The sequence below is a fragment of the Aethalodelphis obliquidens genome, unplaced genomic scaffold (assembly GCF_003676395.1).
Source record: "Aethalodelphis obliquidens isolate GAN/ISIS:26980383/991018 unplaced genomic scaffold, ASM367639v1 scaffold36, whole genome shotgun sequence".
NCBI classification, from domain to species: domain Eukaryota; kingdom Metazoa; phylum Chordata; class Mammalia; order Artiodactyla; family Delphinidae; genus Aethalodelphis; species Aethalodelphis obliquidens.
In genome coordinates, this window is record NW_020837980.1 from 15,227,695 (window position 1) to 15,299,783 (window position 72,089).

The window sequence follows — 72,089 nt, forward strand, 5'->3', positions numbered from 1 at the left end:
TAAAGAAGCAATAAGGTTATCCAAATATTTGTTCCTTGTCCCATCTGTCTCTCTAAGGCAGCGCATTGCAAATGAGAACGAGGTCAAGTTCACATACCACATATTTAGTTATAACTATTCTTATCATACTGAGGATATAACAGATTACCACTAATCTGATAAAATTATGACACATTAGAATGAATGCTGTTTTAATTGCATACTGTGGTAGAGTTTATAAGATGTTTTACATGTGTCTGATTTGAACCTCATAACAATATCTTGAAGTGGGCAGGTGCAGTAAATTGGTTGCAAAAATAGCCTAAATTCTTCATCTCTTCAGGTATCCAGGCCCCTGGCTCACATGACTTTGCAATTCTTCTCACTAATAAGGTTGTCTGTGTCCTAGAGCTTTAATTCTGCAGTCATACATATGACTTTCTTTGGCCAGTAGCATGTTAGCAGATGTGATACATGCAGAATCTTGGAAAGGTGCTAACGCATTTCCATTTCCTCTCTTGCTCTTTGCCGTGGCCATGTTAACATATCCAGGCTAGCCTACGAAAGCAAGAGTCAGCATACTGTTTCTGTAAAAGATCAGATAGTAAATCTTTTTGGTTTTGTGGACCATGTGGTCTCTACTGCTACTATTCAACTACTCGACGCTGCCATTGTGACATGAAAGGAGCCGTAGCAAATATGAAAATGAATGAGCAAAATTGTGTTCTGATAAAACATTATTTATAGAAACAATACATGGGCTAGATTTGGCCAATGAGCCATAGTTTACTGACCCCCATACTAGAGGATGAGACACATGGAATAGAGTTGAGTTGCCCCAGTAATCCTAGTTTAGATCATCTGGAATCACCCAAGCTCCAGCCAATTCCTAGATATGCGAGACAGTTAGACACACGTCCGCGAGAATCACTTAGCCAACCTGTAGCTCACAGCAGACACATGTGCAAACCCAGCCAACACCAGCCCAACCCTGCAGAATCATTTGCCAAACCCCTGAGTCACGGATGATTTGTTACATAGAAGTATTGTGGCAAAAGAATATTAATACCGTAGGTAAAGTCTTAATCTTGCCATTTTAGAATTAAAGATGGGGCTTAAGGAAGTTAAACATCTTGGTCATTGTCTCGTGCAGCCAGAAAGTGTCAGAGCCAAGATTCAAATTTAAGTGCTTTCAAATCTATTGTTCTATTCCACTATGTAAAACTGCTTCAATCCTTTACTTTTCTCTTTAGATGGGTTTATTAATATAGCAATATAGATATAGATACGTATAATGTAGGGTAAAAGATGAAGAATTTTAGGCAGCTCTGACTCTCCACTGATTCCCCTCTTAGCTTTTAGCTATGGAAAATCACGTCGCCCAGCCTTAAACTTTAGATGATTTTCTTTAAGTTGCTAATGCAGATCTCTTTGTGGTGTAGCACAGTCTATATCATCCTGGTTCTTATTTTCCGAAACTCCAGTAAGAGGAAATAACTTAAATGGCCGACGCTTGCACGCAGCTCCTCTCTCTCCATTTACCGCGCCCATTTCATGCAGGGCTGTCAGGGCTTTCTGCATTAAATGTGACTTAGGGCCTGCGCCTGCTGCCTGAGGAGGCTCATAGGTCCTACAGCGCATCCCCAATCTTGTACTTGAGCTGTCAAGTGTGAGAGATTGGTGCCAAATTCAACCCAACATAGTCCCTTCCCAGTAGTCTGCCTTTGACAACCCCTCCTTGTCAAATCCAACAGTTTACATAGGATATATAGTGAATAAAGTACTCTGAAAGATACGAATGTAGAAGTGCTGCTTCTGTTGATAGCAGGAACACCTATCAGCTTCCCACAGGGCTGACATTTCAGGCTGGCAGCAGGGAGATGACCATAGGATTCTCGTGCCGCTGTTTCTAAATGGATTGTAGAGACTTTCAAGGCAAATTGCCTCACTTCTCACCATCTGTCTCCAAAACTAGTCAGTGTGAAGCAACTATGCAACTCAAAAAAAAATTTTCTTTTGGTATTTATAAAGTAGAACCCTCAGGTGAATGGTTTCTAGAACTTACACAGGATTCCCTAGGCTTGAGCTATAAGTATTTTTAGTCCCATTCATGACATCACCTCTATCTTGAAACGGATATATCAGGTTACCTTAGTCTTATGCCATTGAACGTTTGACTCATCCAACTCTCTTTGCTGTGAACCCATGCTCTCCAAGCCACACAAGCCTTCCTATAGTGTGCAGAGCACTGAGTCATGGAGTAACTTTGGTACCTTTGGCAGTGCTTCCCCAGAGAAAATCAAGAGAGGATTTCTGATCACAATTTAACTTCCAAGGCAGCTTGACCACAGGGCCAGAATGGAGTGACCCCTGGAATTCAAAACCACTAGACCATGGGACAGTTATAGGACTGAGTTTCAGTGAATTCCTTGCTATTATGGTTTACACTCAAGTCTCATTTATGAGTCTACCTCTCAGGGCCTAGTCACATCGATACCCTGAAAGAGTAAGTGTTTGACTTTTCAAAGCAGAGGGTCCCGCCCATTTGGCACTGATCAGATAAGGTTTTCTCAGTCTTTTAAAACCACAGAGCCCTTTAATATATGTCAAATTCTGATGTCCCACCACCATCTTTCAACATGTCCGAGCCAAATAAGTACATCTTAGAGATAGATGTCCCCACCTGCTAAGAAGATTCTACTCTACGTAGTACTACGTGAAATAACCATAGGGCTTATGTCCTAAATAATATTGATTCAGTATATTGTGTGTATGTGTAGATGCTAGCTGTAGAGATTTTGATAAAATCTGCCCCACCCTCCAGCCCCATTTGAGAGTCACTGCACCCTCTCACTAAAACTCCCATCACCACCCTAGATGATGCTTCTATAAGAATTACAGATAAATACCTTCTGATTTCTGCAGAAGAAACTTGACTTACTTATGGTAGAGTTAGTTTAGGGTTGGTGAGAGACCAAGGCTTGAGTGAAGGGAGTGGTGAAATTTGAAGAAGTAACTTGTTACCTAATTATTAAGTGCATACATAATGGTTAGTACTGGTGATGGTGGTGGTACTAACTCCTGTGTGTATGTGTGTGTGTGTGTGTGGTGAGTGTGGAGTCCGAGAATGGGGTGTGTGAATGCAGATGTGCATTCACACATTCATGTTTGTGTACATGAATGAGAATGTATATATAAAGACAAAGAAAACACAATCCTTGCGTTCAAAGAGTTCTAATTAAGTGGTAGAAACATGAACATATCCATCAGGTCCCTCCTAGGTAACAGTGTTAATACAAACTGTGCAATCTCTTCTCCACCTCTGTCCCATCACAAGTCAAAGCCACTTATAGCACAGACGTCCCTCCAGAGTCCAGTGTGTCATGTGGTCAGGTGGGGATTCCTTGGTACAGGAGACACTGGACCAGTAAATAGTTTTTCCTTCATCCATCCTCCTCCATTACAACAGTTTCACTAATAAATTCCCCAACATCTACAGCTTCTCTTCTGAGTGAAAACACAGTTAGAAACCATTTTAAATTGTCTTTACAACTATTATTCAAACTTGGAAATTGAAGTGGGTGATCTCTAGACATTTTCATTTTTTCTTAAACATGTTCTGCACACATACATAGTTTTTATACCTCTAAGAACATATAATTTAAATGTCCTTTCTTTTTCCTGATAGTTGTTAAGTAATAGATATCAAATATTAGTAGCTGAGTGGGTAACCAATAACCACAGTACATTCTGCTACTACTCTGAGAAGCATTACCAGGGAAGTAGAAAATTTATGAGAACAATTACAGAAGTGACAATGGTTAAACAAGTATCTTACACAAAACTCAGCTAACTGAATCTTTGTGCTCGATAGATTACTCAAATAATTTCCATATGGAGGACACTTTATTGTTTAGAATATCTTTTTTTCACATACATAGATCATTTGACCTTCAAAAAATGTAACAAAAGTTTAAGGAAACTACAGATTGGACAGAGTAAATAGGTTACCCAAATCCAGAGGGTAGGGTGTCTGTGTGTGTGTGTGTGTGTGTGTGTGTGTGTGTGCGCGTGCGTGTTTACGCAGGCAGATCTAATCCTTAAATTTTGAACTTTTCACTTCTGAGCTCATGATCTTTTCCATTAATTATACCACAAAGCTTTCCTGATATGCAAAGCTGCTTTTAACATTAGGAAAAGAAGTGAAAAGAAACTTGTACAGAATTCTCCACAGTCAATTGTCCAATACGTTTATGGACTTAAGAGCTGCTCAAATTATGAAACTTAAAATATAAACACAGTGACTTTTCATTTGTGTGGTAAACCTAAATGAACCATTATGAGCGCGACTAAAAGCACTACTTAAGAAATATGTATTAAAATTAAGAGTAATCAAGAGAGAGAAAAACTAATAATATAAATGGTGAGTATAAGAAAAATATCAATATTTTAACAGTTCATCCTTTATTATAAAGGTTTAAGTACACATCATTCAAGACAAAAAATATAAATATGTATGGATGTATATAGGGTTTATATGTTTGTAAATATATGCTTTATGAATTTTTATATTTTTATATAGAAACAAAACTGAGCATTATTTGATGCTAAATCCATTGGGTGAAAGTTTGTAGGAGGACAGGATTTGCACAGTCTCAATTTATCACCCTAAATACGATTACAAAAAGATAGCTTTACAGTGAATAAATCTGGTCGATACTACCTTACTGAACTGATCACCACTAATGGGACAAACTGACATCAAACGTGCTGTAATCTGAAGAACACAACGTTAACAAAAATGTTTAATTTGAATCTAAGAATGAGAAAATAATATACAAAACCAAACCAGATTAAGGATCATTCTAGAAAACCACCAGCCTAAACTTCTCAAAAAATGCCAGTCATAAAAGATAAAAAAAAATGAAAGAACTCATCCATTTTATTGAAAACTAAATAGAAATGATAACAAAAGGCAGTGTGACATCCTTGTTTGATTCCTGGATCAAAAATAAAGCAGTTATAAAAGACATTATTGGAAAAATTGGGGAATTTAAATATGATCTGTGTATGTTAATAAATATTGTATTAGAGTTAAATTTCTTTGGTGTGAGAATGGTATGGTTATTTGGAGACTGCTTTGTACACAGGAGATAAATGTTGAAGTATTTAGGAATGAAATATCTTAAATGCATGATATAGTATCTGCAGCTTACTTTCAAATTGTTCAGAAAAAAACACTGAGTGATAAGAGCTAAAGCAAATATGCGGCAATATTAACAACTGGTAAATCTAGGTGAAAGACATATAGAAGTTCATTGTACTACTTTTCTGTAGGATTGAAACTTTTTTTTTTTTTTTTTTTTTTTTTGCGGTACGTGGGCCTCTCACTGTTGTGGCCTCTCCTGTTGCGGAGCACAGGCTCCGGACGCGCAGGCTCAGCGGCCATGGCTCACGGGCCCAGCCGCTCCACGGCATGTGGGATCTTCCCGGACCGGGGCACGAACCCGTGTCCCCTGCATCGGCAGGCGGACTCTCAACCACTGCGCCACCAGGGAAACCCTGAAACTTTTGAAAATATGTTGGGAAAAATAAAACCAAATGAAATCGTTCTTTAAATTCTTTATTTCATACGCCGATTTCAGCAATACTGAAATACAAGTTTAACATACATGTACTTACTCTTTCTAAAGATTTAAAATATGAAATGTTGAATAATGTTACAAATTACAATCAAAATTTAAAACAAAGTACTTAAGAATAAGACAAAAGAGCTAAAAATTATGTTAAATTTCTAGTGCAAATATTAAGAAAGAATAAAGGATATTGGTGACATTAATATTCAGACCAGGTTTTCCCTATCTTAATTTCCCTGCTCCCTTCCCACTTAAAATCTTAAAAAGTATTTGTTACAAATTGGAAGTACAGAATTGTTAGAAAATCACTGGATGATGAGTTGTATGATTCTCTTTACAGGTACAACCTACTTCTCAGCAATCTGTAAGCCATTGACAGTGTAACTCCATATCCAAGGAAAAAAGCCAAAGCGCGATTTGGCTGGGGAAGGGGTATCAAATATGCAATTGTGTGGTAGATTCGTGCTCCAACAAAGAGCCTGAAGTGCAGGATGGCAGTAGAGAGATCTGGACCACTCAAGGAATACAGAAGGCCAATACCAAGAAATGGCACAATATTTTCGAGGTCATTCAAGTGGGCTCTGTGGAAAAAGATGACTTGTAAAACACAAATTTCAAAATCAGCAGAAATATATTCATTTTTTCCTCTCTTCTGAAACTAAATAGAAGTGTTAATGGATCTTAAACATGCAAAGTAAGATTCATTTTATTTCTCTCGAATTCCCTTGCTTCCTTACCCACTTGACTCTTATTTAGAATGTCTCGTTATCTTGTTTCTTTTATTTGTAGTGTATCTCAACATACAACAGAGAAGGTTTTTTGCACTTTCAAGACTATCAAAACTGCATCTATATAATAAAACTCACTCCATTTTTATACATATAAAATATTTTTTCTTCTAAGGTCCATACAACAGCAATTCAAGATTCTTCTTATAAAAACTCCTCTTCCGAAAAGAACAAAATCGTTTTGGTTATGATCTTTCTTAAGACTCCTCCCTCACTTGTGCTAGTCTGCAAAATGGCTCCCGAGACCACCCTTGCCCATTCACCCAATCCACTAGGTTGCCAAGAATCAATTTACCAATTTAATATCAAGAAATTCATGCTCTCCACATCCATATAACAGAATACATAACTAGTCTTTCAAACATGGGAAAAAATTTAGCCAACCTATCCTCAAATTGCAAAAGGAATTAGTTAGTAGTGATGGAGCAAAGTGCAAAGTATACACAAAATTGATAGACAATAAAGAGAAAGACATATTTCCTTGATTGGGATTTTATACCACAGCTATAAGAAAACAGAAAGCATGTTTTAGACACAAGTTTTCCTCCAATTCATGGCACCTTGAATACAAGGCACATGTATTATTGACTTGACATTTTTTTAAACTGCTTAATCTTCAAAAATCTGGTACTCCTGTTCAAGTCTCCAGAGTTAAAAACTGCTTAAGAATCTAGACTAGAAATTGAGATTTTGATAGCGCTTATCAGCTATCAATACATATTTCAAAATGAAAAATATTGGTTTTATGTTACTCTCTTTTCTTTTAGCAAAAAACATAACTATTACATATTGCCTGCTCAATGATCACTATTCTCCTCCCCTACTTTCCTTTCTCCTGTTTCCAGTAGATTATCCTTTCTCACCACCTTTTTGACAAAGATGATGACAACATAAAGGTATGAAGAATGCGACAGTAACCTAGGTAAGTAACAGTCTTGAAAGATTTAAATAAACAACTGTCTGTTCCTGAATAAAAGCCAAGACAGAAAGGCATGGGAGTTCTTATCCCTTCTCTTTCATGGAACAACCCAAGGGTTACTGAGAGTGAGGTGGGCAAGAAAGGACAGGAATACTATTTTCTACTAAAGAAGAGCTTCACCAATTACACCAAGGGTATTTGTTTGGGTCCTTTGAACTCTCCTGCTGGACCACAGATATATCTTCACCTCCCATCTTGGCCATGTTACTTTTCTCCTTCACAACATTCTAAAAGGACAGACGTTTTAAAGTTGGGAAAGAACCTATAATGGTGAGACTCTGTGGAAATGTGTTTACTTCTAAGCCTGTGTTAAGCAATTGGCAAAGAGAAGAGAAGAAAGTCAAGGACAATGAGGGGTAAAGAGCTCCAGTGGAGGGAGAGGGAAGGAAGTTCAAAGGCAGGGCTTCCTTGGACCTTACTCGCCCCTCCATTTTTTTCTGGCTTCCCTCTCTCTCTTTATCTTATTCTCTTTTCAATTCTCTTTCCCTGTCCTTGGCCCTCAAAACGGTCTCAGAAATAGCATTCCTTATTGTCCTAGTAAGGCCTGTTTTCAATGGAGCCTCATACTCTGTGTTAATTTACGCTATTTTATATGCTCTTCTTTTTCAGACCCTGAGCCAGGCACGTGCTTACCCAACTCTCCCAGTCAGCTCCTGCTGTAGTTCAGTATCACCCTTCCACCATAACCCTTTCTCTGCTCAAACAACAGAACTCATCCTAGAGGGGCAGCTGCCTTCATTTTCACGTCATTCCTAGACAGCTACCAAAATCTAATACCTGGTGGACATCCATCTTTATGTGTGACCACCTTCTACCGGGGTCTATTTCCCCCCCTCCATCATCCTGTGTTCCTGTTTCCTTTCTCCTTCAGGCAGATGCTCCTTGGGGCAAGCTTGCTCTGGGCTGACCTTCCCATCAGCCCTGCTCTGTGCTTATGATGCACCAGTCACACCTTCTTAGTCAGATCAGAACCACTCGGATCTCAGCATCACCCTGACCTTGACCAGAGTTGCTAGACATGTTTGAGAATTATCAGGGGATGGCCAACTACAAAAGGAGCTTCACACCAGACTTGCTAACTCCCTTCTCTTACCCAAAGTACTTCACGATCAGCATACAGCAGCAGTATGTCCAAATTCCCACAAAGAAAATTTCCCAAATTGATGTGATCTCTCCTCTCCTTCTCCTAACATTCTGCAGCTTCTTCCTTTATGAAATATTCTTAAATACCCTAGGAACTAATACCCTGTACCTCACGACTTAACATCTAATGGGAGACTGCTTTATTTCATTCTCTAACTACATGAATGTTGGTCTTATTTTTAGGGGAAAAGTTATAAACCCCCTCAAGGGCAGGAACCCAGTCTTAAAGCTATTTTATAGCACTCCAATAAAAGAAGTGACCATGAGACACACACGGTAATCTCTCAATAAATGCTTCCTTCATGCATTGGGGCCAGAAGGGAAGTCATCTGGCTCAAATCCTAGCCCATGCTCCAGTTCCTTGAAGAATCCCCAGCGAGTATCACCTGGACTCCACTGAACAGTTTCAGTGAAGGGGTATTCTCTACCTTTGAACATAGCCTATTCTAAACATCTCTCCTCTTCCTAAGTACCACCCCCCTTTTCCTCTTTTGAATGCTACCCTGTATTTCTCCAGCTGCCCTGATTACCGCACAACTTTCTTTTTACCTTGTTGTAGGGAACACATTTGGTCTTGAATTCTTTCTAGAACAAGATGGGATAGGATTGAATAAATGCATAATGTAAAAGGTTTTCTAATCATCACTGATTTCTGTCTGCCCAGAATATAAATAACTTTAGGCTACTTATCTTGACATTTCAACACATATTACTTTATATTTTTAATTAAGTGTTCCATATGTGTAGAATGTATTAATTTTCTCACTATTGCATACCTGAAAGCATAATTTTCACTTCCTTTGTAGCCAAGTTCTGTCCCTGTCACTGAAATATGCTAATAGAAATAACATGATAATTACATGTGGAAGTAATGAAAAATTCTAGGTTAAAAATGCAAAGTGGAGATTCTGGAAACTCTTTCTCTGAAAAGTATCTCCAAAAGAGATTGGTTAGTAGGAAATTTTTTGATGGGACTGATCCGATCTCAAAAAAAATACACCTGGAAACTGGATGCCTTGCCTTTCCTGGACACTCTCTTTCTTTGCCGCACTGAAAAGCCAGTGTCTGATCGCCAGGAGGCGCTGGACACACAGTGGCTGCACCTCCTCAAGGACACTGACTCCTTTCACAGCTAAGGTCAATCATTCTCACTAAATTTTATTTGTTGTTCACAACCTGATGAGATCAGCTTAGATAATGTCTTTCTCCTTTAGAAATACAATCCCATGGGCAAGGAGAGACAGAAGTAGGGGCTGGGAAGGGAGAGTGGGGAGGAATCTAAAAATCCCCCAATAAAATACCTGTTGCTAAGTTTTCATAGGTGAGACTTACTTTGATCTTCCTTTCAAACTTACTAATGCTACTAAAGGTCTAATTGTTGTCACTTTCCAGTTCTGGGCAATTTTATGAGCATAGGGTCATGATTAGCATCATGTATTTGATTACCTTCCCTAAAAGGGATGCACAAAAAGGATGAGACAAAGCTTTAAACTGCTTACTTTCTCTTTAGTGGTTTTGATAACTCCACAAAGCTTTATTCACCTTTTCTAATTTTTATTCTTTTTCATCATAACACATATAATTTTCCTCTGATACTGTTTGAAATTTTCACACTGATTCTTTGAGAGATTCCTGAGACTATTTTAGATCCATATTCTTGACACAATCCATTTTAAAACTGGCCACTTTGGGGTTTCCCTGGTGGCGCAGTGGTTGAGAGTCCACCTGCTCATGCAGGGGACACGGGTTCGTGCCCCAGTCCGGGAAGATCCCATATGCTGCGGAGCGGCTGGGCCCGTGAGCCATGGCCGCTGAGCCTGCACATCCAGAGCCTGTGCTCCGCAACGGGAGAGGCCACAACAGTGAGAGGCCCGCGTACCACAAAAAAAAAAAAAAAAAACCTGGCCACTTTAATCAGTAGGACTGCTGAATTAACAAATATATAACTAAGTGAAGCAAAAGTTAAAATTTTATTCTAACTATCTAGCATAGACTTCCTCTTAGAAAAAGCCATTCTTGCTTGATAAATAATTTGAGATTAAACTTCTGCATAAATAAAAAAATTAAATTTCGGTACTGGAGGAGCAGAGAAGTACATGGGGTAAAAGAACAGCCTGCAAAATGGTGTAATGCTGACCATTTTGTGAGGTGACAAGGGCACAATGCAACTTTCCCAGGGAGAGGATGCTGAAAGACAGAGCACTGTAACATACAACTTGAAATGTTTGTGTTGCCACACTGTAAACTCTGCACCTTGATTCAGTCAGGTCTATTTTTATCACATTTTTAACTTGATTTGTTGACAGAGTTGAGGAAAGAACCAAGTTTACATCAGCCTAACAAAATGCAGAACACGGAAACATGCACAAATGCAGGATTGCAGACTGAGTTAATCTTGAGACTATATACCATAAGGGAATCTGCAGAGATCTTGGGAGGGGCTTCAGACTTTCCAGGAAGTCAAAAGTGATGATGCAAATATGATCTAGATTCCAAAGGGATTTGATGCTGCAGCAGATACATGAATTACAGAAGTAAATTTTTTTCTTTCAGTCCCCATTTCATTATCTATTTATACTCAACAAATTGAAGAAGTGTAGTCAAATATATTCATGATGTTTCATATCTTAACTATTCATCACAAAACTAAATATCTAAATGTTTAAGTATGGCTATGAAAACTCTTCACTGCTTCTTTAATTTTACATAATTTTGCTTATCCTGTGAAATGTGTCTAGAATTGTACTCCAGTTTAGATGAGCATTAGAAAATACTAAATGAAGACGGTACATAACTTTAATGTTTCACATGTTAGAAAAAGGTAACTGATGGATTGGCAATGGAATCTCAATATAAAAAATTTTGCGGTGGGGAGAAGGTTGGCCAAGATGGTGACAGAGGGGGCTCCTGAACTCCCCTCTTTCCAGAGATCCAAATGGACAGTTACACATGGAGCAATTACCTCTGAAAGAAATGCAGAAACCAGCTGAGCAACTTCTGCTCATTGAGAGAATGAGAAAATACGCACGTCGAAATGGATAAGGAAAGGCTGAGAAAATCTTGCTATAAACCCCACCCCCAGAACAGCACCATACAGTCGGAAGGGAATTCTCAACTCCCAGCTTCTCCCTGAGGAGAAAAGGGTTTAGACCTCATATTTAGTGACCCAACCTTTAAGACTTTCACCCCAAAACAGGCCCCCACCAAAACATCTAACTCTGTAAGTCAGTGAGGATTGCATTTTGGAGACCCAAAGGACTATAGCAAACAAAAGCAAAGTTGTTAACAGGTGCATGAGACTTCTTGTAGCTATTCCCCCAGGACTCAGTACAGAGGGAACAGGCAAAAATGCCGACCTCCCAGTCTTTCCCACATAGAGATCCACCTGCATACTTTAAAAACTGCTACCTAAAGGTCAAGCTTCCAGTTTGCCTGCATCTAGGGTCTGGCTCTGATCCTTCCTAGGAAAGCCAGTAGACACCTGCTCCATTTTCTCCTTCTAGCCCAAAACAAGTCGCGAGTATCTCCCCAGAAGGAGCTTACACACATCTGCACCTCAGCTTTTATGGCTGCAGCCCAAGTGATGGGTCTCTGGATCACCTGGCTCTGACAGCCAAGAGTGCTACCATTCACAAGTCCCACAGGAATACAGCAAACAAAGAAGCAGTTCTCAACAAGCACAAGCACTTGCCGCAGCTCCCCCCACCCCCAAGGCTCAGTGAAGAGGGAGCAGGCAAAAATGTCCATCCTCCAGTCTTTCCCTAAAAGGCATTCATCTGTATATTTTAAAGCTGCTGCTGAGGGTCAGGCTTCTAATTCAGTATGCATCTAGGGGCTGGCTATAATCCTCCACAGAGACTGGAGAAGCCAGAAGACACATCCCTCACCTTCTCCCTCTAGCCCACTCCAAGTTGCCAGTATCTCCTTGGAAGGAGCTTGTACGCACTTCTGGCACCCCAACTTTTGCAGCTACTACTGAAGGGACAGGCTCCTGGATTGCCTGGCTCTGACAGCCAACGGGGCTTGCATTCATGACTTCCACAGGACTACAGCAAACAAGGAAGCAGTTTCTTAATAGGTACAAGAGCTCTCCCCACAGCTATACACCTGAGCCCAGGAAAAATGCCCAAATCCCAGTTTCTCTCTGGAAGGGGCTTAACTACCTACTTTCCCAGCTGTTGTTTGAGAGTCCAGCTTCCAATCTGCTTGCAGCTAGCTGCTGACTGTGATCCTCCCCTTTGGAACACTTGAAAAGTCTTGGCACACACTCAAAAACTAGGAGCCAGTAGAAACAAAGAAGGCAGCTTGGAGAATCACAAAGGCTTGAGAGACAACCAGGAGCTCAAGCTAATTGACAAGGTTCATCTCCCACATGAGACCACTCTGTCAAGACTGGGAGTGGTGGTTGTTTTATCTAATGCACAGAAACCAACACAGAGAATACAGAAAAATAAAGAAACAGAGAAATATGTTCCAAACAAAAGAACAAGATAAATCTACAGAAACAGACCTTACTGAAACAGAGATAAGTGATTTACCTGATGGAAATATTGGTCATAAGATGCTCATCAAGGTCAGGAGAGCAATGCACGAGCAAAGTGAGAATTTCAACAGAAATAGAAAATATTTTTAAAGTAACAAACAAAAATCACAGAGCTGAAGAATATGACTGAATTAAAAAATTCAATAAAGGAGGTCACAACAGATTAGATGAAGCAGAAGAAAGGTTCAGCAAACTTGAAGACAGTGCAGCAGAATTCATCCATCGGAGAAACAAAAAGAAAAAATAATGAAGAAGAGTGACAATAGCTTAAGGAACTTATTGGAAAACCCTCAAAAAGACCAATATATGCATTATAGAGGTACCAGAAGTATGAGACTGAAAAGGGGGCAGAAACTTACCCAAAGAAGTAATGACTGAAAATGTTCCTAATCTGAAGAAAGAAATAGACATTCAACTACAAAAACCTCAGAAAGTACCAAAACAGATGAATCCAAAGAGACCCACACCGAGACACGTTATAATTAACTTATCAAAAGTTAAAGACAAGGAGAGAAGCTTAAAAGCAGCAAGAGAAAAGCAACTTGTTTCATACAAGGGAACCCACATAAGATTATCAGCGGAATTTTTTATCAGAAATTTTGCAAGCCAGAGAGAGTGGGATGATATATTCAAAGTTCTGTAAGAAAAAACTACCAACTAAGAATACATTACCCAACTGATCCTTCTCAAACTCTTCCAAAAAAATAAAAGAGGAGGGAACATTTACAAACTCATTTTACAAATCCAGTATTACCCTGATATCCAAGTCAGATAAGGACTCTACAAGAAAAGAAAATTACAGGCCAATATCCCTGATGAACACGAGGCAAAAATCCCCAACAAAATATTAGCAAAACAAATTAAACAGTTTAATTGAAAGGATCAAAAGCATCATACTCCATTATCAAGTGAGATTTATTCCAGGGATGCAAGGATAGTTCAACATCTGCAAATCAATCTGTGTGATACTCTACATTAACAAAATGAAAGATAAAAATCTTCTCAGGGGCTTCCCTGGTGGCACAGTGGTTGAGAATCTGCCTGCCAATGCAGGGGACACGGGTTTGAGCCCTGGTCTGGGAAGATCCCACATGCTGCGGAGCAACTGGGCCCGTGAGCCACAACTACTGAGCCTGCGCTTCTAGAGCCTGTGCTCCGCAACAAGAGAGGCCGTGACAGTGAGAGGCCCGCGCACCGTCATGAAGAGTGGCCCCTGCTCACCGCAACTAGAGAAAGCCCTCACACAGAAACGAAGACCCAACACAGCCAAAAATAAACAAATAAATTAATTTTTAAAAAATCTTCTCCATAGAAGCAGAAAAAGCATTTGACAACCCAAAATCCTTTCATGATAAAAACTCACAACAAACTGGTTATAGATGGAATGTACTTCAGTGTAATAAAGGCTATATGGGACAAGTCCACAGCTAACATGGTTCTCAATGGTGAAACGCCAAAAATTTTTCCTCTAAGATCAGGAACAAGACAAGGATGCCCATTCTCATCACTTTTATTCAACATAGTACTGGAAATCCTAGTCAGAGCAATTAATCAAGAAAAAGAAATAGTCATCCAAAACAGAAAGAAAGAAGTAAAACTATCTCTATTTGTAGATGATAGGATATGATATTAAAAACACTCACCTAATTCCACCAAAAACTGTTAGAAGTAATAAATGAATTCAGTATAGTCTCAGGATATGAAATCAATGTACAAAAATATTTTGTTGGAGAATATCAAAGCCAAATTCTTGCTCAAATTTCAATAAACTACAATAAAAAAAATCAGTTGCATTTCTATACACTAACAATGAACTATCAGAAAGAGAAACTTAAAAAACAATTCCATTTAAGATAGCAGCAAAAAGAATAAAATACTTAGAAATTAATTTAAACAAAGAGATGAAAGATCTATACACTGAAAACTATAAGACACTGAAGACAGAAATAAAAGTCATAAATAAATGAAAAGATATTCTCTCCTCATAGATTGGAAGAATTAATATTGCTAAAATGTCCACACTACCCAAAGCAATCTACAGATTTAATGTACTCCCTCTCAAAATCCCAGTGGCATTTTTAAAGAACTTTTTTAAAATCCCAAAATTTGTGTGAAACCACAAATGACCCTGAATATCCAAAGCAATCTTGAGAAATAAAAACAAAGCTGGAGGCATCATACTTCCTGATTTCAAACTACATTAAAAAACTATAGTAATCCAGGCAGTATTGTATTGGCATAAAAGCAGACACATCGATCAAAGGAACAGAATAGAGAGTCCAGAAATAAACCCATACATAGTCAATTAATTTTTTACAAAGGAGCCAAGAATACACAATAGGGAAGGACAGCCTCTGCAATAAATTGTGTCAGGAAAACTACATTTCCACAAGCAAAATAATGAAACTGGACCCTATCTTACACCAGACACAAAAATCAACTCAAAATGGATTAAAAACTTGAACATAAGACCTGAAACCATAAAACTTCTAGAAGGAAAAGACAGTCGGTAAGCTCTTCGACATTGGCCTTAGCAATGATTTTTTAGATTTGACACCAAAAGCAAAGACAACAAAAGCAAAAACAAACAAATGAGACTCCATCAAACCAAAAAGCTTCTGCTCAGCAAAAGAAACCATCGACAAAATTGAAAGGCAACTTATGGAATGGGAGGAAATATTTGCAAACCACATATCTGATAAGGGCTTATATTCAAAATATATAAGGAACTCATACAATTCCATAGCCCAAAACAAATAAACAAGTAAAAATAACTCAATTAAAAAAGGAGACCCCATTAGCCATTTTTCCAAAGAAGACATCCAACTGGCCAAGAGTTACATAAAAGGTGCTCAACATCACCAATCATCCTAAATCAGAATGAGTTATCACATTATACCTGTTAGGATGGCAACTATGAAAAGGACAAGAGATAGAAAATGCTTGCCAGGTTGTGGAGAAAAAGGAACCCTTCCACACTGTTGCTGGGAATGTAAACTGGTACAACCACTATGGAAAACAGTATGGAAGGTCCTCGAACAATTAAAAAGAGAACTACCATTATCCCAAAGAGATGTCTGCACTCCCATATTCATTGCAGCATTATTCACAACAGCCGAGACATGGAAACAATCTAACCATACACACACACACACACAATGGAATATTATTTAGTCTTAAAAAAAAAAAAAGGAAATCCTGTCATTTGGATGAAACTGGAGGGCATTAGGCAAAATGAAATAATTAAGACAGAGAAAGACAAATATTATATGGTATCACTTATACACGGAATCTACCAAAAGGAAAAAAATCAAATTCATAGAAACAGAAACTAGTGGTAGCCAGGGCGCTAGAGGTTGGGGGAAATATGGAGAGGTTGATAAAAAGGTACGAATCGTCAGTCATAAGATGAACAAGGTCTGAGGATCTAAAGTATAATAACATGCTGACTATAGTTTATAACACTGTATTGTGCTACTGTATAACTGAAAGTTGCTATAGGAGTAGAAATTAAATGTTCTCACCAAAAAAAGAGAGGAGGGGAAATGAAATATGTGAGGTGATGGATGTGTTAATTAACTCAATAGAGGGAATTCTTTCACAACATATACATATATCAAATGACATTGTACACTTCAAACATCTTACAATTTTATTTGTCAATAATACCTCTGTAAAGATGAAAAAAAGTTTGCAATTTACATGACTTTACGCCAAGGATTAAGAAATATACTCCAGAACTAGAATTCAATGTGCTTTTAAAATAAGTATATTCCTGGTATTATTAGGAAACTGTGTAGATGGTATCTTGGCTTACTGCTTTTCACTGTTCATTGCATTCTCAGTATATTAAACATAATATCTACAAAGAAGAGAGAGAGAGAGATTGGAAAGGGAGAGATTTCCCAAGTTCATATTTTGAATCTTATGCAAAAATACCTAGTTCTTCAACCTTTTACACAAACTGACAGTTTCATCTCTGGAGAAAGATGACAAAAACTGCAAGAATCTTCCATCCTCATTTCACCTCCTACCTGTCATTACTTTTGATAAATCCCTACACAGAACAAAGTCATTAACCCCAACAAAGTGCACAGAAAAGCTAAATTGGAAATATGTGCAATCACAGTGATAGTTGGAGACATCTAGATCGCTAATTTTCTATAATTATATGGACTAGGTAAAATGACAGACTTTTCTTCCTTCTTTCTTCAAGACCCCAACATCCTCACTTAACTCTGGTCCCAAAATTCTTTGATCAAGTAAATCATTTCAGGAGACAGTGGGTTCACCTTCGTACACGTTCCACTCTGTCATCTGTCCGAAGATACTTCTTGGCAATCTCTCCTTTGCCAAAGCTTGCACAGTCTTCTGGGTTGGCAAAAACCTATTCCAAATAACGAGGAAAAAACCTATTTCAAATGCCAAGTAACACGGGGGTAACTGTATCTGATAAGTTATTTACATTTTAACGGAAGGAAATACAGGCATCCAAGTTGGCCATTATGAAAAAAAAAATGGGAGCAATAGACCAAACCCAGGGGTAGCAGAAAGCATCTCTCCTTAAAATCTGAATTTTTATTAACAGTGTAAAAACAAATTTTAAGAGAAGCATAAATAACGTAAATAAAAACCAATGTATAAAAATAGGGAAAAGGAAGCCAAAATGGAAAAACAGAGCATAATTCTAAGTCCTCATTGACTATTACGGTGAACTGGCATTTTTTTACAGTAATGTTGGTGCACTTGCCCTCAAGAGTATTAATATTTCTAACTGGTTGGCTCATATGAAAGTCATAAGTTTACTTGCCAAGGATATCAGAGAACGGGCATGCAGCATAAAAGGGTGAGGGGCAGGAAAAGTATTTTGTACTTTGTTAGGATATATGTGCCTCTTTTCTTTTTCTGAATTAACTAGAAGTTTGTGTTGAACAATACAGTGAAATATAAGAAGTTGAATCGCATTCCTATAAACACCAAGGACATGTTCTAGGGCATACTTCATGCGTTCCTTCCTGCCATTATTATGATGTTTGAAATGAGTCCCCCATTCCCTGAAACTTGAAACATGCATTTAAAAATATTTAAATATGTCCCAGTATTTAATAATATATAATAAAGAAAAACACGAACTCTAAAATTAGCCTTAATTTAAGGTGAGGAACGTCATAAATATTATAATATTTTTCTTAATATGACATGAGCATTTATTTCAGGTAAAGATGTTGAGGAGAACTGATGGGCAGCAGTGTGATACAGTATCAGCTCTTGAGGTCAGATCTGTCTGTCTTGTCCTTAAATAATTGCCTGGCACACAGTGGATGTTCAACAAATACATTTCGCATGAGTGAATAAAGGTATTACAACGTAAAGTGCATGAGATTTTCATTTAAACCAATCTGAATTTGAATCTCAGCCTCACCCTTTATTGCTGTGTGACCTTGGGAAAGCTACTTAATCTCTCTGACTTGTATTTCCTCATCTATAAAATGGGAACAGTAATGCTCATCTCACATGATAATGCTAACAATTATGTAAAATGCTTCCATGATCCGACACACACACAGAGTGGCATGGCGCCTAACGTATATCACTGGCACTCCACAAACTGGAATTCCCTTCTCCTTTTAAGACAAGCAACATTTCTGCTATCCTTGGTGCCATGACATTTCTAGAGGACAGTGTGGATCTGGTGGTAGCAGCCACTTTATAGCCTGCTGCTCTAACACCTTGCCCCATTACAGAGTTACACATGTGGGTATGTGCCCCCCATTAAAATGCAGATATCCCTGGGAAGAAATGACACCTCAAGACAGTAATGAGGAAATACCTTAGGAAGGACTGTGACTTCTAGATAAAAGCAAGGCTCTGGAGGACAAAAACTCAGGACAGGGACTAAAAGAGAAACGATGGTTTCCAGAAAGAAGCTGCTGAATAGGCACAGGGACCACACCAATCAAGAGCATTTAACTTTGTCGATGTAGCTTTGCTTTACCCCCATCACTGTTGTCATAAACCCTGCCTGAATATAGGTTATGTGTTTCAAAAACTTTCTACCACCCTCCCCAAGCCTCCAGTTTTAAAAAAATCATTCTTATCACAATGGGTAGAAATATTATCCACTTAAGAATTCATAACCACACAAAATTCAAATGTCTTATCCCAATCATAAGAGGTTCTGCTGATAATAAGAACTTTAATTCTATCCCCAAAGGCATATCCTTGACCTGTAACAGAGCTGAAAACACCAGTTCACTGTCTAGAAAATGACTATTTTCTAAACTCTAGTAGGCAAAATTAACTTCAAAATCACAAAAAGTTTCCTTGAAAACTTTGATACTCCAGAAATCTCATATGCTAAGTGGCATGACAAAAGGTAAAAGCTACAACGAAAAAACTATTTACTAGTTTCTAGGAAAAAGCACCCATTCCATAAATATATCAGAACCACCTGTACCAAATGATTACATATTTCATTTGCAGTATTACAATATGCCACTGGGCTTTACAAAAAATAATTTAAGAAAATTGCTTTCCAGAATCTCAACTCTTAAAAGAAAATATTGCCTCCAATGTCTTACCTTTCTTGTCAATCTATAGAATGCAGTTGCAGTACTCATAAACATCATTTTTGAAAGAACAATCGTTGTGTAGGAGGCAAAGGCCATGAATACTTCATTCTCCATTAGCTGCGTGAGGTCGACCATTGTTTCAATTTTGGTCTGGAATCTTAAAAAAATTTTAGACAAGATAGGAAAAAGCAGACAGAAATACCCCAAATAGCTTGACAGTCACTTGATGTGCTTATACTGCAGCATTAACCACACTGTTCTTAAAGATATCTTGGGTAGGGCTTCCCTGGTGGCGCAGTGGTTGAGAGTCCGCCTGCCGATGCAGGGGACGCGGGTTCGTGCCCCGGTCCGGGAAGATCCCACATGCCGCAGAGCGGCTGGGCCCGTGAACCATGGCCGCTGAGCCTGCGCGTCCGGAGCCTGTGCTCCGCAACGGGAGAGCCCACAACAGTGAGAGGCCCACGTACCGCAAAAAAAAAAAAAAAAAGAGATATCCTGGGTTATCTGAAGAAGAAATAATCAGTTAGGTTTAATGCCAAAATGAATACTATTATGGTTTTTTCTAGTTCTATATCATTAAGCTTGAAGACATCAAACAAGTACTGAGTGAAAATGAAAATGCAGGGGGTATTACAAGTGAAAATAGACAGGTGAACTGCTCTAAAGACAGAAATATAATCATATTTTTGCATCAAGATGAGCCACCAGTTGGACACACACAAAAACAGAATCCATGGATCTCTTCAGAAACATCAAACTACGTACATAGTACTTAGTATCATTAATGTTTGATTAGAAATGCTTAAGTTCTAACATATGTCCTCCTTTACAAACCCAACTTAACAGCCTTTTGTCCTTTCAGTCGTATTCAAGATCTCAGACTCCAGGGTTCTAATTCCAGTCACACCATTTTGCTATTAACCTTGGTTGAGAGACTTAGCCTCTGTGAAACTGAATTTCTTCATTTGTAAGGTAGGAATAGTAATACCTCCTAACTTAGCGTGTTGTTGTCAGGATTTAATTGAGATAACATGTGGAACATACCTAACACAGTGCCTGGCCCATGAAAACCCTCAATAAAGTTTATGATCTCCTGTTCACAATCACTGCTGTCATCAAGACCATGGTCATCATTCACATCAACACACATGAAGAGGGTGAAGCAGGATAATGGAAACATAAAATAACAGGCTCGCAAATGAAAGGTGAAAAATTGGCATTTATGATGCTTTTGTAGAAGGCACAAGGGGAGGAGGATTAACTTTACGTAAGTCTTCAGGTCACTTCACATTCCATATTTACTTCCACCTAAAAGCAGTCAGGAGTAAACTGAAGGTAACGCCCTGAGTCTGGTGTCGGAAGTATAACCGGGAAAGTGCTCAGGAAGGAGACAGAGACACACACGGGTGATGCTGAAGTCCAAGTGGGTAGAAACTTAGGGTAAAGCCGAAATTCCGCACTATCTGAGAGTCATTCTTTTTAACCTCCTCTGTTCTATTATCAGCCCCACTACCTACATCTTCTATGCCTTCTACATAAACAAATATCTTTTCTCATACCCAAGCTTAAACGCTATTTTTCAGGCTTAGCATGGAGTGTTGTCTCCTGTAGACCATATCTGTTCCTGCCTTTAAAACTCAACCCCTGCACGCAACCTAGAGTGATCATTCTGATCAATCTATCTATCTACCAATAATCTGTAAACCTACGTATCTTTCTATACTCTGCTACCGGTCATGCAGTTGTCTGTATGTTACTGTTGAATGGGACATAAATCACATATATAATACATGTATATTTAATTTTATAAGACTTGGCTACACATCCAATTATACCACGTACTTTATGTGCATTGCCTTACATAATTTTCATAACCATAAAATTATAATTCTCATAAGTATATCTATTCTACAGATGAATGAAATGGAAATTTGAGAGACTTAGCAGCCATGCTGGGACACAAACCCAGGTCTCTGACCTCACGTCTTGTATACCAACCACACTGCACTGTCTCCTTCAAGAGACTGCAAACTGCTTAATTCTGATTCAACTAACACTGACTGAGTGCCTACCCTGCAGCTGGCAGCGCTGGCACGCCTTCCATCTGTTATCTTCCTTCCTTTTCCAATTATGCTACAAGTTAAGTATTACTCCCATTTTGCAAATAAAAAACCCAAAGCTTCTTAAGCAACCCCTATTTTAAAAGGTAGGCTAAAAATATACTCCTTGGATTCAGACAAATAGAAATGTACAGTTGACCCCTGAATAACACGGGTTTGTACTGTGTGGGTCCATTTATATTTGGATTTTTTCAATACTAAATACCAGCATGCTAAACAATTAGCAGCTGGTTGAATCTGCAGACGCAGAACCATGGATACAGAGGAACCGAGTATAAGAAGGGGGCGAGGTAAGTCATACGTGGATTTTCGACTGCGTGGAAGGCTGGCCCCCCTAACCCCCCACATTGTTCAAGGCTCAATCGTATTTAGTTTAAATACACACACACACACACAGTAGCAAATTAACCCACCTCCAACAGTCAGCAGTCTTGAAAGCAAGTATGTTAGATAGATGCTGCCAACTAAAAATAGCACTCACCATCTGATTCTACTAGCAGGAAGTCACTAGCCAATGCCGTCGCTGACCTTTAACACACCCTGAAAGGAGTTCAGGGCAGGGCAGGAATGAGGCACTGTGTGCTCTGGGGAAAAGTGGCAGAAGAGGCCTTCAGAGAGTTAGATATTTTCAGGAGAAATTTTTATGAGCCCAATTTTTGGTATCTTCTCATACCTAGAAAAGCACTAACATCATTAGTGGAGGCATCTGTTCCTCATAACCAGCAGCAAACTTCTACTAAGATGTGTGTTTGACTGCACATACCCGCTTCAGCAAAATCAGATATATACTGATACCCACACCTCCTCAAGAGCTACAGTCCTCAGAAAGCCCCAACTAAAGCTGAACTCCCAGCTCTCACGTTGTGTGTTTTTTTCAGTTGACGCTTCTCAGTGCAAAATAATACTTTTAGCAACATTTAATGTATCTGCTCTTGTTCTAGTATGGCGGGGGGGGGGGGGGGGGGGGGGGAGGGAGTCATGAATAAACTGCACTCTCCTTCAGCACGCAGGTAGAGTAATTAGCTTAATAAGGAAGCCCTAAGTCCTATGCCTCTGGACAGAGATACGAAGAAACACAGCAGAGGTGTTAATTTTTTTTTAATTTAAGAAAAGTTTATCAAGTAGGAAATGCTGCTATTCAACCATCATTTTAAAAGTCAAACAGTTTCTGTACCTCCCCACCAATGTTCTCAGAATGAAGTGTATTTAGCAACCAGAGGATGGTTTTCTCTCAGTGAAAATGGGTATAGAAAGGATAGAGAAAAAGTAGAAGACTTCCAGACCTGTTGGTGGGAAAACAACACAAAGACATGAGCAGTTGGAGGCAAAGGTCAATGGGAGGCTTTTTCTCTAAATGTGAACAACACACAAAGTGTCCTTTACACAGAGAGTTTCTCAATCACCAAAATGTGCCTTAGCTCAAGTCTGTGGCTTTTGGGAGCTTCTGGTATCACACACTATGGGTCCACAAATCGCCTCTCAGGATCAACATGGTCCACTCCCAGCACATCTGAGGGTGGAGTGAGGAGAGTTAAAGACAAGGCATTAAGAAATAGGGGTCATTTACAGCACAAAATTAGGTGGTGCTGATCTAGACTTTCTTTTTTGAAGCTAATTTGTCAGTAAGTTGCCTTGAACCTGCATCATGCCTGGGCACTGCACTCTAAAAATAGTTAGTGGAAACTTTGTACATGAAAGGTCACCAGGAGGGAGGAGAGCAGTATAGTAGTAATAATACTTCAGAGGGTAAAGTGTTCAGTGATTTGAGTAGTCTAGGAGTGCAGTAGAAATAATCTAAGAAAAGTAAGCAGAGCAAAACATGAAACTTGGTGATGAGTTATAGAAAATAAATGATTCCAATGATGTATTCTATTTGGACAGTGTATTGTTCCTTTTACTGTCCAGCACTGGTTGGCACAGTGGAGAATATCTCTACCTATATCGCCAGAGTGGGGGGCTCAGTCCCCTAATGTGGAGGTGATGCCTTTACAAAGGACAAAGAGCTGTGTGTCGAGCTCACACAGACTGTGCAACTAGACTGTGGTCCAGGTGGATGCAACTCTGCCACTTACCCACTATGATTAATTTACCTTACCTGTAAAAATGAGGTTAATAATACTTCCTCCCTCACAGGACTCTTGTGAGCATTAAGTGAATAACGTGCTTAGAAAGGCAGTGGGACCCAGTAAGTTCTATACAAGTATTTGGTAAATAAATAAGTGCTGTTCTAGGCACTGAGGATACAATTTTAGAGTTTTCAAAAGCCATCACATTATCTCACTTGAGAATTTGGAGAACTCTAAGGTACTCAGAGCAAATATTTGTCTCTACCTTTAACATATAAGGAAACTGAGGCCCAGAGAGGTAGAATGAGTAATTGACCCAAATTCACAGTGGAGGGCCCAAGATTGGAGCCCAGCTTTCTCAAGTGTTGAACTTGTGGGCTATCTACCATCAAGGCTAAACATTTTAGACTTCCCCGGCCTTCTGGGGACCTCCTTCTGTCAAATCCCCTTCCTGTCTTGTCCCCCGCACCCCACAGAATCCCACCCCTGCTCCCTTAGTATCTATCACAGTTGAGTGATAGATACTACCAACTGAGAAATATTCCTCTTCTCTTTATAGGCTGTTAGCCAAAAAGAGCAAAGTTCTCTTATCTATAGCAGCCTTTCTACATCAATATTGTGCAACACACAGTATGTGAGCACGCATTCCCATGGCCATGACTCTGCAGTTTTAGACTTTTTAAAGCAACAGAACAGTACCCATGAGACAAAGAAAAAAGATAATTCAGTGGTCTCATTGCTGTTTATGAGTTCTAGATTTTACTGAATAGACTGAGGTGACTGCAGACAAGGCCTGCAAGTTTCAGGGCCCAGGTGTTGGGAGGAAAATGCTTCTGGCTCTGGGGGGGGAGGTGGGGGGAGGCCGTTACCAGGGGCCTATGCTGACCTTTTCTGGACTCAGTGTTTAAGAAACTCCACTCTCAAACAAACCCTCAGAAAAACTGTCCTTGTCTGCCACAGAGAGTAATATTCAAATTTGGACCGATTTGCCATTTTTCAGGATGAACAAAGGTGGTCAACACACATAGGCCTCTTATTTTGGAAGAAGCAGAAGACAGTAAAACTCAACACCAGCCTAACTCCCAGGGGATGCAAAAGGTGTGTCTAGTTTTCATAGCAGGCTAGGGATCTCAGGACACCGGGCTAGACTGGGTTAAAGCCTGTTAGCTGGAGACCTGGAGAAGTTTCCAAGGCCATTCAACAATGTTTGATTACAGCCCAATTAGCACGTTCTTGGAGAGTAAACAGGCAGAGGAAAAAGGAGAAAATAAATGTGGTGCCCGGACTACTAAGAGGCCTTGGGACTATTTCAAAGGAAGCAGGGAGATGGAATCTGCATGCACCCTGGTCCCCACCACCCCAGTCCAGCAACAGCAGTAACCGCTGAGGCCTGAACTCCCAAAGAAGGCTTCCTTTCTCCTTTACTCTTTCCACGTGGCTTTCGCCTCCAGGGGGGGCTGAGAATCCTCCCAGGGTTCCAGTCAGCAGACTCTAACAATCTCCAATTCATCTAATAGGGTCTAATTCATGTCCTCCTCCACTTTGTTAATTATTATTATTTTTTAACTTTGCTAATGTTTCTGTGGCTTATCAAAGCAAACCAAGAGAAGCAAGTCCTGTCTTTCAGGAGGTACAAAGGCCAGTTTGCCCTTGAACTCGGAGCCGCTGCAGGATTTTACACCCTTAGGATGAACAGAAGTTGCTTAAACTGCAGCCACTTTCTAGATTACTATTACTTGCACGTACTTTTTATTCCCCAAAAGTTCAAGGGGGCCCTTTCAAAGTGGATGCTACCTTGGTCTGAGAATACAAAGTGGGTCAATCATCACTTAAACACAAAAAGACTTATTCTCTCAAGTTTTAGTCCTGGAGCTTGACAATTCACCTGCAAGGGGGACGGGAATGAAACTCCCTTTTAAAAGTGATGGACTGAAAAGCAAACATATAGCAGCTACATGGAACAAAGAAGCTTCAGGTCGGCAGAGACCCTCAAGCTTACACCTGCCACCCCGGTCCCCTTCCCGCCGCCTCCCTCTCCTTACCCGCCGCTTACACACCCCTCCCGGGCACGTACTGTGAATCCGAGCAGGAGAAAGACAGCGACCTGGTCCCAGAGGCGGGTTGCGCAGGCGCTCGGTGACTTTCATTGCGAGGGCGGGCGGGTGGGAGGCAGGCGCCACGCCCTCTCTGGTTAATTTCCTCGGAACTTGCTCTCGGGCGCCGAAAGCACGACTTCCAACCTCGCCAAGGCCCTCCCCTAAATCGCCTGATTTTTCTCCCCCTGGAGTAACCCCCGCCCACCGGTTCTCCTCTCTGAACCCTGCTTTTTGGCGCCGGCGCAAAGTCTCCTCTCGAAAGGCCATTTCCCCTCTGCAGCGCCTCGGGACGTTAGGCATTGTATTGGGACACATCAAGTTTGGGCGTGGGAGGGGAGGGAAAGGAGGCCGACTTTTATGTAGCCGCAAACAATTTTAAAAGATCTCAATGTTGAAAGCTTTGAAAGCTTTAGAGAATATTCAAATCTCGGGGGCTGGGGGGACGCTGATTAGAAGTCTTTGATAAATCAATTACCTTTTGTTGAACTTCTCTTTCCCTGCTCTGGTGGCAAAGCTTCCTCGAAAGGCTGGCACTGACACAATGTAACATTTGGTGAAGATCACCTATAGTCTTCCAGTCTTCCAAATCCGTGATCCTAGACAATTTGCCTCCTCATTCTGTCCCCTCCTGTTCAGAGTCCAAAATGGAACTGGAGGAGCTTAAACTGGATCATTACAGTTCATTACACAATTCATTACACAATCAGTTTAGTATGGTTTTTTGCAGGGACTTTCAAGAATGTTAGGGTTAGAAGGTGTAGTTATTCTAACACCAATATCTAGATTAAGGATATTTCCAAGCTTCCTAGTACCCACAACAGTATTTATGGATCTAATTTCCATGGCTTTATGTAAACATGTTTAAGGATTTATGCTTTCCATCTACGTTACTTCTCACTTGGTCATACTTCTCACCCATTTACCACCTGCTATGTGTGGTGTACTTCCTTTTTTTTTTTTTTTTTTTTTGTCCTAATTCTACCTCCTTTAGACTTTAAAGGGTGCCTCCAGGACTAGCTAAGATTTGATGGACAAATCCATATTCTACCAAAAAAGGAAGTAAGATTTACCAGTTTGCTCTAGGAAACAGCAATTAATCACAGGCCTGAGAACAGTTTCTATAGGAGCATATCAGTAGAAGTATCGGAAAATCTAGCATCAGCAGACGTTAGTGCTTCGTTTTCATTGTCTGTGTCTTTTGAAAACTACGTATATTTATTCTCCTATCTTGGTAATGTACACTGGAACCTGGCTGTGACACTGACTGGAATAGGGCAGAATGTGAGATAATTCTGAATTCCTGCCAAGGGATTTTAGTACTACAAGTATTTAAAAGACTCTTCATTTATTATGAGGTAATACAGCTCTAATCTTGTGGATAAATTTACAGAAAAAGGTACAGAGAGCTATTATTTAAATAATTGATATACAGAATTCCAGTTGAGCGGTTCTAACAGGTTTTTGAAAAGAAAGGAGCACCAAACTCATCTGATGCTCTAATTATAAAATGACTTCAAACTATTAATCAATCAATGAATAAATACTGGATTCCTGCTCTCCATAAACCATGTACAATTATTGCCTGTCTGTTATATATATGAAACTGTCTTTGGCACAATAATCAGCACTTGCCTATAATGAATGAATTTAGTAGACAGTTACGTCGTGAATGCAAGGCACTTGGTTTGATGCTAAAATCCAAAACTAAGATAAATAACATCAAATAATTGTGCTCAAGGAGTTTACAATCAGGTAGACACAAAAGCCGGAAAAAAGAAGTTGCCACTAAACTTAAGGATGAAAAGATTTCAATTTAGCAATGAGAATGATAATTGGGGTATGATCTAGAGCAGTAACAGGAAAAAGGTTATGAAAAAATTTAGATTTCTGCTCATCTTTGTTGTATGCTCTTAGATGAGTAAGGAAGAGAATGAGTTATTTTTTCAGCTTGTTTTAGTTTGGGTAGAGGTAAGGGTACAAACTTGGAACCCTCCATTTTAAGCCTATAATGAAATCTTTCAGGGAAACTCGAGCCAAAGTTCAGGACAAGTAATTCCACAGTAAATATTAAAACAGTTTAAAAGGTCACTGATTTGGGGTGGGGAGAGCAAAGGCCATTCAGCAAAATGTAGCCGCTACAACAAAGAAAATGGAGATCAAATCAGAAAGATCTGGAAGAACAAAGTTGCATTAGAAATCTAGCCGATCCTGCCTTTTAAAAAACAGACAAACGAGAAATGTCAGAAAGGATTGCTATCACCACTAGACTAGGTTTCCGGTAAAGTGGGAAGGAATCAGGTGCCCCTCACTCCTTTTAATTTTCTTAGATCTTTGTTTTTTTCTCTAAATCCATAGAACAGATGCCCCCACAAATCTGAAACTAAGGGTACAGACCCTTCTTGGAGATTTCAGTAAACATATGTGAGAACGTGTCTTAAGATTAAGGGAAGCAAAAAGTGAAATAAAAATAAGTAACATTCTAAACATACAGATATTATTTTAGAATTATAGTATACATTTTAAAGGTATTCTAGATTGTTTGTCTCTCCCAAAAAACCCTATAAGGGAGTTCTTATTTTTCCTATTTTATAGATACTGAGATCCAGAGGAGTTTGGAAATTGTACTAACTTCTGAAATAAAATATGAACCTCATACCTGCTGGAGTTAAAAGAAGCCACAATGAGAGGAACAGGACTAAAAAAAAATGATAAAACTCATGAAGCTAATCAAGAGAATGTGGTAAAGGTTCAGGATAAACAAGTGGGTCAAAAGAACAGAACAGAATCCAGAAATAGAATCACACTCAGTTGGTCAACTGATTTTCAGCAAAGGTTCCAAAGCAATGCAATAGAGAAAGGAAAGTTTTCAATGAATGGAGCTGGAACAAACGGAGAGCCATATGGAAAAAAAAGGAACTTCAACCCCCAGCTCACACCATACACAAAAATAATTCAAGGTGGATCACAGACCTAAAGGCTAACACTATAAAGCTTCCACAACAAAACATAGGAAAATATCTTCATGACCTTGGAGTAGGCAAAGATTTCTTAGGCCAGACACAAAAAGCATTATCCGTAAGAGAAAAAAAATGATAAATTGGACTTTATCAAAATTAAGAATTCTGCTCATCAAAAGACATCATTAAGAAGATGAATTGGCAAACTACAGTCTGGGAGAAAATATTCTCAATACGTTTATCTAACAAAGAACTTGTATGCAAAATATATAAAGAATACCTATAACAATAATTAGGAGACAAAATATATAATTAAAAATAGAAAAAGTATGCAAAAGATTTGAACAGACACTTCACAAAAGAACATATCTGAATGGTTAAGAAGCATATGCAAAGGTGTCCAGTGGCATTAGTCTTCAGAGATATGCAGTCAGATAACAATGAGATACTCACATGGGTCTCTTTCGGGGCTCATTGTTTTATTCCTTAGCTCTATTTTTCTATCACTGAACCAATGCACTGTCTTAATTATTAATTACATAATTAGTAAGACAAGTCTTTTCAGCTAGTTTTTGAGGAGAGTCTTGGCTATCCTTAACCCTTTCGTTGAAGTTTCATGAACAATTCCTGATCATGATTTTGATTACATTTTGAGATAAACCTAAGTTAGCCATGAAGCTTTAGTTTTTTAATATATTGCTGGGTTCACTTTGCTGTTAATTTTGGTTTGGAGTTTACATCTTGGTTCACGGATGAGATTAGCCTGTAGTTTTCTGGTTTTTTACACTGTCCTTGTCCAGTTTTGGTATCAAGTTATACCAGCCTCACAGAGTGTGTTGGGCAGTGTTCACCCTTTTTCTATTATTTTAAGAGTTTGTATAAAGGTTTGGATAATCTGTTTCTTGACTATTCTATAGAGTTTGCCTGTAAAGCCCTCTGGACCTCATGTTTCCCTTTGGGTAGGATTTTTTTTTAACTAACAGTCCAGATTTTTAAATGGTTATTGAAGAGAATTCAGTCTTTTTCTTTGTGGGTCAGTTTTGGAAAGTTATATTTTCTAAGCAGTTTATTACTATGAGGTTATTATAATGTTTTCCTCATCTTTTTAATGTTTGCTGCATCAGTAGTTAGGGTCCCATTTTATTCATAATAGAATTTATTTGTGCTTTCTCTTCTTTCTTGATCAATTTTTGGCTTTGTGATCCTTTCTATTAAATGTTTATTTCACGTTTCATTACTTTACGCTTCCCTCTTTTACTTCCTTCCTTCCTTCAAATATCTTTGTATTATTCTATAGCTCTCTTTTTGACTTGTTTCTTTGTTCATTGATATTTTTACTTTTTGTTCCTTCCTCATAATATAATTGAATTAAAGTTATAAATATCCATCAAAAAAAATCACAATGAGATATTTCTTCCCAAACATTAGGATGGCAAGAATTGAAAACACAGACAAGATCAAATACTGACAAGGGTGTGAAGCAAATGGGATTCTCACATGTTGCCTGTGAGAGTAAAAAAATGGGATACCCACACTAGGAAAACTGTCTTGTAGTTTCTTATAAAGATAAACTTAGACCTAGGCTACAATCCAACATTTCCACTCTGAGGAATAACTCAAGGGAAAAGAGGACATTTAGACACAAAAAGGATTGTTTAAGAATTTCTTTGCTGCTTTATATGCAATTGCCGAAAACTGGGAAAACCGAAACGTCCATCAGCAGAAGAATGGGAAAACAAACTGTGGTATATACATATAAAACACTACCCACAGCACAATTTAAAAATAATAATAGACTACAGATACACACAATAACATGACTAAGTCTCAACACTATGTTAAGCAAAAAAAAAAAAATGAGACACAAAGGAGTATATACTCTGATTCATTTATATGAAGTTCAAAAACAGGCAAACTAATCTACGATAACAGCAATGAGAAACGTGGTTGTTTCTAGTGGGATAAGGGTGATAATTAGCTGGAAAGGAGCATAAGAAAACTTTCTGGAGTGATGAAAATGTTCAGGATATTAGTTACATGCAAGTATACATTTGTCAAAACCATTGAACTGTATACTTAAAATCTGTGCACTTCACTGTATACTAATTAAACCTCAATAACAGATTATTTTTTTAAAAACTCATGAACTCTATGGAAAGTGGCCATGAGCTAAGTCTAAAATAATTACATATCCATCTCTAACAATTCTGTCTTAATACTGGATTGAAAGTGTTGAAGGTAAATATATTATGGCAGAGTCTGTGAAATTCCTGGTTTATTTTCTGTGTTTCTCCCTCTTCTAAGGAAACGATAGATATTGCTGTTTGTTATTCCCAGAAGAGGGATACTCTTAAGTGCAATTGTCTGCCGGGGGTTAAGAAGGACATCATCCCTTGCATTCAAGCAGCAATACCTAATCTTGCCAAGATTCTCTGGCAAATGTTTCGGGCAACATGGAGAGATAACTCTTCGTTTGTAGGACTGATGTTCACTTTTCCTGCGTGCACCACTATACTGATTCACAGGCCCTACTATGGGTCCAGGGTAGGCATCCCAACACTCCAGCCACAAAAATTCAGTCCTATACACACTTAGGTTAATTTAATCAAGCCCTTCAGTGTAGATGATATATTGGATGTAGATATTCAAACACTGAATTGACAGAAGCAAACCTGAAAATATGATTTCAAGTTTAGAAAACAAGCAGTAGGCACCATTTGCTATCTCCATAATTGCTTTCGTGTTTTTGACGTCATGTAAGTTAACTGACAACAATCACCAGGACATACTAATAAAAGTTACCATGGTTTCTATCATGGGGGTTCTTTTAAAAATATTAGAGCCTTCCGTATGCTGAGAGAAATCACTTGGCAAATCTCGTAGAACCTATTTTTTCCTGCCAAGCCTGCTTAAAATTCTTTTTCTCAGTTTTGATTTAGTAACTTTAGATCTCTGCATTATGTTGTGTTTTGCACGGAGCTATTGACTTCAGCTAAGGAACCGTGAACAATAATTATTTTGCATGACTAAGCGCTGGTACACCATCGTCAGACAGGCACTTTACAGTACCACTAGTTTCAAAATTTAGAACAGAACTGTCAAACAAGCAAATGCCTACGCCAAAGACTTCTATTTTCAAGCTACAGGCATGAGTTCTATGATGTGCAATAATAGAGTGAATCCTTGTGTTCTCGTGAAAGCTCCTGATTTGACAGTCCTGGAAACGAAAGCCTGTTTCTTTCTAGAACAGATATATCAGTGGTAGCAACAGTACAAGTTTTCAAGCAGGGCTGAGGTATGGCATGAGTGGTAGGAAAGGGAGACTCCAGGCACTGAGATTATTAAATGTTTTTAAGAAGGACTGGTTTTAGGGTGAGCAGAGAACAATTTGCCCTGAACTGAGAACATCTGATTTGGTTCATCTTGGGTGCACATCTTTCCAATTATTCCAGAGAACTTTTATGGAGTTATCAATTTATACCCACTAAAATTTTGTATCCTAGAAATAACATAAATCTAATTCAAATATTTCTCAACATTGTACAAAGCTCAAGAATGGAGCATGTGACAGTAAACATTCATAGACAGGGGCATACATTTTATATAAATTAAATGTCTTATACCTTTTCAGTACAACCAGGTATGGTCTATCAGGAACGAAGGGCCAAACGATTTCTGTTTATAAAGTTAACTTGTAATCCCTTTAAAGTTTTATAACACCTCAGTTTTTTTCTCTCTGTCTTTTCTTCTACTGATAATTTGCTTCTTAAAAGAACACTTTAGAACAAGTATTAAATTCCTTGCATAGATTAGGAAACCGAAGGACAGACATTAATGACCTTGAAATGGCATATGGCAATTAAAAAGTAAAAGGGAGGGACTTCCTTGGTGGCGCAGTGGTTAAGAATCCGCCTGCCAATGCAGGGCACATGGGTTCAAGCCCTCATCTGGGAAGATCCCACATGCCGCGGAGCAACTAAGCCCGTGTGCTACAACTACTGAGCCTGCACTCTGGAGCCCACAAGCCACAGCTACTGAAGCCTGTGTGTTACAACTACTGAAGCCCACGCGCCTAGAGCCCGTGCTCCACAATAAGAGAAGCCACCGCAGTGAGAACCGTGCACCGCAACGAAGAGTAGCCCCCGCTCACCACAACTAGAGAAAGCCCACGCACAGCAACAAAGACCCTACACAGCCTAAATAAATAAATAAATGAACGAATAAATAAATTAAATAAATAAATAAAATAAAGGGGAGGGTGGGAACATGTCTAAGATGCCACACAGATGCCTCTGCCTTTATTTTACATTTAAGTATTTAACTTAATATTAAAATATTTTAAATATTTCCTTTTTATTGGCCCAGACAAGTGTTCAGTCTCTCCAAAATTATACTAATCATACTACTAGATTTATTATTTATTTATTTATTATTTATTTATTATTTATTATTATTTATTATTGCTGATTTATAAATCAGAATTCAATTTACTAGGTAAAAAAGGAGAGTTGTTCCTTTCCACTGATCAGATGGTCATATCTTCTTTACAAAATGCTCCCTTCCTAGGTGGAAAACCAAATGGGAAATAATAAATTGTCCAGAACAAAAGAAATACCTCATCCAGGCTATAGTAGAATTGGAGAATTATCTCAGGTTCCCTTCAGAGGATACCTTTCCAGTAACCACAGAAATAACACCAGAATTTTTAAACTGGATTCTCCAATTTTAGCCTTTCCCTACTAGTATAGCCTACCCAGCACTGCCTGTTGACGCACAACTGTGATCAATCCACTCTTCTAGAAACTTGTAGTAGAACTTAAGAGACAATGATTTCCACCAACAGTGCCCTTCCTTATCTCTTGTAACAGTCTTTATTTTAATATCTTTTTTATCTGATACTAGTATTGCTACTCCAGCTTTCTTTTGATTTCCATTTGCTTGGAATATCTTTTTCCATCCCTTCACTTTCAGTCTGTATGTGTCCCTAGGTCTGAAGTGGGTCTCTTGTAGACAGCATATATATGGGTCTTGTTTTTGTATCCATTCAGCCAGTCTGTATCTTTTGGTTGGGGCATTTAAGAAAACCATAATTCAGAAAAGAGACGTGTACCACAATGTTCACTGCAGCACTATTTACAATAGCCAGGACGTGGAAGCAACCTAAATGTCCATCGACAGATGAATGGATAAAGAAGATGTGGCACATATATACAATGGAATATTACTCAGCCATAAAAAGAAACGAAATTGAGTTATTTGTAGTGAGGTGGATGGACCTAGAGTCTGTCATGCAGACTGAAGTAAGTCAGAAAGAGAAAAACAAATGCCATATGCTAACGCATATATATGGAATCTAAAAAATATGGTACTGATGAAACTAGTGGCGGGGCAGGAATAACGATGCAGACATAGAGAATGGACTTGAGGACACGGGGGGTGGGGAAGGGTAAGCTGGGGTGAAGTGAGAGAGTGGCATGGACATATATACACTACCAAATGTAAAACAGATAGCTAGTGGGAAGCAGCTGCATAGCACAGGGAGATCAGCTTGGTACTTTGTGACCACCTAGAGGGGTGGGTTAGGGAGGGTGGGAGGGACGTTCAAGAGGGAGGGGATATGGGGATATATGTATACATATAGTTGATTCACTTTGTTGTACAACAGAAACTAACACAACATTGTAAAGCAATTATACTCCAATAAAGACGTAAAAAAAATCAATCAATCAATAAACAAGGAAAAGAAAAAGAAACAATGATTTCAACTGATCTGTCTTTCCAATCTCATCTGTAAGATGCATCAGATTGGATGACAGTTAAAGTACTTAGAAAATGCGATGAGTCTTCTTACCTGGTTTGGTCAACTTCTATGGCATCAAAATCTTGACAGTGACAGTGAGGTCAACTGTACGTGCACCCACTTATAACAGTACCCAAAAGAGTAAGTACGTTTAACTCAAGTTTCTCTCTGTGAAAAGAGTATGAAAATCACTAAACAGACATTTTGAAAATAAACAGTACATCTTAGTACACAAATAAAAATTGTGAAATTCGCATTAGGGAAAGTTTGCAATTTTACGATTTCCAGACACCCTCAGAAGTTGGCAAATAAAAAAAGAGAGAGGGTTTAAATAGTTCCATGTGAGATAGAAGAGACATGAAAAGCAGTCAGGCTTACTAGAGCAGAAACCTTACAAACCAGGGCCAGAAGGTGAGCAGGAACAGTTAGGAGAAAGATGGAGAAAGAGAGGAAGTGGCTAGTGAAAAAGAGGAACTTCAGAGGGAGAAGAGACATAGCTAATGAGGATTTTCAAATGAGGATTCTAAGCACAGTATGTAATGTAACCCTCCTCTTCTTTTCCCATCAGTCTTCAGTGAAGTATCCAACCCTCTAAAGACTTAAGGAATCGGTTTTTCGTCAGGAACTCATGAGAGGTGCTACGCTGGGCTCCAACGAACAAGTTGAGAATGTAGAAGCCTCCTGAGCACAGCCATGTCTTGGTTAAACAACTAATATACAATGAACACACAGCAGGCTCTGATCACAGTGCCAGTTCCCCCTTGGGGAGAAACTGGCAATCATTGGATTCAACAGCTCAATAACGCAATAACTTGCTTCAGAATGGACTTTTCCCCTACATGTTCTACTCTGTTTTTGTCCAGTAAAACCTATGCTGCATCTTGTTTTGGAAAGCTTATTGTGAAGTCTCAGTCTTTACTTGGACACTTGCTCACAGTGCAGTCTATATATATGCAAGTCTGTATAGGACGTCTATGGAAAGTGCTGACTGGCTGCAGGCAATGACGGTCTCCATGTCCTCCATCTCTTTGTAAGATCAATGACCTTCTATTCTGCTACTCACACAGCATAGGAAAGATAGGGGTGGGGTTTAAACCCCTATTAAGATGAAAGTGTTGCTTCCTGCTTCACATGAGATCTGAAAAGAGATTGCTCTACATTGGCGGTGACAGGACACTTTCTGTCAACTCTATGAAGTTTCCATCCCCCGTCATCTCTGTCAGCAGTGGTTTAGGAACGCCAAACTATTTTAATAGCTTATGGGGCCAGTATACAAACTCTTTGAGGTATAGTTGATGTACAATATTATATATATTTCAGATGTACAAGGTAATGATTCACAATTTTAAAATAGTTATTATAAAATAATTAACTGTTCCCGCTGAACTACTGGCCCTGGTTTCTAAGGTTTCTACTCTAGTAAACCTCTCTTCTTTTTACGTCTCTTCTATCTCACATAGAACTATTTAAACCCTCTCTCTTTTTTATTTGCCAACTTTTTTTGAGGGTGTCTGGGAATCATAAAATAGAAAACTTTCCCTAATACGAATTTCACAATTTTTATTCTTGAACTAAGATGTACTGTTTATTTTCAAAATGTCTGTTTAGTGATTTTCATACTCTTTTCACAGAGAGAAACTTGAGTTATACATAAGTACTCTTCTGGGTACTGTTATAGTTATTATAAAATATTAGCTATATTCCCTGTATTGTACTATATAACCCTGTAGCTTATTTATTTTCCACATGGTAGTTTGTACCTCTTAATCCCCTACCCCTATGTTGCCCCTCCCCTCTTCCCTCTCCACTGGTAACCACTGGTTAGTTCTCTGTATCTGTGAGTCTGTTTCTTTTTTGTTATATTTACCAGTTTGTTTTGTTTTTTTAATTCCACATATAATTGATATCATACAGTATTTGTCTTTCAACTTATTTCACTTAGCATAATACCCTCCAAGTTCTCCATCCATGTAGTTGCAAATGGCAACATTTCATTCTTCTTTATGGCCAAGTAGTATTCCATTGTATATATATATATATATATATATATATATATATATACACACACACACACACACATATATATATATATATATATATATATATACCACTTATTCTTTATCCATTCATCTGTTGATGGACACTTAGGTTGCTTCCATACATTGGCAATTGTAAATAATGCTGCTATCTTAACTGTACAGGCATACTTTGCAGATATTCCAGGTTCAGTTCCAGACCACCACAATAAAGTGAATATCACAGTAAAGAAAGTCATAGAAATTTTTTGGTTTCCCATGGCAAGTAAAAGTTATATTTGCACTATACGTAGTCTCTTTAATGTGCAAAGCATTATGTCCAAAAAAATAATGTACATACCTTTAAAAAATACTTTATTGCTAAAAAATGCTAACCATCATAAAAGTCTTTAGTGAGTTGTAATCTTTTTGCTGGTGCAGTCTTTAAAATATTGTGAGAATTATCAAACTGTGACACAGAGACACGAAGTGAGCAAATACTGGTGGAAAGATGGCGCTGATAGACTTGCTCAATGCAGGGTTGCCGCAAACCTTCAACTTGTAAAAAGCACAGTGTCTGTGAAGTGCAATAAAATGAGATCTGCCTGTGTATGAAATCCCAAGCCAGGCAGAGAAAGCAGAGACTAGGGGGAGAGTCTAGATGGATTGTCTACTCTGGGGTTTGTCAATTGACACTGGTTCCCCCCATTTCCATTGCAATACCCTCTGTTGACTTATCTGAGAATATCTTCTCTCTCACATCAGTCTATCTGAAATCCATAGAGCTCCTCGTTTTGAAGCTTTTACCTAGGTAAAAGTGACTTCATTTCTGCTGAACTCTTGCAGCAGATTATATTTACCTCCTTTATAGTATGTTTACATTAAACTGTAATTTAATTACTTTTGTATTTTAACACTCCTACTAGTCTACTCTTACTCACCTTTAAATGTACGGTATGTAAATGTACAGAGCCCTAAGTTTGGGCTAAGCCCTAAGTTTGTTGAAAAACATTGTGCCTGTGTGCACGCACACACACACAAACACAAAAAGACCAGAAGAAAATAAACTAAATGGTGATAGTTATTTTCCCTGGCTTAAAGTCATCCATATGATTTCCATTTTCTTCCTTATACTTCTCTTTATTGTTGAAAGTGTCCATCATAACATGTATTACATTTTAACGTAAAATACAATAATAAATATATTTGATCAGAAATCCAAATATTTGATTAGTTCCTTTGGCCAAAGATACTTAGGCCCTTTATTTCACAAGACGCTCTCAAGTGATATCAATAAAACCCCAATCACTTATCATCTAGGGTTATTTGCCAGAAGGATAAAGAATCCTATTAGTTCATATCATGAAAACAGACTCTAGTAGCATCTGCTCAAGTGGTTTTCAAACTGTTCTTTTCAGTAGAATTCTATTTTCAAGAGAAATCTTACATAGAACCTTAATATCTAGAATAATTGACAGCAAGGTGCAGGTTTCTCAAATGGTCTGAAGTCTTTAGTAATTGGAGCAAATATGCACTTACTTGGTTAGAAAATCCCTGAATCACCCCTTGGAAACTTAGGGTTCATCTAGTCCAACCCTCTCATTTTACCAGAGAGGAAATTGAGGCACAGAGAGGTTATCATGCCTGTCCAAGACCAATCAGCTAGTAACTAGAACCTACATTTTCTAAGTCTAAGGTTCTGGCTCTTATATCATACGGTCCTGAATCTTGTTTGGGATTATTTTAGAACATTACATTTATCTGACCTAACTCCAGATTGTGACGTACATCCAAGTGAGTCCTTACCCTCTGCTTACATCCTAGTCTCAATGTCTAAAGTCCTGCTTTCATTTCAGACCCCAGGGAAGCTTTCCCTGTCAAGAACTTCTCTCACCAAATGGCTATTTGCTGACTTCCCAGGGCTTGTTCTCAATGCCTGGTCTGTTATCGGACCATGTGCTCTTCACTGCATTGCTCCTCCTCTGACAGACTGATGATGTGTCTGAACCTAAAAGTACTGACATCTTTTCTGTCTATTCCACATTTGGCCTGATTTTACAGTTGAAAGCACTCCAGTCTCCACGTGCCTATCTCTAAATTCACCATTCCAGGCTGAGCAATACATCTAGATCTTCCTCCATTCTGTTTTCTCTTTCTTGCCCAACCCATATGTCAAATCCTTGAGTACGTTCTATCTTGGTCTTACAAATTGGAGTAGTACATCTCTCTCTCTCTCTTTTTCTTTCAGGGACACGAGTCTACAGGGTAATGACATAAGACAACAAATGACTAAGTGCTCAAATGAGTAGAACAGGCAATACCAGCTTCGCTGGTTTAGAAAAGGAAAGTTCAATCTGGGTTAAAACAGGAAAATGCTTTTGAAGAAGACAGCACTTTTTGGTACCATTGGATAGACAGTTAGGAGGGGGACAATGTGAGCCAAAGAACAGTCTGAAATACAGCGAGATTGACCAGGATTAAGAAAAGAAGAAAAATGTTGTAGAGGAGATTTGTGAAAGGTTATTTTTTGCGGGAATTAAAATGAATTCTTTTACAGAGTACATTAAAATAATTTTAGTCACCAATCCTTCAAAAAATTCTGGTTTAGATGTATGGCCACATCCTTCCCTTTATTTATTATCATTAAGTGGTCTTAAGTGAAACCATGAAGCAGGCAATAGTTCATCTGGCAGAAAAGGTCAGCCAGGCTTATCTTTGAACCTAGAAATACATGAAAATGTCTGCATTGCTTTCCTGGATCTAATAGTCAGTGGCCACAGTCCTTTTGTGATAAATCATGGTAACTGCCTACAACCTGAGGTTGATCTCAAAAAGTTTGGGCTCCTTCCCTGCCTAACTTCTCTGTATATATTTGTTAGAACTTTTTATGTTAGAAGTATCAGAATGCCCAACTCAAATCCAATTAAAAGGGATTTATTAACTCACAAAACTGGGTAGTCCACAGGTATATCTAGTTTCCATAAGGAAACTTGGATCAAGTTTCATAAAATAAAATTGGGATGTCTCTCTTTCACTCTGCTCTGCTTCCTTGCTGTTGGCTGAATTCCAGGCAACATTTCCCCTCATGCTTTCAAGATAGTCCTGTCTCTGGAAACACATTAAGTCACAAGGTAAACATTCTTGTCCCTAATTGGTTTCAACAGAGTCAAATATCCATCTCGGAAATTGTATAGATGAAATACACTGAATGACTTACACTGGTTTTGTCAACTTGGAAGATGTTTTCGAATGCGATTAATATTTAAATTGGTGAACGTTGAATAAGCAGATTATCCTCCATAATGTAGGTGGGCCTCATCCAATCAGTTGAAGACCTGAATAGAACAAAAAAATTGGCCTCTCAGAGCAAGAAAGACTCCTTCAGTTGACTGCCTTTGGTCTTCATCTGCACCATCGGTCTCCTGGGTCTCCAAGCTGCCAGCCCACACTGAAGATTTTGGGCTTCCCGGCCTCCATCATCACATGAGCCAGGCACTTATAATAACCCTATCTATCTATCCATCTATCTATCATCTATCTATCTACATCACCTATCTATCATCTATCTATATCATCTATCTATCATCTATCATCTATCTGTCTATCTACCTATTTGTCATCTATCTATCTATCCTACTGTGTCTCTAGAGAACTCTGACTAGTACAACCACTGGGTGGCTCCTTATAAGACAATGAACAAATATCCACTGAGACTTAGCAATTTTCTATGACCTTTGGTCTCATTTCTGAGACCAAGTGACTGACTTTGAATCTCAGTTCAGCTTTTTGTTAGCTATACAACCAGTAAGTTACCTGACCCCTCTGTTCCTTATTTTCTCCTTCTCTGTTCCTCATTTAAAGATAATAGCGCCTACCTCACAGCATTGTTGTGGTGATAAAAAAATAAAGAAATACATGTTAAATGATTTAAACAGGGCCAAGAACATAGAAATTATTCTATTATGTTACTAAATATTATTATTATCTTCATCATCATCATCATCACCTCATTTGATCCCTACTTCTTCCTCCCCATTTACTGGGTTTCCAGTTTTTCCATATCATATTATCCAGGACTCTCAACTGAACTTTCCTGGCCTAGTTTTTTCAGGCTCCTTCTGGCTCTTCTATCAGAATTTACTCATGCCAAGAAGTTATTCACCAATGCATTCTTTCTATAATTTACAAAGCTGAACAGACAGCCTAGAATCACAGATTTTTAGAACTCATGGAGATCACCTAGTCCCACAGTTTACAAAGTAGGGTGCACAGGAACCTTAATATCTTGATTCAATCCTGAGGGGAAAGTATTCGGAGTTATATTTTTAGTGTAAAATTTAAGGAAAAAATAAGCTCATTATTTAATGAATGGATTCACAATAGTATATATATGACTTGCCATAAATATGTATTAGGCTGTAAATGCGCCAAGATTTTTTTTTAACTAATAGAACAGTATAATCAAAAAAGTTGAGAGATCAGTGATCTGACCTATTCCTCTTACTTCACAGAGGAGGCAAGTGACTCCAGAGAATGGAGCAACTTACCCAAGATCTCAACTGTGAGTAGAAAAACCTGGTTGTCCATGGGAGACAGTGTGAGGTGCCCAGAGCTAAATTACTTAACCCCACTGGATCTCAGTTTCCTCATCTTTAAAGGGGAAATCATGAACCCTACCAAAGAAAACTGTTATGAGTGTTAAATTAAATGAGAGCATATTTAAAGAGGGTAGTACAGTGCTTGGTCCAATTTAGAGGCTTGATTAATGTTCGTTCTCCTCCTTTAGTGTCTGAGTAGAGGCATTTCTATGGAAAACAATAGTGCTTTTCAAAAACTGGAATAAATAGCACTGTATTATTTGTTGCTAATAAAGATAAATGTCACTGAGTAAAAATTTTCCAATTCAAAATATTTTTTAAAGGATGCAAAGACTATAATAATAATAATAAACCTATCTACCACAGTAGACGCGTAGCTCAGGGATGTAGGAGTAAGGGGCTCCTTTGCTACCCTCCCTCCAAATCAACCCATATGGGTCAACACTGTTGTTGGTACCAGGATTCTCTATTGAGGAGTCTAAGAACAGTAATCTGTTTGGAAAGGGAAGCCAGGAACTTGACCTAAAGCTGGTTATATAGAAAGCACACTGTTTACTTAATGTGTGTTTATTTGGGGTCGTATTTTAAGGGGGGTTTTCTATTGCTCCACCCCCACCCCAGCCATCAATGGTTGTTGCCACTCATTGTCACACACGCCTGTATTCTTAGCCTGGCAGTCCTCCCATTCCTTCTCAAAGTCCTATGCAAAAAATAGTAAATCTCCTTCATATTCCTATGTGCTCTAAATAGCTGCTATACTATGTGAACTCTCCACTGGCAACTTAATAAGTCTTCCCATCCCTAAATCAAAACTAATTAGCTTTGTTTTTCAAATTGCTGACACTGGCGGTCTTCGCTATAACAAACCTCTGTGTGATTAGTGATGTAACGGCTGGTGCTGAGCTTGGGCAAATATTTATAGAGTAATCATATTGGATAGGGTTGAATAACCTCTTGGATTAACTGAGAGCTTCTGCCAGGCAGAGCTGCAAAATTGTGCTAATTTAACGGTACAGTCCGTTGTTCCGTCCGCTGATACAACCTCTACGACAATGATACAAATATAATCAGGGATATTAGGGCACAGTATGATTCCTTTATTGGCACTCTTGGCAATAATGTGCCAGAAGAATCCAAATATCACTTTGCGTATATAAATTATGTGGTAGGTAAATGGAAGTTCATACAGGGAGAAGATTAAATATCTACACACCTAACACCACGATGAGCCTGAGGTAAGTAGTCACTGGATAAGTAATAGTACTAATATACATTATTAGTATATTAGATACCAGAGGAACAATTTTGCTTTTATTTACTTTCAGGAACAGTAAACAGATCCTAACGAGGCAAGCCAGTTTTAATGCTGAAGGTGGATTTCTTCTATATCAAGCTGAATTGATATGAACTCCAACTTCTCACAGACACAGTGAGTAAATCTGAAAATATACAGTTAATTCTTAACATGCAGTCCTTAACCTGCAGTCTGAAAGGAGACTCGGACCTTGGGAAGCAAGAGGTGAAGGCAGTGGTTTTTAAAGGTCATGCGGTTAAGCAGTGGCCAAACAGACTAGAAATCCCATTTTACACACCCTACCCAGTGCTTTCCCAGCCTGGGCATAGAGACCTAGTATAGCAAAATACTGTAATAGTGACATCCAAATGACTTGAGGAAACTGGGTCTTTTTCTTACACATATTCCTTACTCGTATTGTTATATAATTTTTAGTTTAATAAAGACTATATATTTGCTATGTATAGGTGCTAAGACACAGAGCTTTCTATTTGCATAGATTAATTGCAATTGCACCATTTTTAAAATACAGCTTAGCTATCTGCCTTAGATACTCCAAGCGGTTGGCTACATTTAGATGTGAGGAAGAGGCAGAGTAATTCTTAAAGAGTTCTATGTTTCTTACAACTGACTTACTTGACTGACAGTCCTTAAGTGCTATTTCTTTCAAAGCAAATATGACTCACAGCCCTTAGGTAGAGTGTGTGCACAGGCTGGAAATATTGATCTGTCCACATCCCAGAAACATTAAGACACAATAGAAAGAATTTTTAACTTAATTCTGAATAATGCAATAGGAAAAACATAGGAACAGTACACAATCGACAATGGTAATGTATCTGTAATGTTTTATAATGTCAAGGATTTAATTTAAACTCGAGAAAAAGAAACTGTGTTTCCAGCCCGAACTCACCCCCTTCAGCTTAACTGTGACAGTTCTAAGAACAGCAGGTGCCTAAAGAAACTTATTTAAAGATATAAATCATGTGAATTATTTAGTCATTGAGGACAAGGTACCCACCTTGTAAGTCACTCTAGTCACCAGCTCAAAATTTACAAATGAGAGGCAGTTTGGTAAGTCTTCCCTTTGGAGTTTGCTAATAGTGGAATAAAAATATGCTCCCAATTGCTCCACGGCAACACTGGCCAGAGGTGAATAGAGGAAGAGGCAGTTGCGAAAGGCGGCAGGGGACCCAGAGGTCCCATTTGGTAGATGCTCCCTCCCTGGTGCTTCCTGAACTACTTGGAAACCACTTTTGCTATTTTCCCCTGGTCAGCCTTCTTGCTACAATCATTTCTGGTTCCCACAGAAGGCAGAAGAGAAGAATCAATACTGCTGTGGGTTACAAAACATGAAGTTTTCTCAATTTTGGCTTCAATGGCTCTCCCAGCCCCACAGAAGTGCCCACAGCTGGATTCTTCCTTCCAGCAGTGGTTCAATGACAGGGTTGCAGGCTACAATGCTGTCACTACCTGAAGAGTAGCATTTTCAATTTTTTTTTTTAAAGTTAAGCTTTCTACAAATAGCTCTGTTTCCATTTAATAAATGTATATAATACTTTCCTAGGGCAATAACGATTGGCTTCCACAATTACATTATTTGGGGAGCAAATGTCAATGGATGAGAGAAAAATGGGCTAAAGGCAGAGAGAGCTGGTGAGCATGGGAGGAAAAGGACTGACAGGTCTCTGAAGGACATCTCCTTGCCTGCTGAGTTCTCCTCTTCTCGCCCTCCACCTCCCACCGCAAATCATCGCCACTGTCTCTCACCCACTCCTTTCTCAGAATCTCTCTGGAGTCTGCAATACTGTGCTTATCTCTTGTCACATAGATCAGAGTTATTGCTTGAAAAATTGTCCACTTAGCCTTCATCTGTAGGCTAAGACTTGCCTCCTACAGTGAAATCAGCCCAGTCCTTAGGCAGAGGGATTTTAAGCATTCATATTTAAGTTTTATCTTGGTGTTAAATCAATTTGTTTGCTATCATGACCCTGTGACTAGTGCAGCCAAGTCTCCCCAGGGCTGGGTTCGGGCCCTGAGCCATCTTTATCACTAGTCCTTCACCTAATTTGCAGCCCATCCCTGCAACTAGGTTCTTGACATTCACTACTGAATATCTGAATACCTGCCTCTTTAGATTGTTGCCAGTTCTCTCTACAGGGATGGGGTCTCTGTAGACTCTATAACTACCTGCTCTGTCTCTGCTTAAGGTGATACATGAGGTTCCCTCTAAGCTTGGTTCATATCGAAGCTGTTTTTCCCACTTGGAGTCATCTCCCAATTTCAGATTCCCTTTCTATATTCACATTGTTGTCTTCCCAAAGCTAGAACAATAATTTAGTTATAAGCCTGTAGAAGATCTGAGAGTGTCTGTGGACTCTTGGGCCTGACCTTCTCTGGTCTGGTTCAGTTCCACAAGTATAATACATGTAATAAGTAATAAAAAGCATGAATGCTAATAGTAACTTCTCTTTGTTGAATTACTTACAAGGTACTTAGCACTGTGATGTTAAGTATTATTTTAATATTCACAACCATCTTTTAATTTATACAGAGCTGCTAGCCTGGTGATAGGCATAAGGACATCTCTTTCCCAATTACGGAAATACCGTAATACTTTCTCATGGGTTAGTCAACAGCCATGGCCTCAGTCTTCCAAGTGCCCCCCATCAGACTCCCCAGCTCCCAGGTTCTCTTGCCATCAGCTGCCCTCTCCAGGAATGGGAATTAAAAAGTCGATGCCTTGGACATATATACACTACCAAACGTAAGGTAGATAGCTAGTGGGAAGCAGCCGCATAGCACAGGGAGATCAGCTCGGTGCTTTGTAACCACCTAGAGGGGTGGGATGGGGAGGGTGGGAGGGAGGGGGACGCAAGAGGGAAGAGAGATGGGGACATATGTATATGTATAACTCATTCACTTTGTTATAAAGCAGAAACTAACACACCATTGTAAAATAATTATACTCCAATAAAGATGTAAAAAATAAAAAATAAATTAAATAAATAAATAAAAATAAAAGAATGGCAAAATAAATGCTTCATCTGTAACTTCAAAAAAAACCAAAATCAACAAACCATTATTCATCAATGTGGCAAAGAAAAAGTGTTCTGATTTTTACTTCAGAAATAAAATTGGATAAAGAAAGCAGTTATCAAGTTATCTAAACAGAATACTTCCACCTTGCCATTCATGCTCCTAAAGCAAAAATGAATCAGTTATTTCTTTCTCGGCTCTAAAATTCATATCAAACAAAGGGAGGGCTACTGGATAGTAAGATTGGGAAAAAGCTCAACCAAATCGCTGTTTGTTCTCTAAGAAAACTGCTTCATTACCTTCTTTATTTTCCTCCTTTCTATGTCAAACATAATCAGACAAACCAATGGCAGTTTCTCACTTGTAGCCATGTGGTATAAAAAAGGTGATATATTTGGAGTTGTTCTGCAACAGTTAAGTCTTGGGCAAATAAAATATTTTACTGAAAAAAAAATTAAAATAAAAATAAATTAAATAAATAAATAAAAAGTCGATGCCTGGCATCTCATTGGTGGCTGCCATGCCATCCTGGTTGCCAAATATTTTTAATATCAGTCCCTGTATGTATTGTCCTTAATCTACAAATTAGAAAAATGAGGCTCAGAGAAGTTTGCTTGCCAAGGCCACACAATAAGGAAATGAGAAAGCAGAGACTCAAGTCCATGTCTCTCTGTCTTCATAGACCATTTTCTTCCCCCCATACCCATAGCTCATAGACACAGAGAGATGGTTCTCAAACTTGTCTGATAGTAAAAGTAAGCTTTTGTCAAAGTTATAGATTCCTGGGCTCTTCCCTTTGGTGATTCTGACCCAAATCAACCTAGTGCTGGGCTAGAATCTACACGTTCAAGGTGATTCTTATGGTTATTCAAGCTTTGGTAACACTGCACTACAGTATTTTTTCCAGAATACAATTTGAGACGGACTAGAATTATGGTGATATCTGCATGTCTTAAGTGAGCACATAAAGCCTTTAACACCATTCCTGAATCATAGAAAATGTTTTTGAACAGAACAGGATATGTGTTTCAGGTAGCAGGCTAGTCACTGCCTGTTTTAGGTTAAGGTGGTGCAGTCCAAAAGTACAGTCATTCTTTGTCATCTCTGGAAACATCATTAGAGATAACCAATAATTAGAATGAAGCAAGATTACAGTTTAGCTTCTCCCAAGCGGTTAGTGCTGAGAGTGGGGAGTGTGTGCTCTGGTCTCAGAACACATTTATTTAAAAAAAAAAAAAAATTACAGTTTACAAATAGGTCAAGTGAAAAGGACATAGAAGGAGAGCTAAAACAAAAACAATTCCGTGAAAACTGGAGAGGGGACACTGAGTTTACTAAGAAAAACATCCTGGTTCTAAAAATTATCAATTTACCCCAGTAGCATTCCAAAATCTGCTCCGCATTCACCTGTGAATAAAGAACTTAAATGCATGTGTTTATCTGTGGTGGCCATTGGTGTTTCCCCCCGTGTTTGTCCCCATTCTGTAGCCATGTTTTTTCCGGTAATGTCTGACAATGTGGTTTGTCACATAAAGCCTTTTCAGTAGCTTCTCCCTCCTGACATCCTGTCTCTCATTTCTGCTGTTAGCAAAAGCTCATCGTGAAACATAAAAAGATGTCCAGAGAAAAGGCAAGAATCACATATTAATTGCACACGGCAGGATTAGGTTGCAATTCTCTTTCTCAGGGAAAGGCTTAGAAAGAAACAGGAAGAAAAAGAGCAAAATAGATGAGCGGTTGTCTCCAGTCTTCTCTTATAATGAGAACTGATTCATTAAATATTTCTGAGGACGGCAGAGTCATCTAACTCAGTAGACCCTCCTAGATGCTCTTCCTGACATGTAAATCATCGATGATCAGGAGGAACCTACGGTGGAGCTGAAATTTACTACCACAGGACATGGCCCAAGCTGGGTTGGTTCTCTTCCAAGTGACAAACCCTGCCAAACGCTTAAACACCTGCCACAGTTAACAGTACACAAACTCCTTTAGACGACTGAGAAACAGCTCATCGGATAAACCAATAAGTAAAATAAAGTGCAAAATGTACCCTCAGCAGAGGCTGATAAAATAAAACATTTAAATAAAGTTAACTGAATGCTTCCAAATGGCACATCCAACAATGAGAGGAATGCACAGTGGTGAAAGCCATGGAGAGAAAAACAATATTGAGCCATTTTTCTATAATTCTAGAAAGCTGAACCCATATCTAACTGCACCCTCATCATCTACAAATAATGTAACTTTCCACTCCAGAGTGAAGAAAAATGAAATAAAATAGAACAATAGCAACAACAATAATAATAAAGCTTAAAATTACATGGTACAAGGGACTTGGAATAGGAACCCTGTCTTCCCTTATTTATTTGGGTGAACAATAAAGCTTTTCTTCGTTTACTTAGTAGGTTTTTTTTTTCCTCCAGTACTTAACACCTGTATGAAAGTTCCTGACTTAAGAGGTAGAGCTTAGCTAATGAGGTGTGTCAACACGACTGGAAGCCCATTTCTAAATGAAAATTGCACTGTGCTGTGAGTACAATCCCTTCGGGTTGAAGAGAGCATTTATAAAGCAGCAGGGGTGGTAGCCCCGGCTTTCTCTGTAAGAAGGGGCTGGTAGGGTTACCACAGCTAGCGGAGAGAGACGCTGAACTAGAGCTATGGGCTAAAGTGATAATTCTCCTCCAAATTAGTCATATTTCTCCAGGTTACCTTCATAGATAGCGAGCAAAGGCAGATATAATCCCTCTCCTAATTGTAAACCAGCACCAGACTAATTATATCTCCATTTACCCCAGATACTCTAAAATCATAGGCTTTCTGTTTGCTAATTCCTCTTATTCATGGCTTTATGGCTCCAGAGGAGGCTTTGGGGAGTACGAATTGAAAAACAGTGAAGCGGGTTAGTTCCACATAGACATTAACTATGAAAAAGTAATGGGATGAAGGAGAAAAGGGGGAGGGAAGAAAAAGCCTCGTATTTAGTTCAGACTGATTTCAGTCAAGACTGCAGAAGGATGTGAGGCCTTGCCACATATGCATGGGAGTCAAGGTCACAGCTGCAAGAGGACAAAGCAATGTTACAGACACCCAGCCTGTGTTTCTTATCCAGTAAACAGAGCCATTCTGTGATGAGCTCCACTCCCTTTGTCTTAGAATGTGTTTTATCTGTATCCTAGTTTTTATTTAACATCTATGTAATTATGAGTATTTTTATGTCAACTCGTTAACATTAGCTTGGGAGGGACCCATGCACCAAAGCTCTTGGGATAATGCAGAAAATCATACAATGCTGGAAGCTGACAAGTAGGATAAATTCCTCTTATTCATGAATAAGAGGAAACAAATTCATTCAAGTCTTTCTTTACTGTTACCCCCATGCTCCTCTCCTCAGTACTCACCCTGTATGATGCATGTGGTTCGAGTCTGTGTCAGGGGAATGATAACATTAGAATATTATATAATTGTATGCTGGGAGAAGGCAGTGTGTGTGCGCGCACACACGCATGTTTGTGTGTGTCTGTACTAGAGAGAGAGAGAGCGAGAGAGAGAGAGAGAGAGAGAGAGAGAGAGAGGGAGAGAGAGATCAGGCTACATAATTCTTGACTGAAAACAAACACTCTTAAAACCGGCTTGAAGGCTTTATTTATCTATAGCTTTCTGATGCAAGTAAATAATAAAAATCTTTCAAGCTATTGCCAAGATCACACAACTTTTGTCTCCCAAGTATCCCCCCCGCTCCGGCCACAATTAAAACGGGGATCATGGCACCAATATGGTGATGTCACTATCACGAAAGCCAGGCATTATCTTGGTCTTTAGTTGAGGAATGTTCATTGCTGGTTCACCAGGTCAGTACGGGTTCCCAGGGTAGAGGAAGAGAAGGAATTAAGGTTGAACAGGGCCAAGTGAGCAAACTCTCTGATAGCAAAAGTTTATGCTCGTCCTTGAAATAGGGGCATTTACGGTGGACACATATTACCCCGAGGCAGCGTGCAGCCAGAATTTGATCCTCCACGACTACACATCAAGGGATTTAATGGTCAGCTCCTCTATATGATAAGACTCACATTTATGCCACACATTGACCACACCCACAGCCTGGAAGAGTTCCTTGCATAAATGAAGTGCTTAAGCAGCATTGCTTGCAATCATAATCAAGAGAAAATTTAATAATTTTCTGTGAAAAATTTTGCTTTAAAGCAGACAATTTGCCTGTGTTTTTAGTTTCTTAGACCTTTTTTAAAAAGTTTATTGTATTGAAGTGTAGTTGATTTATAATGCTGTATTAGTTTCTGCTATACACAAAGTGATTCAGTTTTATATATATATATATATATATATATATATAAATTTTCATGGTCTTTTCCATTATGGTTTATTACAGGATATTGAATAGAGTTCCCTGTGCTGTACGGTAAGACCTCATTGTTTATCTAGTCTATGTATAATAGTTTGAATCTGCTAATCCCAAACTTCCGGTCTATCCCTCCCCCACTCCCCCCACCTTTGACAGCCACAAGTCTGTTCTCTGTCTGTAACCTTAGACCTTTCTTATCCAGGTCAGGAAACATTGAGGAATTGAATTTAAATTCAAAGGTTGCCTGGTAAATACCGTTGGCCCTCCGTACCCACAGGCTCCACATCCACAGATTCAACTAACTGCAGGTTGAAAATAATTGGAAAAAACTCCAGAAAGTTTTAAAAAGCAAAATTTGAATTTGCTACATGCTGGCAACTATTCACATGGCATTTACATTGTATTGACTACTATTTACGTAGCATTCACATTGTATTAGGTTTTATAAGTAATCTAGAGATGATTTAATGTATACAGGAGGATGTGCGTATTATGTGTTAATATTTCACCATTTTATATAAGGGCCTTGAACATGTGGGAGTTTTTGGTATTGCCGGGCGTGGAGGCTGTCCTGGAACCAGTCTTCCATGGATACCAAGGAGTGACTGCTTGGAATCAGAGAAATGGAAATTGTGTATTCCCAAGAGATGATATTTTCATCAAGCTATGAAGACTCATGAGTCATTCTTCTCCACTGAAGGGTTCTTTTTGCCAATTTTCTCATATATTTGTGTTCTCTAGTCAAGTTACCCTCTTTCTTTTGAATGTCGTTCTTTCCCTGGAAACACATTCATTTATCCTACTTTTTTTTCTGGATGCTATAAAAATCTTATCGTTTGTATTTATTATCACCATGTTCCCCATTTTTGTTTAATCATCATTTTTTCCTGCCTATCTCTAAAATATTCTCCCAACTAACTTGTTGATTTTTTTTTTTTTTTTTTTTTGCGGTACGCGGGCCTCTCACCGCTGTGGCCTCTCCCATTGCGGAGCACAGGCTCCGGACACGCACGCTCAGCGGCCATGGCTCACCGGCCCAGCCGCTCCGTGGCACGTGGGATCTTCCCGGACCGGGGCACGAACCCATGTCCCCTGCATCGGCAGGCGGACTCTCAATCACTGCGCCACCAGGGAAGCCCCCTAACTTGTTGATTTTTAAGGTCTAGCTTAAGACCTTTCTTTCTTCACCTACCCTGATGATACTCTGATTCAGTCTGATACACAACCATCACATGTAAGGCACTGAATTAACTACTAAGTGGATATGAACGTTTGTGAGATATGGTCCTGGCTTTCATCATTCAGTATCAGTGTCACATTGATGAGCCTGTTATACTACTTTAGAGAATCATAGAGTAGGGTAACCATGTGCACTACGTTGCTGCATTCACATCCTGCCCTAACATTTGCTAACTGTGTGATCTTGAACATCAATTTACTGAACTCCTTTGTGACTGTTTCCTCATCTATAAAATAGGAATTTTAATAACAGCTTCTACTTGGGGTTATAGTGAGAGTTCAATGAATTAACGTGCTTACATTTCTTAGAACAATCGCTGGTAAACAAAACACACAAACGAAAACAATGTGTTTGTAATTATTATGCACTACTTTCTCAACTGTTAAAACCTTCATATTTACTTCTTTTCCACTACCCATAGGCACAGAGGCATCTAGTATATTATCATCATGTGGGTGGTCTTCACTGTCACCTCCTTTTCTGACTCTGTTAGTCATGGAGACATGGATGGTCAATAATACTTCCTCGCGTTCATTCGTTCAGTCATTTGCTCACTAAAAAATATTTATTGAGTCCTTGCTCTATGCCAGGCTCATTTAACTTTGGAGATACAACAATAAACAAGATAGGAATAAGCCACCTGACCTCATGAAGCTCTTATAGAAGAGAGAGGCTTATACAAATGAAATTAAAAAGAAACAAGAAAATTACAAGAAAATTGTGATATAAAGGCTATAAAGAAAATGAAAGGGGTGATTATTTGTGAACACAAACTTGTGACTCATCATGAGCAGGGAGAGAGCATTTCAGGCTAATGAGACCAGTGAAAAGGCCCAAGAAAGAAAACAACCAAGAAAGAAGCAAAAAGCCTTGATATTTTAAGAAGTAGAATAAGATCCTGTGGCTGTTAATGATATGGGAGACGTGACAGAAATCTACTAATGGGAGACGTTGGAAGGCATGGTTAGGAGTTTGGATTTTACTCTTATCAAAACAAAAATCAACTGAACGGTTCTTTTTTAAAAAATTAGAGTGGAGCTGATTTACGATCTCTGTGTTGAGGGTAGAACAGATTGTAGGGACAAAAATGCAAACTGGAGTCCCACCGGAAGGTCACTGCCATTGTCAAGGCCATGTAGATGGTGACAGATGGACAATTTAAGGTGTATTTTGGAGGTAAAGCAGACCATCTACCTGCCAAGTAAATGGGTGAGACCTTAACACTGAGAAACCACTTTCTCAGGAAGCCAAGAAGTGAGGCAGGTAGATAGCACTTCCACAGGGTGGGTGGGGGGCAGGGGTCATTTGGAATCATTCTGTTTAATTAAATTATAAAGAATACAAATTAAGACAAAAAATGTATCCCAAATCTAAATTTACTAACAAACGATCCAAAAGCCCTTTTCCGGACAGAATTATAAAGTAGGTAATGTTTGTCTTTGGCTTTACAATTCATACTTTAAAAAATATTGTTAATAATTTTTGAGAGCTTAGTATAAACGAAATGCCCTTCATTCATTTTTCCATTTAATTCGCATAACAGCCCTTTAGGCATTTACTATGATTATGTCCAATTTTATAGATGTGGTAAAATTGCATCTCAGTGAAGTAACTTTTCCAAGATGAATGAGCCAGACACAAGACAGCTAGGATTCAACCCAAGTGACTGACACAAGAATCTTAATTGAACCACTATTTTACAACCTTGATGACATCACCTAACTCTCTGTCTCACTCTTTTTCTGTCACACACACACACACACACTCTCTCTCTCTCTCTCTCTCTCTCTCTCTTCCCTCAGAGAGAATCTATTACTTTCAGTCTCTCCAAATCCACTAATGACCTCCCGAGTTTTGATAAATTACATCTTTCATTTCAATAGTAGAACCACTAATTGTGAAAATCAAGCTTGAGCAAGGCAGTAGAAGAGATACTTCCTGAAACAGAGCAGGCTTACGGGGGCCTCTGATAGCACATCATAGCCGGCGCTGTGGATAAGTGTGGCCTTAGCACGGAAAGGATAAATGATAGATGATTTGGAAGAAATAAAGGACAGGAGTGTTAAAATGTTTTAGGGCAGGGGACATTCAAATAAATGCTATTGGATGATTTATCTTCCAAAAGGTGTTATATTTACTGCTGAAACACACCTCCATGTCTGCCAGAAATGTGGCCATAAAAAATCTATGTGGGGCTTCCCTGGTGGCGCAGTGGTTGAGAGTCTGCCTGCTGATGCAGGGGACATGGGTTCGTGCCCCGGTCCGGGAAGATCCCACATGCCGCGGAGCGGCTGGGCCCATGAGCCATGGCCGCTAAGCCTGCGTGTCCGGAGCCTGTGCTTTGCAACGGGAGAGGCCACAACAGTCAGAGGCCCGTGTACCGCAAAAAAAAAACAACAAAACAATCTATGTGTACAAAAAATTTACACTGTAGCGAGCTGACCTCCACCTTTCATTTACGAAAGCCACCACCTTAGCTGCGAGAACGCATTTCCAACTTCCTCTTAGACTTCAACACCTGGATGTCCCCCAGCACCTCAAGCAGGATTTATTGAAAAGTCAGCTCGTTACCTTCTCTCCAGACATTTAATATTTGAAATCTTAGTTAACACACCATTTCAGCAGTTGCCAATACCATCAACTTCAAAAGTTTCATAATTGACTCCCTTACTCTCCCTCAGCTCTCCAATTCCAATCCAAAGCAATAGCATATACAGACATTTCTTCTCTCAAATTATCTCACACATCTACACTTCTTTACCATCTGCACTGTGACTCATGTAGTTCAAGTCTTCCACATGCCTCAAGTGCAATATCTCAGACCAGTTTTCTGAAAATCAGAATTGAGGACAAAGCCAAAGTGCTAACACTTAATACTGAGGGGAAGAGTGAGGGGGAAGAAAAAGCGAGGTGGGGAAGAAGGAAGAGGAAGCACAAGGTGATCTGTTTCCGAACTGGCACAGTTTCTCAAGGAAATCCAGGTGCTTCCTCAGTTCCACAAGATAGAATGAAAACACGGTTAGGAAGAATCTATGGGAGAAGAAGCATAAGCAGATTTTCTTCAGATCCTGTCTTCCATCTCTTATTGGTCAAAGTCTCCTCCTCTGGGCTTTAACTTTCTTACACTTCCATCTTGGTTTCTGGGTTCCTCTAGACAACTACTGAAGAAGTTGGAATCTCCAAGTACCCTCTCAAGTAGGAACTAAGCACTAGAGCTACTCTGGCTCCCCAGTTGCAGCGTGTAGCATGGAGGTTGTGCCGAAGCCCAGCCCTCACCTCCTGGGGAAGGTGTAAACAACTGGAGGTTTGGGACCATAAAGTTACTCAGAACGTAGCACGAAATGGTGTAAACAGTTGCTAGCAGCAATCTGGACAGAAAAGAAGGCAAATCACTGAGACTGGGGTGGAGAGGCAAGTCTGGGATTACACAAACCGAATCTGTTAAAGTTTACTCGGTGATACTCAGTTCTGCTCACAACCTCTAATAACCTCTAATAAAGTACAGGTCTTAGATGTATAGAAGATGTCCCCACTTCTTCCCCAGAAGAAGGTACAAATCCAGTCATCTAAGATCGTGCTTGTTGCCATCTCCTAAAAGAGCTTAAAGAAGGTTAGCAGCCCAAGCTACATTCCCAGCTGCTCTAATGATATTTATCATATATTTCTCTCTTCTATCCATTTTAGATTTTCCTCTCCCTTGGCCAGAACTCCAGCTGGTCTGTATTTCTTTCCTAGTGAGTGACCTAGCCCTCCTTTCTGGAAGTGTCTGAGCTATAGCTTCCTTGTCCTTGACAGGCTGCGATCGCTACCACAGCCTGTTCAAAATTATCAGAGGGCACACAGAGGACCAAGGGAAGATCCAGTGAATATCGTCCATTCCGGACATGTTCCTTCCTGCCTTACTTCTGTAGTAGAAGCTCTGGCTCCTGAGAGTAAAGAGTACCATTTACCTTGACCTTTAGAGTAACTCCTTTTTGCCTTCTCATTTATTGGCACAGAAACACCAGAGGGACCAAACAGTATTTACAGCTTTCAGTTCTAACCTCATAGAGCCTACATGTTTCTAGGATAAGAGGTAAATGAGAGAAAGAAATGCAGTGCAAATAGACAAATCCTTCTTCTGTCCTTTTATTCTTCATCCTAAACATTCTTGCTGTAAGGGACATGGCTCCATATACTGGTTTTTATCACCTCTAATATACTGCCCTAACCCCTCAAAGATTCCTCTAAGCTGATGCCTTAACGGAGGCTTCAATGGCTGTTCCACATTTTGTCAAGCTGCCTACTTATGAGCCATGGGGAAGACACAAGTATTTCATGGGAATGAGCCCGATGCTGTACCTCCTTTGCCCAACAATGGTTCTCTTAGCCCAGGGCAATATTGTGTGTTGACCAGGTCAACGGTCAAGGCTTTCTGTAGAGGATTAAAATGTATGCTGCCATGGGCATTGCAGGCAGGAAAAACAAACCTCTACAGTTGACCATTGAACAACACAGGTTTGAACTGCATGGGGCCACTGACATGTGGATCTTTTTTTCAATGAATTCATACTACAGTATTACATGATCTGAGGTTGGGTAAACCCACAAATATGGAACCACAGATACCAGTGGTTGACTGTAAAGTTATATGTGGATTTTCGACTGCATGGGGGTCAGCACCGTATCGTTCAAGGGTCAACTGTGTTAGTTTTCTATTGCAGCTCTAAAAAATCATCAGTCACTTAAAACAACACAAACTGTCTTACAGTTCTGTAGATCAGAAATCTGCCGTGGATCTCAGTGGGCTAAGATCAAGGTGTTGGCAGGGTGCATTCCTTTCTGGAGATTCTAGCTGGGGTTGGGGGGCTCTTTCCTTGCCTTTTCCAGTTTCTAGAGGTTACCCACAGTTCATGGCTGCCTTCCTCCATCTTCCAAGCCATCGATGTTGAGCCGAGTCCTTACACCATCATCTCTCTGGTTCTCTCTTCCAATCCTCTCTTCTACTTCTACGGACTATTAGAATTAACATTGGGTCCACCTAGAAAACCCAGGAAAATCTCTCTATCTTAAGGTCAGCTCATTAGCAACTTTAATTCCCCCTGCAGCTTTAATTCTCATTTGCCATGTAACCTAACATATTCAGAGGTTTCAGGGATTAGGGTATAGACATGTTTGGGGGAAGGCATAGCATTGTTCTGCCTCCATACCTACATCCAGAATAATGTACTTGGTTGAACCACATGAAATTGTCATCTATGTAAGACAAAAATGGTCATATATTGACAAATTCATCTGCTTCAATCTATTATCCATTCTGGTAAGGATAAATTACTGCCTCCTCCAAGATGAAAGATGTTCGATGTCATTGACCTGCCACCATGTGGCTGACTCTTCTCTCCAAAAAAATAGTGGCATACAAGGGCTGTTAGTCATTGCTGCTAGTGGATTGTACATTCAACAGTGCCGGTGCTCAGGTCTGGTCCTGACTGTATCACTTCCATCCTATGACGATTTGCTGCTGTGTCCATTTAACACGTTGATGCGTGAGATCCAGAAACACTCAATTCATGAGAGGTAGCTCTGGTCCCATTCTCATTCGCTGTCCCGTGATCAGCAACTCAGTCTCTATGAGGGCTCTGAAACATCCAGGGAGCTATTTTTAAAAAAGAGAGAGTAGCCTCACTCCAGAACCCTAAAGGTCTACACTGCTACTCTTCTCCTGTGGAATCCTTATTCACCATGATGTTTACCTCTAGCACTGTTGAAAATAGTGGGTCAGATGGTCTAAATGGCAGGGTAGCTTGTCTGTAGCCTGCACCTCTGACATGCCATCCTTGCACTGTGCCCAGACATGAACTGGCAGATTTCCAAATCACCTTGATAAATAAGTAATGTATGCTGCATTCCAAATCCCAAAGACCCATCAGGTACTGGGCCTCTTTCTTAGTGGTAAGAGATACAAGGTACATTCTTCTTAGTGATAAGAGGTACAAGTCATTTATTAATAGTTTTCCCAACATGTCCCAAACCAGTAGGTCCCTAAATGCTTCAGTGATGTGTCAAGCCCCTGAATCTTCCTGGGGTTTATCTTTTTCCCTTTGTCACATACGTGCTTTATGAAAGCATCCAGGCCACTTGCCACCTCTCGTTCACCAGGTGCAGTTAACATGACATCATCAACATAGATGAGCTGCATGACAGCCTGAAAGAATGTTACAATAATCCAGTTCCCTGTGTTATGACAGAAAGGGGGAGAGTTGTGAAGCCCTGTAGAAAACAATGAAGGGTATATATCAGTGGGGATCTAAGAGCGTTCATCAAATCAATAGCTGCATGCCGTATACCAGAGGCTATGCTGATCTATTGCAGTAAAGAACTTTCATGTGGAGCCACTGCTATTGGGGGTCCCAGTTCATGGCAATCCTGTCATGATCTATATGGTTATTGCAGAAGCCAGATGAGTGAATTGAGCAGGCAGGGGTTAGGACATAATTCCACTATCCCTGTATCCTTCAACTCTTGAATGAAAGCTCTAAACTCTGCAGTCCCTCCTGGGATGCAATGTTGCTTCTGATTATAGGGACTTCCACTTGGTCCTTCCAATCATAATGGACCTTACTCCACAGATCAGAGAACCAATGAGAGGGTTCTTCCCACAGCTAAGCATATCTATCCCAACTATACCTTAGCGGGGTGGGGAAACAACCACAGGTTTTATTCACGGACCCACAAAACCGACTAGGAAACCAGCAATTCAATTTTCACCTGCCTTCCATAAACCCCCATTCAAACTAAGGGATTATAATCGAACTTCACATCACATCACATATCTAAGATCCTTGAAAACGTTTTGTATTCCCCTTGCACTGTTCTCTGACAAATGGGCACACGATCTTTTCGGAAGGTTCAGAGGAGGATTTACTGGATATACTCCTGGTGGTGTTGCGAGGTCTTTCCTCAAGGTGATGCAGTCTTCACTTCAATCAATGGGATCTGTGTCTATAAAATGACTTAGATTTGGAAACTGAATGAGGGCTTCAATCTTCCATTATAGCAACTAACTTCTACTTGCCAGCTCTATCTTACTTTTATTTTTTACTACATAAATTGAGTAATACCTCTGTTAGCTGTTCCTATATCTCATTCTCAGGATTACCATGACCTATTTGCCTTTACCACAGATCCCTGCAGGAAAATGAACCCTGATTGTCATGACTGATTTGCTACATTTACTTCCTATTCTGTAATTAAATTCATTTTATCTCTGATTGTTAAGTGCTGTCACTTGGCTCCTGACATTCTGAAATCGCAGTATCCTTACAGATAGCAGGGAATCTAGTTCCATGGCCTATTTTACTGTCAACCCCCAGCTTGCAGAGAACAGCCACCAGTAAGTTTCTCCAAGATTTTGGTGTCCTCGCCAATGAAGTCCTTACTACCTTAGTGAAGGGAATATCCTCATGTTTACTCCCCTGCCCGGTCCTTCCCAGGGACCAAAGTCAAATGGTGGATCTTACCTACCAAAACTACTCTAACAACCCACCTCCCTCAGCCTTCCCTCACTTTCCTCAAAATGCCAAGGAAGTTCTGGCCTCTCCACTTCCTTTACTATAGCCCATTATCATGTCCAAGCTTCTAGGAGTCATCCTGGCAAAATCCCGGAACCAGTCTCAGGTGGTCTTGATTCAACATTGAATCCTGAGTCACTGCTGAGTGCCCACCAAGTCAATGGATTTTTTTCCATATTCAGATATCTATTCCATATCTCAAGTCATTTATATTATCCTAATCCCTGCTAGATAATAGTAACAAGTTCTTGTGGCCTTTGTCTTTCTGAAATAGGACTCTTACTTCCCCACCGAGGCTGTGTTGAGACTCTATCCGGGTATTGGGCTACCAGCATTAGAGGGGTGGTGATCGCACATCTTGAGAAGAGCAAGCATTCTCTCACATGGCAACCTTTTACCTGAGGTCACTGAATGGTCTTTGGACAAACGGAGGCTGTTCTCTAAACAAGAAAGAAGGGGCTTCTTCTGTCACCCAGAAGCGTTTACAGGAACCGTTGGGCTTACCGTTCTCAGGCTTGTCTACTCAAATATCTCAGGGGCCCACTGTCGGACATCTGACTTTGACGAGGACCCCTGACAAGGCTGTTTATTTAGTTGCCTTCTTTGCAGCACTGCTTTATAATAAGATCTTCGGCCTGATTTACAGCACATTCTGTCATGTGGCTACATGAGGTAAGAATCTCCTTTCAAGCTGCCTGTGGCTTTAACAGTGGGTTTTAGCTTGGCAAGTAGGTGCCCTAAGCCTCTCAAAGGTAGCTATCCTACACGACAGTCCTTATAATTATCAATGCTCCGGGGTAACAGCCACTTCCTTTCCCAATACATTGCTTTGCAGATGCATCCTTTTTCCAATTAACTATAGGAGTGTCAACCACTGTGATGTCACTGGATGCTAAGGGTCCTTTTACCTTCAGACCACTGGGCAATTCAACTTCAAAATTCCATTCCAAAAGTCTGCTTTCTGGTATCACTCCTCATAGAGTTGTCTCAGCCTATCCCAGAGATTAAGGAAAAAATATGCATGCTGGTGTTTCATTTTGGTTTTGGGAAGACAAGGCAGGATAGTCATAAGAAAGTGAAGCAAGAGATGAAACAAAGCAAATATAAGGTGAGCTGTTTACAGTATCTGTCACCAACAACAGAAAGCCACAGAAAACCTGCAGCAGGGCTTCCCTGGTGGCGCAGTGGTTGAGAGTCTGCCTGCTAATGCAGGGGACACGGGTTCGAGCCCTGGTCTGGGAGGATCCCGCATGCCGCGGAGCGACTGGGCCCGTGAGCCACAACTACTGAGCCCGCGCGTCTGGAGCCTGTGCTCCGCAACAAGAGAGACCACGATAGTCAGAGGCCCGTGCACCGCGATGAAGAGCGGCCCCCGCTTGCCACAACTAGAGAAAGCCCTAGCACAGAAACGAAGACGCAACATAGCCAAAATAAATAAATAAATTTTTTTTAAAAAGTAGAAAAAAAAAAACCTGCAGCAAACTTGCAAGATTGAATAATACCTCTGCTCAGAGCCTGTCAAAAAGAGGAAGCAGTGTATCTGCCAACTCCTCCCTGTCTAATGTCTTGAACTGGACAACACCCTATGTGTTAACTCCCTATCCTTCTGGGTTGTGTTACCTGTCCCCCACTGGGCAGCTGCAAGTCAAATCTCCCGGTGTAGTTGGTTCCCATTGCAGTAGGTGCGATGCAGCTTAAGCCAGAAAAACAAGTCCTTGCTCCAGGGGAGGCTGAGCCAACTGGTGGTGTTAGGAAATGAGGTGACTGGGGCTGTGGCAGAGGCTCGTGAGTCTGATAGCGGCATGGGCGGGGCTGCTAAGGGCCAGGATCTAGTACAATAGCCATTTCAACAGCCTCCTATGGCCTCTTCTCAAGTCTACCCTTGTGGTCAGAGTTATTTTTTCTCAAACGTAACAATCACCCACAAGTTTTTCTGAAATATTAAAACTTCTTTATGCCTTGCAGCCTGCTCAAGACTTTTTCCTAATCTATCGATTTTCCCCAATCTTTTTTGTAATCTACTTTCTTTGAGTGCAAGGTGTTGTTCCTTCCACCTGGAATGCCTCCCCATCACCAACCTGCCTGTATCTGATGGATTCCAACTCTTTGATCAAGGCCCCTTACAAATGATAGCTTCCCAATAAAACCTTCTAGGACACCCAGGCAGAAGACATCATTTCCTATTCAGTGTTTCCTAGTAACTTAGCCTAGACCTTAAGACCCAAGTCAAGTGACATCTATTCAGAAAAAGATAGCTGTGACTTAGTAGAAAGGGCACAGGACCTGGGTGGTCTGGGTTGGAATCTGTATTGGTTTGCCATCAACTGGGTGGCTTAAACAACAGAAATTTGTTGTCTCATAGTTCTGGAAGCTAGAAGTCCAAACTCCAGGTGTCCATAGGGCTGGCTCCTGTGACAGGCTCTGTGCCACGCCCTCACCTCCATTCTGGTGGTTTGCTGGCAATCTTGGGAACTCCTTGGCTTGTAGAAGCATCACCTCAATCTCTGCCTTCTCCACATGGCATTTTCCCTATGTGTGTGCCTGTCTCCAAATTTCCTTTCTATCAGGCTAGATTAAGGGCCCATCCTACTCCAGTATGCCCTCATCTTAACTAATTACATCTGACATAATCCTCTTTCCAGAGGGTCATATTCTGAGTTCCTGGGAGTGGGAACTGCAGCATATGACTTTGGGGGGACACAGTTCAACTTGTAACAGAATCCCAGGGACTTTAGGGAAGTCTCACACATTTTCTGGGCCTCATTCTTTTTATTAAAAAAATAGGAATAATGATACAGATATGAGACCTAGATTAAATGAAGACCAATGGCAATATTTAAAAGCTGCTGGGGGCTTCCCTGGTGGCGCAGTGGTTAACAATTCGCCTGCCAATGCAGGGGACAGGGGTTCGAGCCCTGGTCCAGGAAGATCCCACATGCTGCCGAACAGCTAAGCCCATAAGTCACCACTACTGAAGCCCTCGTGCCTACAGCCCGTGCTCCATAACAAGAGAATCCACTGCAATGAGAAGCCCACGTACTGCAACGAAGACCCAACACAGCCAAAAATAAATAAGTTTAATTAATTAAAATAAATAAATAAAACCTGCTAGATGGAATAGCAGAGAAAGAGAAGGGAGCAAAACAAAAGGAATTTTGCTTAATTATTAGAAAAGAGTGTCTGCATCTGGACAACTCACCATTTTAGAGTAGGATGTGGGGTTAAAAGATTAGTCAGCAAAAAATAGAGCAAGAGTATGAGATACATGAAGAGTTCAGAGTAATGAGCTCCTCATTCCTAAGGAGTGTTTCTTTAACTAGTGAGGGGAGAGAATGCAAAATCTAGAGCAACAAAGTAAGAAAATTAGAGCACATCACATGATCTCTCTGCGTCTCAGTTTCCACACCTGATGAAATGCGTATCCCCCCACAGATATGAGAAGAGCACCTTGAGAGGGAAACTGTTGCTGGAAATATGTCAGCAAATGTAGATTAGCACCATTTATTCAAATGCATGTGTTTCTTTCATGCTCATCTTTCTATTTTTTTCATACTTATTTTTCACTATACAAGTACTGAATTCAAACTTTCTACCTGTATCCACAGATATTCTTCTCTACTCCTAAATAATTTTCTTTTTTAAAAACAAATAGTATTTCTTTGTAAAATTTGTATCATGGAAGTAGGAGACAAAAGTCTTGAGAGTCAAATTCGTTCTCAGAAATCGCTGGCATTGAAAATACTTTGTATTCATTCATTGAAACTGTTGGAAAAATTGTACATTGGAATCCCCAACAAAGGCATTTTGCATTATTCACAATGTTTAAATGAGGCTGTCAATCTCATCACACAATAAATAAGGAGGTTATAATGGTTTTGCATAGTTGCAGCTACTAATGCTTTTGGCAGAGATTTCCTAATCTTGATTTAAATACTTAGAAGACCCTCAAACGTGCGCATGCGCGTGCGCACACACACACACACACACACACACACGCACGCACGCACACACGCACACACACACACACATACACACATGCACACACACGACAGAGAGAATAAGAGAGAGAGATTCTTCCAACAGTCCTCCAAGGGATCACAACTCAACATGTCTCTACACTTCACTTTCCCCTTGGATTTTCAAGTCTCTCACAATCAACTCCACGAAGCACTCAGTTTTGTTCTCTGTAATCATTATTTATGGTCTTAGATTATGCTAGTTGCTGTAAGAGGAGTGAAAGGAAAGACCAAAAGTTGAATACAATAAGAATTTCTTGAGTCTCTTATAATCAAAGAGATTGAAAACATATATGTACATAAATAATTATAAGACAGAAGACACCATAGAGAGAAATAAATTATGATGTGTATTCAGATGAGGAAAAAATCCTACTGCGGATGAGAGTGAAGGAGGGCAAGGAACACCGTCATAGAGGAGCAGCATTCGGAAAGGGCTTTTAGCAATGAGCAGTATTTTTAGAAAAGATACAGAAACAATAAAGAAGTCAAGCTTGATTAAGTTGAGTATATTTGTGGAGTAGGGAGAGGTGAAGTTATGTGGTTGAAACATATAAAATGCTATTTTTATAAGTCAAAATTTTATGTTGGGGCCAAGCTATAGAAGATCTCAAATGTCAAAATAAGGAGTCTGAGTTTATTTTCTCAAAAAATTGGGAGACCTTTGAGAGGAGAGCATAAATGTGCATTACTTTTAAAAAGATTTGCTTGATAATTTCAGCTTAAGCTGAAAACAGGAAGAGCAGTTGTGAAGCTCTTGCAATACTGGGTACCAACTAAGCCAAAGTTCCACCAGAATTCATGCCATTCAACAAATATCTCCTCTTTCCTGCACCTACTTTCTATCCCCTGCACATTCCTATTTAGTCAACATCCTTCACCAATTCCTTTGGCCTCACCTTCTATCCCTGTCCAGTCATAAGTATTCTTGCCTCTTCACCTGGTTAGGCAAAGCCCAGCTCAGCAGGGAGATAGGGTCCATCTGTCTGAACTTGCAGTAACAGCTATCATGATGCTTATTCCATTCTACCAGCATATCTGTTTGCATGTCTCTCACTTTCCCATTTCATCACGCTCATCTGAAGGGCAATCGTAATGCATTATGTATGTACCTAGGGCCTAGCAGGGCAGCTGGCACATACCAGATGCTCCATAAATATAGTTCAGTGAGTACATTTCTCACCATATCAACTTAGGGAAAAAAAATTGGTTGCTATATTAAAACCTTCCATGACCTACTACTCAACATTCTGAATAGCATGCCAATAGTTTGTGAGCCTTATGGCCTGGGTTTTCTGGGCTATCCTCAAACCAAAATAGTTTATAATTTTCTGAAAAACTTTAATCCCTATGATATCATTTCATAGAGCCATATTTAATGCATTTTTTCAATTTTCCTTAGGGCTTATCAAATGCAATTCTGGTCACATACAGGTGCCCAATAATATGTTTATTGATTGATTAGATAAACATTTCAGGAATTTTAATTACCAATCAACCAAATAAGTACGTTATATTTTTCAAACCATGTGTCCTACTTTCGTGTCAAAAACAACTACTGTATTTATAATTTATTCTAGATAAATAAGCACTTAGATACCGAGTGTTATGTTTCTTTCAACATTCTTGAGATGTGAATGCAACTAGTTCTAGCTCTTAAGACCAGTCTAAGCCCCGTTTGCAAACCTCCCAACAAATTTGACTCTAAAAGCTTTGAAGAGAGATATTTTTACTGAAGGTTTGTTGGCAAAACAAGGAGATTTGTTACCTTACACATTACAGAGCACGAGTTTCTGAAAAATTTATTGTTTCTTTTCCACCCCAAAGATCCACCCCTTAGAGCAACTTTCTTTTCTACCCCACCCACAACCCTCTCATATGAGACTCAGTCATTTTGGGTTTTCTCACTCCATTCTCTGACCATTTTTCCCAGCCTCCTACCCCTTGTTTAGAAAGTTTTCCTACAGGGGTTTTCCCCTCTTCTTAAGTAAAGTAATTCAGCCTCTCCCGGCTTATCCAATATTCCTCTCCAAAACCACCTAAGCAGCAAAGATGCTTCTTCCTGGCGTGGATGGGGATAAAAACAAGAATTTCAGAGACGTATTTAATATTTCCCTTATAATATTGTCTCCTAGAAGCACATTTAATGCCTCTTTTAAATTTTCCTTAGGGCTGGTCAGACACAGTCCTGGGCACATTTAGGTAATCAATAAACATGTGTTTATTGATTTGTTAAATATACATTTCAGAAATTTGAATTATCGGTCCCTCAGAAGCATTTTACAACATTAATCTAACAGACAGTCCTTGGACACCTACTACATGTGACACCATACTGGGTGCCAAGGGAGCCTTGGATGGCATGAGGAGAGTGCCAGAATCCCAGAAGAAGTTCCCACCACGTCAGCCTATTTATCCCACTAAGAAAATAAACTTGGAAATTGACCTGAAGAAGTGATCTAAAAGTCTCTTTAGGCTCATAATTTTCCAAGGCTCATTATACAATTTCACATTAGAGTTTTCAGCTCTTTAGATCAAAAGGTGGGTCAAATAGACCCACCCAAAACAAGCTAAGAACATAAGCAATACTTCGACCACTGTAGGAAGACTCACGCCCCTCTCAGCTCTCTGACTGAACCAGAAAGCCTAACCTGCTCGCATCTTTTCACACTGGAAAGCGTCCTCTGTACATTAGGACAACCTAATGTTAACCAACATTGTCCATTAAACGTAGTTCCTGTTCACTAGCAAGGAAATCATTTTTAATGGAAAGAATTCCATTTTAATGTTTCGTAATGGGCCATTTATTAGTATACAAGAGGGTCAGAAGAACTAATCAGAGACTATTTGAGCAAGTGTAAGTAACATGGTTTTCCCAGGTTGCCAATTGGGACTCCAAATCCCAGAGCAGAATACTTGGTTGCAGATATAGTATCCGATTTTACATACCTGTGGGATTATTTGAGTGCCCCCCAGCTCCATTTAAATGTCAGGTTGTGGAAATTTGCTTCAGTAAAGCAAGTTTAAGTCATATCCGTCCTTTTGATTTTTATAGGATCTGAGCATCTAAAAGCCTGCTTCGTTTTGTTTTTTTAAATTAGCTCCATGGCATTCATTTTTTCATTTTATGTACTTCAGTATAAACACTGAAAAGCAGAAACTTTTCTTTTTTATACAGTCCTGCATTCAGGACAGTAATTATCTGAATTGTTTAATTCCCGCTCCCTTCCTGTGTGCATGTAACACATTTTACCAAAATTTCCTCAATATGAGATCTTCCTAACAGTTTCTTTTTTCAGCAGTTGTGAGGGAAGCTGTCTGGGGAGAGGGAGTAATTTTGGAATTTGATAGCAAAGTCCCTGAGGATATGAAAACTCGCTCAAAATGCATTGTACAACCGCCTCAGGCAAGGAAGGTATACCCAAGCTCTGAACATCTGGCTTGCAACTATTATTTACATAATGAACTCATTCTTTCCCACCCTCAATATTTACCTCTGGATCCTCTGCTCTCTCCCTCAGGGAACACTCCAGAAAGCAGCTGAGCCATCCTAAGCCAACGTGGGCCAGCTGGTAGCCAGCCTGGCCTCCACTTACCCACTTCACTCTTCAAGTTCAGGTACAAGCTTTGCTTCCTACCTTTATCTTTTATGACTTCCACTTTCATTGTTTCCATCTAAGGTGTTCTTTTTTCTAAATGTATTAATTTTTCCTTCAAGCCACAACAAAAACTCTCTTCTTTTCTTCTTTTTTTAAACAATTCTTTAACTAGGATCTTTACTGTCTCTGTTTAATTTTGAACCAGAACTTCAACTCGTAGAAAACAAGTTTAAAAGTCATGCTTATGAGAAACTTACATAAAAGAAATGTTTAAGTCAACTTAAAAACAAATAAAGAAATAAAGCCAAAATTTTCTCCCAGATTAATCTATAAAAACAATGGAACACACAAACACAGTGGAACAACATGACAACCTGATTCTGAAGTTAAGACATGTTAGCAAAGAAACAGGACTCTCCAAGATAATCTTGGTTAAAAAGAGCAAGGAGGAGTGGGAGATTTGTGTCCTACCTGCCGCCATCATTTTTATTAAAGCTCTAATAAGACAATGTGGCATGTGAATTGGGTTAGGTAGACAGAATAATGAAAAGAACAGAGAGGTCTAAATTAATCTCACACAAATAATAAGAAGCAGAAATTTGAGATCAGTGTGGGGAGTAATGATTATTCAATGAATGGGTCTGAGACAATTGGTTATCTACCAGAAAATTGAATGTTTGCTTTTTAACCCAGGTCATATCCAAAAATTAGTTATCAGTTATAGATTTAAAATAAATGTGAAAGGTAAAAACTATAGGTATTATAGAATATCTTTACAAAGTCAGACTACAGAGGATTTCTTAAGCAGTAATAAAACTGGCAAACCATAAAGTAAAAGGTAGATATATCATTACACTGAAACTAAAAACTTGCATTCATCAAAAGGATAAGAAGTTAAAAAAACAAATCACAAATCACAAATCACTGATGTAGAATCGATAAGAAAAAGATAACCCAATAGAAAAATGAGCAAAAATGTAAATGGGCATTTCACAGCAAGGGCAACACAAACAGCCCTAAGCATATGAAAAGATGCCTATCCTAACTGGCAATCAGAAAAATACAAAATAAAGCCACAGTGAGAAATGATTACAGTAAGTTCCCTACATATGAACGAGTTCTGTTCCGAGAGAGAGTTCGTAAGTCCAATTTGTTCATAAGTCCAACAAAGTTGGCCTAGGTACCCAACTAACACGATTGGCTATATAGTACTGAACTGTAATAGGTTTATAATACTTTTCACACAAATAATACATAAAAAACAGACACAAAAAATAAAGAAAACATTTTTAATCTTACAGTACAGTACCTTGAAAAGTACACTAATACAGTACAACAGCTGGCATACAGGGGCACATTCGCATCTTTGAAAGTTTGCAACTTGAAGGTTTGTATGTAGGCGATTTACTGTAACTAATTTTGTTAAAAAATAAAACGATGATACATTTAAAAATTAAAATTCAATCAAAACAATGTGAAACTCTAACATACAGGTGGTGATGATTTCAAGTGTAACAGCCACTTGGAAAAAAGTTTATCCAGACAGTAGTAAGGAAAATTGAACATAGACATATCCTATGACTCAGCAATTCCATTCCTATGCTACAGGCTGAATGTTTGTGTCCACCCCCAAATTCATACGTTGAAACCTAACCCCCAAGGTGATGATATTAAAAGGTGGTGGTGGGGCTCTTTGGGAGATGATTAGGTCATGAGGGTGGAGCCCTCAGGGATTAGTGCCTTTATAAAAGCAGCCTGAAAAAGCTCCCTTTATCCCTTCTGCCATGTGAGGACATGGAGAAAAAGTGGTCATCTGGGAGGTGAGTCCTCATTAGATACCTCATCAGGTATAAGCTGGTGCTTGATCTTGGGCTTCAGAACAGTGAGAAATAAATGTTTGTTCATAAGCCAGTCAGTTTATTGTATTTTTTGTTATAGTGGCCCAAACAGACTAAGACAGAAAATACCATAGGGAAACTCTAATCTATGAGGCAAGGAGAATTGTATAAGAATATTCTTAATAGCCCCAAACAGGAAACGACCTTAATGTCCATCAGTAAGACCATGGATAAACCATCCTGTATTCACACAATAAAATAAGACATAGGAGTGAAAGTTATGAATTACTATTACATGCATCACACGAGGCTACTGGCCCAAAGAGCATGACACGTGCCCCGGAGTACTGTGCATGTCCTCCAGGTTAAGACTGGATTAACAGTATTACAACCATATTCCAGCACATGGGAGAGGGGAAGAAGATGAAAAGACAAGCAATTTCCTCTAAGGAAGTGACAAAGAAGTTGCACCCATCACTTCTAATCATACTACCTTGGCAAGAATTTAGTCACATGACTATACAATAGCTGCAAGGGAGACTGGAAAACATAATCTCTAGCTAGGCATCCATGTGCCCTTTTGAACTCAGGTGAAAGTTCTCTTCCCACAGAAAAGAAAAGGAGTAATACGATATTGTAGGTAGAGGTGTAGCCCCCTGTATCAATATCTACCCAATTTCATTCCCTTCACTCTCTCCCTGGAGATAACTTCTATCCTGAATTTGCTGTTTATCATCCCCATTCATATGTGTGTACCCACAACAATTATTGATTTTTTAGTTTTTAACCCTTAGAGGCATGGTATCATCCTGGATGTATCATTTTGCATGTTTTTCTCATACGTCCCTATATTTCTGAGATTTTTCCTTGTTAATATGTGTAGCTCTAGTTCACCCAGTTTGCCCACTGTATAGTGATCATATGTGAATGTAATCCGAGCTACTTATTAATTCTCCTGTTGGTGAAAATTAGGTTGCTTTCAATTTTTCTCCAAAGTCCAAAGCACAGAGAAAGGTGTGAGTGATAGTCCAGGTTGGAGATACCCATGTCCTGAGCTATGTGTTGTGTCTGTACTATGAAAATTAAGAAGACAGGGGAGTCAAGATGGCCACGTGGGAAGACACGGAGTTAGCGTCTCCCCACAACTAGGGCTCCTTCCAGCCACTTGTGGGGAACTCTGACGCCCAAGGAGAAGAGAGGAACCCCAAAGTGAACTGGTAGGACGTAGGGGGACTGAGGGGGGAGGAGAGGTGGAAACCAGACAGGATCGGCGCCCCTGAGGCCAGGGAGATCAGGAGAGGCAGGTGGGAGGGACTCTCTGGGAAGAGCAGGAGAGGAGCGGAGGGCAATTGCCTGGCCCACTCGGGCCGGGAAACCTGCTGAGCTCCCAGGCCAGTACCCCCGTCACAAAGGCCCATCCAGGCCACGTGGGTCCTGGGAGCATAGGAGGGAGGCCAGGGAGATCAGGAGAGGGAGAGAAGCAGAGAGGGCGATTGCCCACCCACTCGGGCATGGGGAGTCTGCTGAGCTCTCAGGCTGGTCCCATGCCCTCCAAAGCCCCCTGCAGGCCACACAGGTCCTTGGGGGCATAGGAGGGAGGGCGTGGAGATCAGGAGAGGCAGGCGGGAGGGGCCCTCCCAGACGGGAGGAGCATTTTCCCCACCCACTCGAGTCCAGGAAACCTAATGGGCTCCCAGGTGAGGTCCCCTGCCTTCTGAGACCAGGGGTGGGGGGCACGCCTGGGCCCCTTCTGTTCCTGGAGCCTAAGGGCCACCCCCCACAGCCCCCAGGGCCTTTTCCACCCCTGTGGGTCCTAAGCATTGGCCCAACCCACCACCCAAACCTCGCCCTTGCTTAGGCCCCGCCCTCCACAGCCAAGGCCTTCCCCGCCAACCCCCCCCGCCATTTGTTTCTCTTCCCGCCTCCTCTTTTCTACTATTGTGGTACTGATGTACCTTCCATTTGTTGATTCATCTATATTTTTATTTTTATATTCCTCCTAATATATCTGTTAGTTTCCTAGTCTAATTTTATTTTTTACTTTGTTATTGATGTGTTTTTGCTTTTTGGGTTTTTTTTTGCCACCCCCAGGTGGCTTGCAGGATCTTGGTTCATGAGCCCCAGGTCAGGCCGAAGCTCCTGCGGTGGGAGCTGCCAGTCTGGACCACTAGACTAACAGAGAACCTCAGATCCCAGGGAATATTCATCAGAGTGAGGTCTCACAGAGTTCCTCATCTCGGCACCAAGACCCAGCTCTACCCAACAGCCTACAAACCTCAGTGTTAGAAACCTCAGGACAAGCAACCAGTAAGACAGGAACACAATCCCACTCATTAAAAAAAGAAAAAAAAATGAGACAGCAAAAAAATATATCACAGATGAAGGAGCAAGGTAAACCTAAAAGACCAAATAAATGAAAAGGAAATAGGTAATCTACCTGAAAAAGAATTCAGAGTAATGATAGTAAAGATGATCCAGAATCTCAGAAATAGAATGGAGGCAAAGATTGAGAAAATACAAGAAATGTTTAACAAAGATATAGAAGAACTAAAGAACAACACACATATGAACAACACAATAACTGAAATGAAAATTACACTAGAATGAATCAATAACAGAATAACTGACGCAGAAGAATGAATACACGAGCTGGAAGACAAAATGGTGGAAATAACTGCCAAGGAGCAGAACAAAGAAAAAAGAATGAAAAGAATTGAAGACAATCTCAGAGACTTCTGGGACACTAAATGCACCAGCATTCAAATTACAGGGGTCCCAGAAGAAGAAGAGAAAAAGAAAGGGTCTGAGAAAATATTTGAAGAGATTATAGTAGAAAACTTACCTGAGAAAGTAAATAGTCACCCAAGTCAAGGAAGCACAGAGAGTCCCATACAGGATAAGCCCTGGGGAAAACACACAAAGATACATATTAATCAACCTAACAAAAATTAAATTCAAAGAAAAAATATTAAAAGCAGCAAGGGAAAAACAAAAAATAACATATAAAGGATCCCCATAAGGTTATCAGCTGATTTTTCAGCAGAAACTATGCAGGCCAGAAGGCAGTGGCGGGACATACTTAAAGTGATGAAAGAGAAAAACCTACAACCAAGATTACTCTACCTAGCAAGGATCTCATTCAGATTCGATGGAGAAGTCAAACGCTTTTCAGACAAGCAAAAGCTAAGAGAATTCAGTACCACCAAACCAGCTTTACAACAAATGTTAAAGAAACTTCTCTAACTGGGAAACACAAAAGAAAAGGACACACAAAAATAAACCCAAAACAATTAACAAAATGGTAATAGGAACATACATATCGATAATAACCTTGAATGTAAATGGATTAAGTGTCCTAACCAAAGGACACAGACTGGCTGAATGGATACAAAAGCAAGACCCATATACAAGCTGTCTACAAGAGACCTACTTCAGACCTAGGGACACATACACACTGAAAGTGAAGGGATAGAAAAAGATATTCCATTCCAATGGAAATCAAAAGAAAGCTGGAGTAGCAATACTTGTATCAGATAAAATAGACTTTAAAACAAAGACTCTTACAAGAGATAAGGAGGGACACTACATAATGATTGAAGGATCAATCCAAGAAGAAGATAAAACAATTATAAATGTTTATGCACCCAACATAGAGTACCTCAACACATAAGGCAAATGCTAACAACCATGAAAGGAGAAATTGACAGTAACACAATAATAATAGGAGACTTTCACACCCCATTTACACCAATGGACAGATCATCCAAACAGAAAATAAATAAGGAAACACAAGCTTTAAATGACACAATAGACCAGATAGATTTAATTGATGTTTATAGAACATTCCACCCGAAAGTGGCAGAA

At 39.6% G+C, this 72,089-nt stretch overlaps 1 protein-coding gene across 6 annotated transcripts; it reads right to left on the minus strand.

Annotated features, from left to right (window-relative positions):
• Window positions 1–5,586: 5,586 nt before the first annotated feature.
• On the minus strand, window positions 5,587–40,030 carry MGST1 (microsomal glutathione S-transferase 1). 6 transcript variants are annotated; one of them, XM_027129503.1, is made up of 5 exons: window positions 39,912–40,030; window positions 34,731–34,847; window positions 19,650–19,797; window positions 17,361–17,455; window positions 5,587–6,196 (listed from the first exon to the last, which is right to left on the minus strand). In XM_027129503.1, exons 3-5 carry the CDS (start codon window positions 19,773–19,775, stop codon window positions 5,950–5,952), a joined length of 468 nt encoding a protein of 155 aa, XP_026985304.1. In that variant the 5' UTR covers window positions 19,776–19,797; window positions 34,731–34,847; window positions 39,912–40,030; the 3' UTR covers window positions 5,587–5,949. The 6 variants fall into 6 exon arrangements, with proteins under 6 accessions (XP_026985304.1, XP_026985302.1, XP_026985303.1 ...); XM_027129501.1 differs by lacking the exons at window positions 34,731–34,847; window positions 39,912–40,030 and adding an exon at window positions 26,398–26,550 and having other exon boundaries at window positions 19,650–19,790; XM_027129502.1 differs by lacking the exons at window positions 34,731–34,847; window positions 39,912–40,030 and adding an exon at window positions 26,398–26,509.
• Between the last annotated feature and the right edge of the window lie 32,059 nt (window positions 40,031–72,089).

Bases quoted from the DNA above. Each gene is read 5' to 3' on its own strand.
- MGST1 (XM_027129501.1), bottom strand. From the start codon at position 26,472: ATGTTACATTGTGTCAGTGCCAGCCTTTCGAGGAAGCTTTGCCACCAG. The intron at 19,791-26,397 runs GTAATTGATTTA...TTAAGATTCCAG, and splicing joins AAAGAGAAGTTCAACAAAAG to ACCAAAATTGAAACAATGGT. The intron at 17,456-19,649 runs GTAAGACATTGG...TATTTGGAATAG, and splicing joins TCTATAGATTGACAAGAAAG to GTTTTTGCCAACCCAGAAGA.